Below are 72,089 nucleotides of genomic sequence, written 5' to 3'. Positions count from 1 at the left end.
TAGATGTTTTAATCTCCGGTACCTTCCGCTCTTCGAGACAGATGGGGCAGATCCGGCTCCAGACAGGGTGACTCCCAGAGCAATTCACGCACTTCACAGGCGATGAACAATCGGCTCCGTCATGAGCAGGCTGACCACATTTACCACACGTGGCTATCCCATTGCACCCCAACGTAGTATGCCCAAAGCGCTGACATTTAAAACAGCGCATTGGGTTGGGGAAATATGGCCGTACGGGCAAACGTAAGAACCCCGCTTTAACATGCTCCGGGAGTCTCGGGCAACTGAATGTGAGAATAAACGAGTCAGATTTGACGAGGTCCCCATTGACTCGTTTCATAATGTGCTGCACGTCAACAATTCCTTCGTCAGCCCACTCAGATTTTAGCACGTCTATGGGGATATCCACCAAGTCCCTACACGTCACAACACCCTTACTATAATTCAAAGTGGAGTGGAGCTCGGTCTCGACAGCATACTCTCCTAGACAATTTGCTTTCCGAAGGGCAGCGACTTGACGGGAACTAGAAGTTTCAACTAACAGAGTCCCATTGCGCAGTCGCTTTACAGATTTCAGTGTTCCTGCAATTCCCTCAAGACCCTTGTGGATGTAAAAGGGAGAAACCCTCTCAAAGCTACCATCCTTCCTTTTAATAATCAAAAACACATTCTGATTATCAGCATGTGCTCCGTTACTACATTCTGTTAAATCTTTAGCAAAACCAGGCGCTGGAGGACTCACAGCGCGTAGCCGTATTTTCGATGGGGTGTGTTTTCCTACCAGCGGCCCACCCAAGCCACTGGTAGGGGGAAATGTAGAGGTCGAAGGGTCCATTGCGGTCCCACGAGCAGCTAGGGAACTAAAAGTCCGCTCAGACAGAGCCCCGCGTGCCTGAGTAAGCCTTATACAACTGGGGTGCGGCAGGTGCCCCAGAGGTTGCCCGCTTGCGACTGCAACACCTCAACAGCCATGCATCTTCTAGGCGCGGAGCACACCGAAAGATTGAGGGGTTTTTATAGAGGTTGGCCTTCCTCACAATCCAGGCGGTCAAGCCAAGATTACCATTCCCCGCAGCACACAACATTTCACCGCCGCGCCGTACGGTGGTCGCTGAAGCATGTTCGGGGGTTACGGTGACAGGAGACTAGAGGCGCTAACCAGTCCCCAAACCCCGGGGTCGCCAAACCCGTACTCAGCAAGTGAATGCTGAGCCCCTGGGGGCTGGAACTTACGACCCCTGGTTTACTACACCAGTGCTCTAACACTGAGCTAAAGAGGCGCGGCCTAGCGGTACTCTTGTGTACTTCGGCCTTACGGTCGCCTGCATCATCAGACTTCAGCTGACAACACTTCATATTAGCTTCTAATATTTGCAGCTATGGCGACCCATTACTGCTTCGCTACACATCTGACACGTAACCGATGTGCTCTCCAAACAACAACACTTGCATTTCAGAACATGTCTTTCACACATGTCTACAAAATCACCTTCACCTTCAAATACAGTTTCCTTGCGACTGACAGAGACGTAGGCAAAGTTTAAAGTTGCTATTTACATTACGTCACGTTAATCAGAAAAACGGTAATTTACATCTGCGGCGGAACAAAATCCCGTTCCGCTCAGCGTGGGGCTCGAACACACAACCCTGGGATTAAGAGTCTCGCGCTCTACCGACTTAGCTAGCCGGCTGCCTCGGTTAATACCTGCCGGGTAGCACATCACACAGTACTCGTTTGGGTAGGGTGGTCCCATACAGAATCTCTCCATGCTGCCTAATGTTTTCCTAACGTCACACTCGTCACGTACTTCACTTTTATTTCAAAATCATTTCTGAGAGGTAAAGGAATTGGATGACAGCATGCAGAGCTAGTGGCGTCAAAATTAACACACATACTTGATGTGACTCAAAAGCCGAACGAGTTACTTTTCGACGTTGCTTTAGATGCGCAAGTGCCAGTCTAAACTCGTGGTGACGGCACCCTGCCGACCATTTCGCTAGTTAACACCGGGCTTGTTGTGTGTGTTTCAAGCTCAAGAGCAACTCCGAGCAAAAAATGGTCAACAGATACATTCAGACGGTTTCGTACTGCTCAATTGCTACATTAAAACGGTATGTTTCTTTTTCAGAACTGGAAAAACACGAGCGTGACATGATTCGAACCTGTAATCTTCATATCCGAAGTCCGACGCCTGATCCATTAGGCCACACAGTCACTGGCGACCAACTACAACTTGTATACGACTCATCTCGAAACGCTCACACCCCTGAGGAATTGTTTCGTTTTGCACAGCCGCTGCCCCTTGCTCTTTCCCACCCATTCGTTACATTCAACCTCTTACGAGACCGACCAAATATAGACTGGGAAACAAGACCACACACTTTGTGCATTCGGAATCGAAGGCAGGGCGTCCCTCGCCGCATTTGCTACGATGGCCATTTGCTACTTCTGCAGAAGCGGCGGCGGCGACGACGACCACGAGAGGCTCTGAGATATGTGAGAGATACATCTATAAAATGTAATTCAGATTCCTCGTCCCACTTTATGCTGTACCGCTTTGGCAAATGCTTTATCTTCGCCATTCGCCTTAATCACATCTGAGAGTAATTCTCAATAAAACGCCTGTCGCTAATTGTTCGTCATCACAGATACTGTTTGCTATACGGCCACGACGCGAAACTGATTTCCAAAATTCGTCTTCCTCCTCTGAGGATGGAACATACGACCCCTGGTTTACTACAGCAGTGCTCTACCACTGAACTAAAGAAACGCGGCCTAGCGGTACTCTTGTATACTTCGGCCTTACGGTCGCCTGCATCATCAGACTTCAGCTGACAACACTTCATATTAGCTTCTAATATTTGCAGCTATGGCGACCCATTACTGCTTGGCTACACATCTGACGCGTGACCGATGTGCTCTCCAAACAACAACACTTGCATTTCAGAACATGTCTTTCACACATGTCTACAAAATCACCTTCACCTTCAAATACAGTTTCCTTGCGACTGACAGAGACGTAGGCAAAGTTTAAACTTGCTATTTACATTACATCACGTTAATCAGAAAAACGGTAATTTACATCTGCAGCGGAACAAAATCCCGATCCACCCAGCGTGGAGCTCGAACACAGAACCCTGGTATTAAGAGTCTCATGCTCTACCGACTGAGCTAGGCGGCTGCCTCAGTTAATACCTGCCAGGTAGCACGTCACACAGTACTCGTTTGGGTTGGGTGGTCCCATACAGAATCTCTCCATGCATCCTAATGTTTTCCTAACGTCACACTCGTCACGTACTTCACTTTTATTTCATAATCATTTCTGAGAGGTAAAGGAATTGCATGACAACATGCAGAGGTAGTGGCGTCAAAATTAACACACATACTTGATGTGACTCAAAAGCCGAACGAGTTACTTTCCGACGTTGTTTTAGATGTGCAAGTGCCAGTCAAAACTCGCGGTGACAGCACCCTGCCGACCATTTCGCTAGTTAACACCGGTCTTGTTGTGTGTGTTTCAAGCTCAAGAGCAACTCCAAGCAAAAAAATGGTCAACAGCAACATTCAGACGGTTTCGTACTGCTCAATTGCTACATTAAAACGGTATGTTTCTTTTTCAGAACTGGAAAAACACGAGCGTGACAGGATTCGAACCTGTAATCTTCAGATCCGAAGTCCGACGCCTGATTAATTAGGCCACACGGTCACTGGCGACCAACTATAACTTGTATACGACTCATCTCGAAACGCTCACACCCCTGAGGAATTGTATTTTCGTTCTGCACAGCCGCTGCGCCTTGCTCTCTCCCACCTATTCGTTACATTCAACCTCTTACGAGACCGACCAAATATAGACTGGGAAACAAGACCACACACTTTGTGCATTCGGAATCGAAGGCAGGGCGTCCCTCGTCGCATTTGCTACGATGGCCATTTGCTACTTCGCAGAAGCGGCGGCAGCGGAGACGACGACGACGACGACGACGACCGCGAGAGGCTCTGAGATATGCGGGAAATACATCTATAAAATGTAATTCAGACTGCCTCGTCCCACCTTATGCTGTACCGCTTTGGCAAATGCTTTATCTGGCTGGCGTGAGGTCGGTCGCTCGACGGAGCGTTCGGCGCGGGCCCGCCCGTAGCCGGCGCGCCGTAAGGCACGGGGGCTCGCACTGGGGCGTATCGCTTCCAGACGGGCGTATCGCTTCCAGACGGGCGTATCGCTTCCAGACGGGCGTATCGCTTCCAGACGGGCGTATCGCTTCCAGACCTCACAGGGGAAGTGATGTGTCTCTTATAGCCTCTCCTTCCCAAGTGGCTCTTTCCGCCTTCCTGCGGTGCCAGACGTTAAGCTCGGCATTCTGCCTTGCGACAAAAGGGAGAGCTGCGACCCAACCCGATGCGAAAGCGAAGGGTGCATGGCACAGGGAGAGCTGTGTCGAGGGACCGTACATCAGTCCCTTCTTTTCGCAGGGCACAGACCAACAGGTGCTCTTCATGCCGGTGGTCTCGTTTGTCTGCGTGGGATCGCGGCGCGTGTCAGCAAGGGTGCTTCGCCGCGCCCCTGGGTATCCGGGGCGTGTTCTGCCAAACCCAGGTGGTGGTAACATCGCCTGGGCCAGGTTAGATGGGTCCAGACCGCCGAACGCCTGAGTAGGAGTGGGTCCCTGGCCGAGAGGTGGAAACTCGGGCAAGTAGGCGGCGAAGGGCGAGAGGTGCATCCGCCTCTCCGGAGTGCAGGGTGCAATTGCCGCGGTGCGTCGCGTGAAATCGCCGATGACGGAGTCACCGAGGGGGACCAGTGCGCTGGAAACGGCGCTGAACCCAGCAGCTCTGGAGTGCTCTTGACCTAGGGGCGAGGTCAGTGAGCGAGCTGCAGAAGTCCCCCCCCCCCCCCCCATGCCAGAGGAGCCGGTCTGGGGCAAGAGACGGGCTCCCACCCCCCTTTTTTATCACTCGTTCATCATGGCTACACCAGAAACGAGTGATTCGAGTGCGCCAACGCGAGCTTCTGTGATGTCTGAACCCGCTTCTCAGGACGAGTCGGGACAGGCAATTGAGGAAAATGTCTTACAAAGACACACAAGAATAACATTGCTCCTTGAGCAACACATCAAAAATGGCAAAATTAGTCAAGCGGCTTTGACTATAATCAAAAATGAACTGGCGGCGTGGGCTATCGCAAACGCCAAGCTTGAGGGATGCGTCGAAGAACTTACAAAAGAAAATGAAAGACTAAGAAAACAACCCGGAAAGACTTGGGCGGCGGTGGTCGCACAAGCGCCACCAAAACCGCAGACTACAAAGGATGTCATTGCAAAAGTCACTAAAAGATCAGACACAACGGTTTTCCTAAGGACCCTGCCTGGTCAGGACACTAGCGTAAAAAGAATCCCGGAATTGCTTACAACCACTATCAATCCAGCAAAAGACAAAATTAAAATAAATAAGGTCAAACCCAGCAGTAACTCTGTTATTGTTGAAGTCGCATCAGAAGAGGACAAAGAGAAACTATTAAGCAATGCAAAACTAAACTCGGTGGTCAAATGCGAGCCACCAAGGAAAAGGAACCCATTGGTCATCTTATATGATGTACCAACAATTATGGCAAATGAAGAACTGCATCAATCTATAAAGGCTCAGAATTTCGAAGATATGACAGAAGAAGAATTCAAAGCAAATTTCAATTTGAGATTCAAAACTGGGCCTCGGGACCGTGATGTGGTCCATCACGTTGCCGAGGTCTCCGCTCAAATGTGGAAAAAAATTACAGCAATGGGCAAACTATACGTCGGCTTTCATGCCATAAATACACGCGACTTTCTGGTCGTACCGCGTTGCCACAATTGTGGAGATCTCGACCACGTTTTGAGGCACTGTACCAGGGGGTCGGGCTGCTCGAAATGTGGCGAGGATGGCCATGTCAGGAAGGACTGTAGGGCTGCGGCAGTTTGCATCCCCTGCAAGAGACGGGGTAAAAAACCCTGTCGCACCATGGGACGTAGCTGCCCCACCTACAGACTTCTGGAACAAAGGCTTATTTCAAGAATAGACTATGGCTGATCAAACCAAAGCCAACAGGATGCCCAAAAGAAAATCCCCAAGCAAAAGGAGGAGGGATGCCATGAGGGCGAGTGCCTTCAAGCTTTTCTTGAGGTCGCACATGGGCACCACAACCAGAACCGTAGACATAGGCACTCAAACTGACTCTACCACTACGGATAGAGGGACACAAACTAGGCCTCTGGCAGTCACGCTACCCTCCTCCCCAAGCAGGGAAACAAGGCCGACTAAAGACCTACGGCAACGGCATCCTGTACCAGAGACTGTGGCAGTCTCAGCAGAAATAAATATAACAACAAAACAACCAGTTCAAGAAAATAAAATAACTAGTTCAAGTGAACCAGCTGCAACAAAAGATCCTGTAGTGAGGCTGCCACCTGTCGATCCAGTTAGAATCCATCCAAACCTTGAACTCACCATGCAACTGGCGAGGCTGGAGCAGCCGACTATCCTGACCACTGCCTTGAGACATGTGGTTCGGGTGGGACATGAATATGGACAGAGAGTCACCTTCTCGGTAATGGAGGCTGTGGACAGAATTCAACTCAAGTCATTGAATCTCCCCACTGACTTCTGAGTCCTGCGTGACCTACTAAAGAAAGTCTTTGACGGACGTGGTGAAAAATTCGACCTGAACGAAATTTATCGACAAGCAGTTCTGGCAAATGGATGTATCACATTTGACTGGAACAAAACATGGCCTCATGACAGAATTCATACATACACTCCATAGACAACTACATGACGGAAATCACCATTGGCCAACTCAACACTCATAACAGCAGACTTGTCATGCAGGAGTTACGAAGGGAAGTGGAGGAGAGGAGACTGGATGTGGTCTGTCTGCAAGAGCCGTACTCCCTAAACGGGAAGATAGCTTTCACAGCTGCGACCTGGCAAGTCGTCTGCAGAGGAGAAGACCCTAAAGCGGCAATAATTATTACAAACAAACTGATAAGGGCTACAGTCCTAACGCAGTTCACAACCAGCCACTGCAACGTCGTGGAGCTGCAGTCTCCATCAGGAGCTATTATTGTGATCAACATGTACTTCCAATATGGTGATGATATTGAAAGACACCTAGCACACCTCACCACAGCTATCACGGCGTTGCGGGGGCGGAAAGCATTTGTGACTGCCGATATGAATGCCAAATCCCCCCTATGGTACAGCGGCACCAGGGATCCCAATGGAGAGAAGGCAGAAGAGGCCATCATGGCCTTGCAGCTTGTGGTGGCTAACAAGCCTGGCAACCCTCCGACCTATGCGGCGGGAGGTGGCCAAGGCACAAACATCGATGTGACCCTGGCTACGCCAAATGCAGCACACCTAATCCAGCAATGGAAAGTAGTGGAGAATGCCACTACAAGTGACCATAATCTCATTACTTTCAACATAGGAGATGGCGAGAGCCGCTGGGCCATAGGGTGGGAAATACAATATAATTACAATAGAGCCGACTGGTAGAGGCTTGCTGGGGAGTGCGACATTCCTCCGTTATCAGAAGGTGACGACCACAGACACCTTGACGTTGACAACAGAGCCGAAGAACTGGTTTCAGTAATAACTCGAGCAGTCAAAGCAGCTGTAACTACTAGGAGGAGGGCCATGGCGGCCTCTCCGTCACCATGGTCTGCTGAACTAGAGGAGATGCGCCGGTCGGTCAGAAGGCTCAGGAGGCACTACCAGCGCAGTGTCGTCTGGCCAGAAAGACAAAGATGGCTGCAGCTTTACCGGGAAGCCAAAGATAACTTCCAAGAACAGCTACGGGAAGTTAGAACAAAGAGTTGGGAACACTTTGTTCTGAACCAATTAGCACTAGACCCATGGGGAGTTCCCTACAGGCTTGTCCGGGAAAAAATCCGTTCTCCGATGGAGCTCTCAACCGTCAGGCATGGGGACCGGATGACGGGGTCTTGGCAGGAAACTGCTGAGGTCCTTCTCCACTCCCTGTTGCCTGATGATACTGCGGATGAGACAGACGAACAACGGCAGCTGCGGGAGAATAACAACAATGCATATGAAAATGATATGGCAGTCTACCCATTCTCTGAAGAAGAGGTAGCTGCCTATATAAACTCCCTGAAGAGAGGAAAAGCTCCTGGGCCAGACGGTATTGTGGCGGAGGTGGTGCAATTCCTGGCCCCCCAGATAGTCGCTCCTCTAACTCATTTATATAACGAATGCCTCAGGCAGAAAAAGTTCCCTCGAATATGGAAGAGGGCAAAAGTGATAATTATAAAAAAGGAGCTGACAAAGACCCAGCAGAAACTAAATCTTACAGACCAATCTGCCTGCTTGATCTGCTTGGGAAGATTCTGGAGAGACTTCTGGCTGATAGACTTGCTGCACACCGACTGCTGTGCGGAATGAGCAACAGGCAGTTTGGCTTCAGGCCTGGACGATCGGCATCTGACGCAATCGCCCTGGCGGCCGAGGTCTGCGGCTCTACCCCGTACAAGTACGTTGTTGGCATCATGTTGGATATAAGTGGCGCCTTCGACAACCTGTGATGGCCTTCGCTGTTCTCCTGCTTAAGGGAGAAGGAGTGTCCAGGGCCTCTATATGGTTGTCTGAGGAGCTATTGTGAAGATCGGGAGGTCTGGCTATCATCTACTAGCACAAGAGTAAGGAAAACTATCAACAATGGATGTCCCCAGGGTTCCGTACTGGGTCCGCTGTTCTGGGACATCCACATGGAACCCTTACTAGACACATTACAGCAAAGTGATGAAGTGCTGGAGGTGATAGCCTACGCAGATGACCTCCTCCTACTGGTCGGCGGCCGTAGCCGAGAAGACATAGAGCCTAAGATCGATAGAACAATAAACACACTTCAACTGTGGTGCCGTAAGACTAAAATGAAAATTTCACCGGCTAAGTCTACATACCTTCTTCTAAAGGGACAATTAGCTCGTAACCCAACTGTTAGGATAGATGGATCACCAGTTCTCCGGCGACGTGAGACACGCTACCTTGGTATCATCATTGATGATAGGTGGACTTTTGGTAGACACATCGAAACCGTAACTCAAAGAGCTTTACAGGTACTCAACAACCTCATCTCCATTGGGCACAAGCGGTTTCATCTTCCACCACATCTCATCAAACTTTATCATAACAGTATACTAACATCTATAGTGGGTTACGGCTCCGGAGTCTGGGCACACAGGCTCACGAGGGTGGTGCCTGCCATGACAGTGAGGAGAGTGCAGAGAAATATGATTCTGAGATCAGTGGGGGCATACAGAACTACACCGGGAGGAGTCCTGTTAGTTATAATGGGGCTTTGCCGCTTGGATATCAAAATTCGGGAGCAGGCCGCTTGGTACTGGACTAAAAAGGGGAATTTGGAAAAAACAGAGGAAATTCTGGGCATCAGGACTGAAAATAAAGTAGAGATTAGGAAAAAAGGGGAGCTGCTATGGCAACATTCGTGGGAAAACGAAGAAACAAGGCGTCGAACCTTTGAGCTCCTACCAGATGTCAGGGAAAGGATGGGAATGTCACATTTCGATCCATCCCTGGGACTCATCCACTTCCTCACTGGACATGGACCGTACTCGACATATCTATGTCGATTCGGTAAAAAGGCGACACCTGCGTGTGACTGTGGTGTTCCGGAGGGTACTCCTGACCATGTAGTCTACGAGTGCCCCCTTTTCAATGATGTGGCCCCAGTACTGCGGGACCAACCACCACACAACGACACATATAGACTAACCAGACATAGCGACACTTTCCATATCATCAATAAACTGGCTAACGCGGTATCTCAGAAAGTATTAATGGACTACCTGAAAGAACTATATTAGTACAAGAAAGAGATAAACCAGGACACAGATAGAGTTCGACACCCTACTCCCAAACCGCCTGGGCGCGGAAAGGCCGACTTCCTCAGTCTGAATCCGCTGCGCCACAGGATTCTGGGGGAGTGGGGTGCAGCCTAACCGAACCACACAACGCACCGGACTTGACCGTAGGATAAGTTAGTTGTAGGACTTAGTTTTTAGACATTATTATTAGAAACATGCAGCGATTACCATCTTGGCCTGCCCAGTGTCAGGGGCACGCTCATTGGGGTTAGCTCAATGAGCAAGGCTCTATAGTAAGATTATATTAATTAGCTGACACAACTGTAACGCTGTAGGATTTAGTAACTAATCTTAAGATTACATGTTTGTAGTAGACTAACATTAACGTTTGCCCATTGCTTACTCCTGATCACTTACATACTAACTAGTTACTACATAGGACTTAGAATTAGCTGCTAATTATCTTTGTATAACTAACTAGGCCCACTAATCAAATAAGGCAGTGTGCTGGATGTAAAATTAACATTCTTTTATTGGAAATAAAGAATTTTTTTTACAAAAAAAAATGCTTTATCTGCGAAATTCGCCTTAATCACATCTGAGAGTAATTCTTAATAAAACGCCTGTCGCTAATTGTTTGTCATCACAGACACTGTTCGCTATACAGCCACGACGCGCAACTGATTTCCAAAATTCGTCTTCCTCCTCTGAGGATGGAACTTACGACCCCTGGTTTACTACACCAGTGCTCTACCACTGAGCTAAAGAGGTGCGGCCTAGCGGCACTCTTGCGTACTTCGGCCTTACGGTCGTCTGCATCATCAGACTTCAGCTGACAACACATCATATTACCAGCTAATATTTGCAGCTATGGCGACCCATTACTGCTTGGCTACACATCTGACACGTAACCGATGTGCTCTCCAAACAACAACACTTGCATTTCAGAACATGTCTTTCATACATGTCTACAAAATCACCTTCACCTTCAAATACAGTTTCCTTACGACTGACAGAGACGTAGGCAAAGTTTAAAGTTGCTATTTACATTACATCACGTTAATCAGAAAAACGGTAATTTACATCTGCAGCGGAACAAAATTCCGTTCCGCCCAGCGTGGGGCTCGAACCCAAGATCCTCGGATTATGAGTTTCACGCTCTACAGACTGAGCTAGCCGGCTGCTTCGGTGAATACCTGCCGGGTAGCACGTCACACAGTACTCGTTTGGGTTGGGTGGTCCCATACAGAATCTCTCCATGCTGCCTAATGTTTTCCTAACGTCACACTCGTCACGTACTTTACTTTTATTTCATAATCATTTCTGAGAGGTAAAGGAATTTGCATGACAACATGCAGAGGTAGTGGCGTCAAAATTAACGCACATACTTGATGTGACTCAAAAGCCGAACGAGTTACTTTCCGACGTTGTTTTAGATGTGCAAGTGCCAGTCAAAACTCGCGGTGACAGCACTCTGCCGATCATTTCGCTAGTTAACACCGGGCTTGTTGTGTGTGTTTCAAGCTCTAGAGCATCTCCAAGCAAAAAATGGTCAACAGCAACATTCAGACGGTTTCGTACTGCTCAATTTCTACATTAAAACGGAATGTTTCTTTTTCAGAACTGGAAAAACACGAGCGTGACAGCATTCGAACCTGTATTCTTCAGATCCGAAGTCCGACGCCTTATCCATTAGGCCACACGGTCACTGATGACCACCTATAACTTGTATACGACTCATCTCGAAACGCTCACACCCCTGAGGAATTGTGTTTTCGTTCTGCACAGCCGCTGCCCCTTGCTCTTTCCCACCCATTCGTTACATTCAACCTCTTACGAGACCGACCAAATATAGACTGGGAAACAAGACCACACACTTTGTGCATTCGGAATCGAAGGCAGGGCGTCCCTCGCCGCATTTGCTACGATGGCCATTTTCTACTTCTGCAGAAGCGGCGACGACGACGACGACGACGAAAGGCTCTGAGATATGTGTGAAATACATCTATAAAATGTAATTCAGACTGCCTCGTCCCACCTTATGCTGTACCGCTTTGGCAAATGCTTTATCTGCGTCATTCGCCTTAATCACATCTGAGAGTAATTCTTAATAAAACGCCTGTCGCAAATTGTTCGTCATCACAGATACTGTTTGCTATAGAGCCACGACGTGCAACTGATTTCGAAAAATTCGTCTTCCTCCTGTGAGGATGAACTTACGACCCCTGGTATACTAGACCAGTGCTGTACCACTGAGCTAAAGAGGCGCGGCCTAGCGGTACTCTTGCGTACTTCGGCCTTACGGTAATCTGCATCATCAGACTTTAGCTGACAACACTTCATATTACCGGCTAATATTTGCAGCTATGGCGACCCATTACTGTTTGGCTTCACATCTGGCACGTAACCGATGTGCTCTCCAAACAACAACACTTGCATTTCAGAACATGTCTTTCACACATATCTACAAAATCACCTTCACCTTCAAATACAGTTTCCTTGCGACTGAGAGAGACGTAGGCAAAGTTTAATGTTGCTATTTCCATTACATGACGTGAATCAGAAAAACGGTAATTTACATCTGCAGCGGAACGAAATTCCGTTCCGCCCAGCGTGGGGCTCGAACACACGACCCTGGGATTAATACTCTCACGCTCTACCGACTGAGCTAGCCGGCTGCCTCGGTGAATACCTGCCGGGTAGCACGTCACACAGTACTCGTTTGGGTTGGTTGGTCCAATACAGAATCTCTCCATGCTGCCTAATGTTTTCCTAACGTCAGACTGGTCACGTACTTCACTTTTATTTCATAATCATTTCTGAGAGGTAAAGGAATTGCATGACAACATGCAGAGCTAGTGGCGTCAAAATTAACACACATACTTTATGTGACTCAAAAGCCGAACGAGTTACTTACCGACGTTGTTTTAGATGTGCAAGTGCCAGTCAAAACTCTCGGTGACGGCACTCTGCCGACCATTTCGCTAGTTAACACCGTTCTTGTTGTGTGTGTTTCAAGCTCAAGAGCAACTCCAAGCAAAAAATGGTCAACAGCAACATTCAGACGGTTTCGTACTGCTCAATTGCTACATTAAAACGGTATGTTTCTTTTTCAGGACTGGAAAAACACGAGCGTGACATCATTCGAACCTGTAATTTTCAGATCCGAAGTCCGACGCCTGATCCATTAGGCCACACGGTCACTGACGACCAACTATAACTTGTATACGACTCATCTCGAAACGCTCACACCCCCTGAGGAATTGTGTTTTCGTTCTACACAGCCGCTGCCCCATGCTCTTTCCACGCATTCGTTACATTCTACCTTTTACGAGACCGACCAAATATAGACTGGGAAACAGGACCACACACTTTGTGCATTCGGAATCGAAGGCAGGGCGTCCCTCGCCGCATTTGCTACGATGGGCATTTGCTACTTCTGCAGAAACGGCGGCGCGGCGACGACGACGACGACGACGAAAGGCTCTGAGATATGTGAGAAATACAACTATAAAATCTAATTCAGACTGCTTCGTCCCACCTTATGCTGTACCGCTTTGGCAAAGCGTAATTCTTAATAAAACGCTTGTCGCTAATTGTTCGTCATCACAGATACTGTTTGCTATACGGCCACGACGCGCAACTGATTTCCAAAATTCGTCTTCCTCCTCTGAGGTTGAGAACTCACGACCCCTTGTTTACTAGACCAGTGCTCTACCACTTTTTTTTATTCCTTATCCATTTTTTCATGCCTTATCCATTTCTTTTTCTTTTATTTTCTTTTAATTCAACTCCTTAACCACTTTTTTGTTTTGTTTTTTTGTTTAATTTTTTTTCTGGCGCCTTAGACTGTTTTTTTTCCTGAACCACTTTTTCTCTCTCTCTCTCTCTCTTTTTTTTAAGCCAGGTTGTTTATGAGGATCCATATCAGTAGGCGCATGACGGGGACAACGAGGGCAGGGGTCAAAGAAATCGTGGTTTGGCCACGATGCCCCCACCATCACTCCCACCGAATGGCTCCTTCAGTGCATTTTAATTGTTGTAGGAAAGCGGTTATAGTTGTGTATATTTTTCGCCTGCTCTGTTTATTGTGGTAAGGAGCACTGGTTGTACGACGTCTTGGGGGGGAGATACCATTGCAAAGCCGTCATTCGAGTTTTCAGTCAACAGACATTCGAGTAGGAATCATGTGATTATACTGCAATATACAGCGAGCATTTATGAGACACTTATTGGGGGGCAGACGTAACATGAATGGATAAAAGAAAGGCATTTCCTTCATCTTGAACGTAGATTCATACTTCACTTCTTCATTACCCCTAAAATAGTACATTTAGTGTTAGACTGTGCGCTTTAACCAACACCTATTCGTTTGAATAAAATGATCAACATGTTTCCATAGATTTACCTGTGGTCTGCATATTGCTTAATGTTGCTGTACTCCATTTGCATAAAAAGCTTGAATTCCGTTTCGTCGTTACCACCTATTTTATTGATAATGTAATGGACAAACTGTCCCATTAAACAGTGTATTGCATTATTTTTGGTTTTGGGGTAAAACTTAGTTTCAGGTCTGAAAAGCACCATAGGAGTAATGGAACTGGGTGACGGGCGTTGCAGTAGTGCAATACTTTTCCTGAGCCAATGCCAATTGTTGAGATTTCCACCACACGTAAATCTATGAATCGCAGTGTCAACTAGTTTACATTTCTGACATAAGGGGGTTTCAGCTTTCCCAATTTTATAAAGCCGCTCGTTGGTGCTGACAATATTATTGACGGCTTTGTACCATGCCGTTACCACATGTGAATTGAGCCCGTTAAAATTAATATTCTCCCAAATTGCATCCCAGTTGTGACTCATATATTTCGTGGCAATCTTATTTTGTCCTTCATATTGTTGTCTTTGTCTCATGATATCTCTGGCTGTAATGTGCAGTGAAGTTCTGAGTTTCTCCTGAACATAGCTCAATTCTGTGTACAAGATCCTAACGTATCGCAGTCGGGGGTTAATTTCTTGTACGTCTGCCGGTGGTTGAAGGCTTTCTGGTTGGACACATTTAAACAATTGTGTAGTAATACTGCCGGCGTTGGAGGGGAATATGTTTAAGGACCTTTTTATGAAAAGCGCAGAAGCTTTATTGCGTATGTCCACCAGGCCGAGGCCTCCATTTCTAGGATGTAAAGTCGCAGTTCTTAGGTTAACCCTGAAGATTTCCCCCTTCCTTAAGAAATTTGCAACCCTCGACATTATTTTCTAAGCTATCAACTTCGGCAAGGGAAAAACTTGTGCCATATAGAATGCCTTTGAGAGAATGCAGAAGTTAATGAACCTGACCCTCTGAACCTGGTTCATAAGTCGTTGTGAGTTCTCAATAAGTCCCCCTTGAATCTTTGTTAAAACCTCTTTCCAATTGAGGGCTGTCATCCTCATTGGACATGCCGTCAGGATTGTCCCCAGGGTTTATGGGTGGTAACTGACTTCGCCCAATCGATGTGTATCCGTTCAAGACCCCGCATTCCCAGGATTGTACTTTTATTTTCGTTCGTTGTCGCACCCGATGCGCGGCAGTAGTTTTGAAGAATGGCCCCTATTCGAATTACATCATCTTGCCCTCTTATGACGACACCAACATCGTCAGCATAGGCTCTCACTACAGTTTTCCTGCCAGTTATAGTTATGCCCTTTAACCTTTCATGAACACTTCTTAAAAAGGGCTCTAACGACACAACAAACAAAAACATAGATAAGGGATTTCCCTGTGGGATGCCGCGGTTTATTTGAATTTGCCGCGTCAGCTGACAGTTGACAGCTAATTTAGCGTTCAGACGAGTAGCAACGTTTTTTATAACATTAACTGTTTGGTGGACGAGTCCCAGTTTTGTCAGTACCTCAAATAGGAAGCGGTGATTCACCGAGTCGAAAGCCTTAGTAAAATCTATAAAAAGTAAAGCACATTTCATATTGGAAACCGATGCTAAGGCGATGATGTCTCTATATTCAGAAATCGTATTAAAAATACTTCTATTTGCTGCACATGACTGATGTTGACTAATTAATTTGTAGGTCAGAGGGGAAAGTCTCTTTTTTAAAATCCTGCATACTATTTTGTAGTCAGAGTTTAAAAGTGAAATAGGGCGGTAATTGTTTAAACTTTTCGTCCCTTTGTTTTTCGGTAGAAGTACAATTTTGCTGTCTTTAAAATCTGCAAGTATCGTCTGCTCGTTAAAAATCTCATTGACAATGCATGTAAACGTGTCACCAATTAAAAACCAGAACTGTCTGTAAAATTCTACAGGGAGTCCGTCGGGTCCAGCAGATTTATTCACCGGGGACTTGGTTATTGTCTCACGAATCTCTTCGTTACTGACTTCAGAAAGGATTTCGTCGTTTTCAGAACTTGTCAGTTGTGGGGATAAAACACTGAGAAACTGTTGCAGAGACCTCTCGTGAGGTGGGCTGGAGGAATATAATGCATAGTAGTACTGGTATACTGCACTTAGAATCTCCTTCTGAGACATCAGTGTTGTCCCATTGGGGGTTTTAAGTTGACTGATAACAGTGCGTCGCCTATTCTTTGCATGCCGAAGCAGATGATATAAGGATGTTGTTTCATCATCTACCACCGACTTCGCCTTTGACTTCAGTTTTAAACCTTCCATCTGTTGTCTTTTAATGGCGAGTAATTTCGCTTTGGTGTGTCTGATGTCTTGTAATCCAATGGTTGACACGTTTGCCTGTTCATAGAGGTCTCGCAACAAACTGTAATAAAATTCTATACTGTTTTTTAACTCCCACGCTCTTTCTCTGCTGTATCGGGTACACACTTTTCTCAGTCTTGGCTTTGCAACCTTAATCCACCAGTCTAATACTGTGGGCTGCCTCTCGATCGATCGCAGACATAAGGTCCACGCATCCGTTACCGCTTCTGCCAAATATTGCTCTTTTAAGAGAGAGACATTTAGATGCCACTGGTTCCTAAAAATCTGAATCGGCTGTGGAGCTAAATTAATGCACGCCTTCATACTGCAGTGGTAACTAAAATATACAGGTACGATTTCTGAATTTAGTAGACATCTTTCCAAGTTTTGGGAAACATAAATTCTGTCTATTCTACTGCGCGAAGTCTGTGTTATATACGTATATTCAACCTTCGTTGGATATTTTAGTTCCCATGCGTCCTTAAGTTTTAGGTCGGTTACTAGGCGTTTAAGTTCCAAAGAACGGTTAAAATGTGGTTGTTCATCTTTACGATTTAACACACTGTTAAAATCACCGCCCATTATAAAACTGTTTGGGTTTCGACGTTATAAATATATAAGTTCCTCTTTATAAAATGCTGCCCTGTCCTGTCAATTACTATTTCCTGAGGGCGCGTATAAGTTAATCAATGTGGTACCTAAAACGTTAATACTAATTGCCCTTCCATATTCCAACCGCTCCACTTGAGATACGGGAATCCCTTCCCTGAGCAGAACCGCTGTTCCTGTATGTGTTTCACAAGATACGTTAACAATTGCGGTGTATGGTATTACAAATTCCGTCGTTACAACCTCCTGTAGCAAAGCGATATCGATTCCAGAGTCATACAAAAATTCCTTGAGCGCAGCTAGCTTTAATGAGGTTCGAATTTTATTTATATTGATCGTTGTGATAGAGTATGCTTGCATCTCTAACTTGCTACTGGCCACCGACAAAGTTGGTCAAAAAACTGTTGTACTTTTGGTATGCTGAAATCCGGTTTAGAACTACAGTCATTCAGAACTTGGTAGCAGTCCTAGTAACACGGTCGCTAAACGTTAGTTTGTCTGCCATTGTCATCCCGCACCTTAGTACTGAGGGGCTGTTCGACATTGAGTGTGTCAGGAGGCTCATCTGGAGCACCTTCTCTGACAATTTCATATCGTATATTTTTCTGTGATTTTACGTCTGACTTCTCCGCTTTTTGTTTGGCTTGGGTGCGAGAAACAGTAAGATTCGGTTGTGGTTTTAGCGTACGGCGGTGGACGCCCTGAAAACCCTGACCTGATTTTGTTGTGGCAACACTCGACGCGGCCGCTTCAGCAGCAGTGTCTAGAGAGAACTGGTTTGTAAACACTGCCTGCTGTTTACATACTACCTTCGTTTGTTGTGATGCTTGCGACGGTGTTTGCTTAATTTCCGGTTCAGGAGTAAACACTTTCACTTGTTTACACTCTGGTTCCGGTTGCTGTGCTGTTGCGGTGTCGCGGTGTTGTTGTTCTACCGCTTCCGCGAACTTCCCGTTGGTAAACAGCTGATTGTCGCTGCTTGGGGGACTTCTACTTTCTCGCTGTCGGCAGCTGAAGTTGCATTTTCTGGCAGTGAGCGAGATGTATCAGAAACTGCAGTTAAATCTACTTGCATTCCGTCTTGGGGCACATGCAGATTTTCATCGCCAGCTTTCTGTTTACGTACAGTAGGAGATTGTCGGGAGGTGTCATCATCAGAATGATCATCTGTATGTTCAAGTGGTCGTTTCTTGGTTAGTACGTCTAACTCACGGGCAGAGGAATCACTGAAGCGTGTTACCAGGGGTGGAAAATCACTGCCATCAACAGCAATAGTTCCAGAACTAGGTACAGGATCCGAACCCTCACCCTGTTTGGCTGTGTTATCGGGTGCCAAAACTTCGCTCAAGGTCATCTTGCGGCGTTGGACTAAATTTGTTTTTAGTACAAAGACACGACGGGGACAGTCATGCCTTAAATGACCCGATTCATTGCATATATGGCACGTAGGGGTTTGACCAGTATAAATCACGTGAGCTTTATGCCCGTCAACAGTTATATGAGATGGGATATTCGTCTTTCCTTCCATCTCTACCGAACGAATACCATTGAAGCTCTGAATTTTAAATTGCTTCGACCAACGTTCGTTAACTATATCCTTTACCTCACCACATTGAGACAGGGCAACCTTGATTTTCTCATTATCTATCTCGATAGGTAAATTTAACACCTGCACAGATCTATAAAGAGCATCAGTTCTCCTGATAGCCAATTTACTTGTAGTGCCGTCTCTATGCAAAAATTCGACATGATACCCGAATTTTCCAATAATTTTATCGACCGAAACGGGATCCAAAAACTTTACGAAAACACAGTAGTTATCATTATCTAGCTGAGTGGTATGCACCATATCAGAATTTATGCCAACTACCTGATCAAGCCAATCATGAATTTCCAGAGCAGTCGGCTGAACACGTCGTGTTTCCTTAGCGAAGGCAAAAACCAGCGTATTCTTCCTCACAGTTGTAGCCATAGTATGCAGTAATCAAGGGGAGATTCCAGTAATTAATGAAAACTCCACAAACGACAAATAATCGTCGGTAGAAAACACAAAAACAGAACACAGGAGGCAGAAGAAAACACGAGTTACACACGAAGAAAATCACAAAACTTAAAAACACCGAAATGCAAAGGTAAACACTGGCGAAACACTGACTACACGCAGAAAACGGAGGCACGTCCGTACGCGTCGGCAGCTAGAGCCAGAATAGCTAGCAGGCTGCCTCGGTGAATACCTGCCGGGTAGCACGTCACACAGTACTCGTTTGGGTTGGGTGGTCCCATAGAGAATCTCTCCATGCTGCCTAATGTTTTCCTAACGTCACAATCGTCACGTACTTCACTTTTATTTCATAATCATTTCTGAGAGGTAAAGGAATTGCATGACAACATGCAGAGCTAGTGGCGTCAAAATTAACACACATACTTGAGGTGACTCAAAAGCCGAACGAGTTACTTTCCGACGTTGTTTTAGATGTGCAAGTTCCAGTCAAAACTCGCGGTGATGGCACCCTGCCGACCATTTCGCTAGTTAATACCGGTCTTGTTGTGTGTGTTTCAAGCTCAAGAGCAACTCAAAGCAAAAAATGGTCAACAGCAACATTCAGACGGTTTCGTACTGCTCAATTGCTACATTAAAACGGTATGTTTCTTTTTCAGAACTGGAAAAACACGAGCGTGACAGCAATCGAACCTGTAATCATCAGATCCGAAGTCCGACGCCTGATCCATTAGGTCACACGGTCACTGACGACCAACTATAACTTGTATACGACTCATCTCGAAACGCTCAAACCCCTGAGGAATTGTGTTTTCGTTCTACACAGCCGCTGCCCCTTGCTCTTTCCCACCCATTCGTTACATTCAACCTCTTACGAGACCGACCAAATATAGACTGGGAAACCAGACCATACACTTTGTGCATTCGGAATGGAAGGCAGGGCGTCCCTCGCCGCATTTGCTACGATGGCCATTTGCTGCTTCTGCAGAAGAGGCGGCGGCGACGGCGGCGACGACGACCGCGAGAGGCTCTGAGACATGCGAGAAATACATCTATAAAATGTAATTCAGACTGCCTCGTCCCACCTTATGCTAGTAAAGGAACTGAAAATATTGTGATTTAATCGCAGAGGTGCTGAAAAATTGTTCCAGCGACACACCAGAGAAATATCTGGTAAACTTTTTATCTTTGAGAGGTATGAACGACTTCTTTTTGTTCTGATGGGCTGGTGGGATGTCGTACTGTCTAATTACTAGTGTGTGTGTGTTTGGTAATTGAAAGAGTTAAAAGACGCAAGATGTGTTTTATATTATTTTCATCGCACAACAAGCCTTATTCCCATGCCTATGGAGTATTTATGTTAAGCAGAGAAGGCGAGTTTTAGATGGAACCGAAGATCTTCAAAACGGCGCTGCTCAACAATAGAGGTGCGTGATTGTGCTCTCTACTTTCCTTTCGTGGCCGCTCAAATTACTTCCGATTCGTTTTGCCGAGACATTCAGAACCTGCAATCTTCTTTTTCTTATAAAAATACTAGTCCGATGCAAAAGAAATACTCTTAGATTTAAATAATTGCCATTCTTTTACCCAGGCCACGGGGAATGATAGAATGTACGTTGGCAATCTCCGGGTGTGTTACGACGAAATTATTTCACAATGAAAATTTCTCATCAGACCGCAACCACTCGCACGCGAATGTACGTACCCTCTGAATGTATCTAGTCAGTCACGCGCGTTGTTCAAAAGCTTTACTTTTAATATTCAGTGGATTAAATTTCCGAAATTAATTTTTGTTTATGCTGCAAATCGTACTTCACGCGAAGTATTTATTACGTAAGTTTCAGGCTCAATTTAATAAAAAAAAAGATACCGAATAATAGAAATAAAGAATAACAATCAAACAAATCAAACCTAAATAAACAGAAAAAGGGAACGTTACAATGGCGACCGAGTGCCATGACCATAATTTCAGTAAAAATCAGTAGAATTGTTAGTTGAAATATTTAAGTTTTTTTTCTTGCCATCCATTATTGCCACTACAACATATTGTTTCTGTTGCATGTCATGCGAGCTACGTACCAGAAACGAAAAACCACATCGAAATTACTAATTTTCGAAAAAAAGTTTTGGACCATTTAATGTTAGTTCTTCTCACTACAAAACCGTCAGAAAACACACGTAAGGTAAGAACAACAGCACTCTTCCGCTTTAGTTGAAAGTAAATGTGGGACAGTTTTTTTTCATTTTTTCGACACCCACTGCGTAGAACGCATCAATTCCTTTTTCCAAATTCTTTTCCATTTCTTTTTAGTTTACGTAAAAATTGCATTAGTTCATTTTCTATTATATGTAAATGCATCACAAGATGGCGGACAATTTTATTGATTGAGCGCGAAAAAAGTAAGAGTCATTTATCAGTCTTCTGTTTTGCCAGAGACATATTTTACTACGTGAATTTTCACGGACGAGTGCAAAGCCATCTGTGATTTATTTACGTGTAGTACGAGCTGTAGTGATAGTGAAGTTCGGCTGCACGCTGTTTTGTGTTGTGAATCGGCATGGTGAAACTCAGATCTCAGACAAAATCATGGATAGTTCGTCAGATGAGGAATCAATAGTCCAACCCTTACAAAACTTTGAGGCCGAAAGTACTGCGAATACCGAAAACACAGTCGCAGCGACCGGCAGTGCTCAGTCGCAGGCGATGGGCGACAATATGTCGACTACAGAAACAAATACGAATGCTGACAATACACAAGACCCAGTAGAAACAGACCTTATACGCATGTTTAGAGAGATGCAGACAAATTTAATGTCGCAGTTTGCAGCTCAAGTTGTAGAAAATGTTGCGTCACAAATGCAAGCTCACACAGAAAATGTTGCAGCTCAGATAGGTACTGTTAACACACGAGTAGAAAATGTTGCAGCACAAATGCAAGCTCACACAGAAAATGTTGCAGCTCAGATAGGTACTGTTAACACACGAGTAGAAAATGTTGCAGCACAAATGCAAGCTCACACAGACAATGTCACAGCGCAGATAAACGCTGTCACTACCCAGATAGCCAGTGTAACGACACAAATGGACAAAATAGACAATGACGTGAAGAACCTGACCGACATGCAAAATAATCTGACGACTCAACTGACCCAGTTAAAAAGAGAGGGAGCAGATCAAGTGATAGAGGTACTACGCGAAGATTTAAATTACATGAGCCAAGACATTGATAACTTAATGTCCACAGTTAAGGATATGCCAGAACAGATCCGTACCTTAACCGAAAATTTTGAAGCTATGAGTTTTCAGCAGACCGAGCTTAGTGTCAAAATGCAGGAGGCTGTAGACCAAGTTGATGACATGACGAAACAACAAAAACAGCAGTTTGACGAATTTTTAGAGGAAAAAGACAAACATATCAACCATACATTAGAAACAGAACTGAAAAAAGCAATAACTAACACTGTAGAACAGGTGTACACTACCCAAAACACGTCTGTAACTAAACTTCCAACTGACCTAGCTCAGTTACAAAAGACTCTGATACAGGACTTACCTGACTGGAAAAAACATGTAGACAAGCAACTAAAGAGTAAACACCATACACAGAACGAAAGAGAACAACATTCAGAAGAGGAATTTGATGACAGACGCACAGGTAAGAGTGACGACGCAGGAAACAGTTATCTTTATCCCAATGTACCCATGTTTTCACCAAACCAAGGTCGTTACGGTAATCAACATTACCGCGACGAACGACAGAGACACCAGACAACCGAACCAAGTTTGTCGGCTGTTCTGTTAGAGGAAAGCCTTATAAAACACAGGCAGTTTCAAGTGTTTATCCGAGAAAAAAAAATCCGTCCACCCGGTAATTTTTATAAAGTCATTTAAGAATGTGTTGCCTAAGACCTGGTCTGAAAAGCAAAAAATACAGTATATAACTGGATATATTCAAGGGGATGGTGCCCTATGGGCAATGGAAATGTCGGAAAATTGTCAGACATTAGAACAATTTGAAGCTGCATTTTTATCTAAGTATTGGTCCCATGGTGTACAAGAGAGATTGAGAAAAGCTCTGTTTAACCCGGAGCCATACAATGCAAAATTTGGATCACTCCGGAAGTAATTTGAAAAATACTTAAACAAAACGCGATTCTGGGACGAGCCCGTCACACACACAGACGTACTGCGCATCCTGAAGGCAAAATTACCGATCAGTATCAGAGAAAAATTAGTACAAGTACCAGAGAACAATCTCGAATATTTCCTATCTGTATTAGATTCTATCGATTTAATTAATGAGGATGCTAGGCAAAATCAAGCCTATCAAAACAATTTTCGTGGCAGCGGTAGGAACCAGCTTATACAGCGCCAGCCGCATTACGGCGTCAACAATGTAGCGTGCGCGGCTGAATCGCGACCGGCTTTTGTCGATCGCGCCCCTACAGCACAGATGCCAGGCCCGAGTTCGGGAGGAAATTACAACTGCTACAATCAGACCTGCCATCCGCAATACAATAGAAAAGGAAAAAACGGGGATAGGAATTTTTCTGGTTATTCCGGTGACCGAAAACGTAACTGGTACAGAAATGGCAATAGGAACCAGTGGGGAAATAGTTATAATAATTTCCAGCCTGAATTTAGCCGCAACCACACAGGAGATCATCAAAGTAGGCAGTTTCAATATCCTGTTAACAGCCAAGCCTATCAATCAGAAACGCTAGGTGACACTATTTCGCTAAACTCAGGGCAAAACCACGACAGAAATACTCAGTCAAGGAGCAGCACGTCAGGGGTAAACATAATTGAAGTCGCAAACGAAACACAAACAGATATGAACCGTGGAGCGTTAAACTAAACATGGCCTCATTATGCTCCCCAATGTTGGCCATAGATTGTCGTGGGGGCGATCCATGCTGTCATGAAAGTAAATTGCTCAGGTACCAAGATGAAACGGATATGCGTGATTTATTGGCCAAGGAGGAAGAACCACAGTCATGTGAAGGTGATGGTATAGTACAAGCTAATTTACAGGCCGTAGTAGGAAAAGTACCTACGCATATCCTTGTAGATACTGGTGCGAAAATTAGTGTGATGTCCAAGGCACTATTTAAAGAGATTAATATCCACACGACTTTACCGACCTATCCAGTACAAAATTGTCGGATATTAGGAGCCATAGGCGGTAAATCCAAGTTAATTAAAATGCAAACCATGGTCGAAGTGCAGATTGAAGACATTGTTTTTCAGTCAATTTTTCTAGTTGTAGAAGGGTTGACAGAACGGTGCATTTTCGGCATGGACTTCTTAAGGGAAAAGTATGCTAAAATTGACTTGGAATCTGGAAAGTGTCATTTATATATTAACGGAAAGAACTGTAGTGTGGATTTAATAAAAGTCAAGAGTAGGAACGACAAAGCTTGTCGAAATATACACATCCAAATCCTATAGGTCAATACTTCACGAAATAGCGACTCGAGTGAACTGTGGTATCAGCAGGTAGAGCAGCATGAAATTGAACAGAAAATATCTGAATGCTCGGAAATCTCACAACAACAGAAGGGTGATCTTAGAAGTGTATTGTTACGCTATGCTCGTGTGTTTGATGAAAGACCCGGGGTCATTAGGACGTATCAGTATAGCATGGATGTCCGGCCCCACGACACTTTCTGTAAGAATACCTATTCTATACCTTGGTCACAAAGAGAGGCAGTGGCTCAAGAAATAAAGAAAATGCTCTCGTGGAATATCATAGAGACTTCATTATCGCCTTATTGCAGTCCACTATTAGTGGTCAAGAAAGCCGACAATTCGGTGAGACTCGTTCTCGACGCAAGGGAAATTAATAAGATTATAGTTCCAGTAACCACCCGAGCTGAAAACCTGGAAGAACAGCTGCAGCGTTTTCATGGGGTGCAATATTTAACTAGTGTAGACCTCCGTGGTTCATATTGGCAAATCCCACTATCACCTGATAGTAGGAAGTATACAGCATTCATATTTGCAGGTAGGTCCTACCAGTATTGTGTTCTACCGTTCCGATTGAACGTTAGTGCCGGCGTTTTCATAACTGCGCTCGACACTGTTTTAGGACCTGACCTTCTTGACAAACTCACAGTTTATATAGATGACATATTAATAGCAACACCTACATGGGAAGAACATATAGAGCTTTTGGAAAGAATGTTACAGAGGATTTCAGCGGCAGGTGTCACAGTAAACCTTAGCTAATCAAAATTTGTGAGAAAAGACATAAAATTTCTCGGTCACATTATTTCGCCAGCAGGGATAAGACCCGACCCAGAAAAACTGTTAGCCATAAAAAACTTTCCCGCGCCGTGCACAAAACGACAGCTAAAGGCATTTGTGGGATTGTGTTCTTTCTTTCGCAGGTTCGTGCCGAACCAATTGCTCAATAGCCCTGCATTATTGGGCCTCTTAAAGAAGGACAAACAGTGGATCTGGACGCCTCAATGCCAGACCGAGTTTGAAAAAATAAAACATGCTTTGGTTAATTCTAAAATACTAGAACATCCTGACATGAGCAAAGATTTCTGTATAGCGGCGGATGCTTCATTTTCGGGACTAGGAGCCTGTCTATTTCAGCTGGACATAGGCGCTAGCTCCGACAATGTTAAGATAATTAGTTTTGCTAGCCGTACTCTGTCAGAATGCGAGCGCAGGTATTCCACAACAGAATTGGAAGCCCTTTCTATTTTGTGGGCTATTAAAAAATTCCACTATTATCTATTTGGCAAACATATACGAATCTACAGCGACCATCAGGCATTAAGCTTTTTACTCACTTGTAGGTTGCTACACAATCGCCTTGCGCGGTGGACGTTATTTTTGCAGTCTTATGATTTTGAAATTATATATGTGAGTGGCAAGGATAACGTAATCGCCGACGCACTGTCAAGATTACCACAAGGACTACCTGAGTTCGAAGAATTGGTAGGAGAGAACATAGAATTTAAAGTTATGCTCATCAAGGACACAAAATTCAGGAAATATTTTTTGGATATGTGCAATAATATGGCCAAATTACAGGAAGAAGGTGACCGGTGGAGAAAAGTTAGATTCCAGTTAAACAATAACCCCCCTTTACCCATAAGACAACATTACAAATTACACAAGGATGTATTATTTTACAGGAGGAACATGTACAGCGATACATGGTGCGTTTGTGTGCACGAAGCATATGAGAAAAGTTTAATTTGGCATACTCACTACGCTTGGGGACACTACGGTGCCCGCAAGTGCTATAAGAAATTAAATATGTACTGTCACTTTCCCAATATGCTTCGACGCACACAACAAATTTTGAAAACTTGTATTATTTGATAGAAGGTTAAGCCTGTCAATCTGAACTGCGAGACAGAGTTGCATCCTATTTTACCAAAAAACCCACTAGAGCTAGTATGCATAGATGCTATGGGTCCTTCACCCTCTGCCAGGGGAGGTGTAAAATATATTATTTGAGTATATGATGTATTTTCAAAGTATGTGAAATTATATGCTACGAAAACAACTGCAGCTAAGCCTATTATCAGACGTATGCTAAACGACTACTTCCCGTCTGTTGGGAAACCACAGGCGATCTTAACAGATAACGCAACCAATTTTACGTGCCATGCTTGGAAAAAATTTCTGAAAGAACAACAGGTTAAACAAATACTGATATCCCGGTATAGCCCGCAATCAAACCCTATTGAAAGAATATTCCGTGAATTGAATAGGTTTATGACGACATACGTAGCCAACAAGCAGTCTAAATGGATTGAATACTTAAAACGTTTTTGAACAGGTGGTAAACAATCTCCCAATATACGACACTGCAGTTACGCCGTCAGAACTAATATGCAATAAGAAAGAATATAATGAATGGGTAAACCCTATCCCGTCTTTTCCTAGACAACCCGTCGACCTAAATGAAAAAATAAGGCAAGTATTAATCTCTATCACACAACAGGCCCAATGCCGAAAGAAGCATTATGATAAACGGCTACATGGTGTTACCAGATTTATAATCAGAGAAAAGGTGTTACTCAAAACTCACGTGAAATCTTCCTTGCTAGCTAAGAAAAACGCTAAGTGGCAAATGAAATATACTCGTCCGTACGTAATCGCACATATTCCGCATGACGGTTGTTATTTACTTGCATACCCTCACAGTGGTAAGATCAAAAGGCTGTATGCACACAGAGACTTAAGAAAATTCTACTATAATTAAGTATCATACGTCATACCTAATAATGCACAAGTATAAAATAAGTTACTGTAAAAAAAAAAAAAAGGAACGAGCACGATTAGGATAAAGAAAATACATCTAATGCAGCTAAGTGAATCAGAGCATTTCACTATTTCTGTTTACATTTGTCAGTGAACGTGGACGCAAGACACAGGTAAGCTAGGACATACACGTCAGTTGGTGACTAGCGATGTTTGCCGGCCGCGGTGTTCTCGCGGTTCTAGGCGCCGAGTCCGAAACCGTGGGATGCTACGGTCGCAGGTTCGAATCCTGCCTCGGGCATGGATGTGTGTGGTGTCCTTAGGTTAGTTACGTTTAAGTAGTTCTAAGTTCTAGGGGACTTATGACCACAGCAGTTAAGTCCCATAGTGCTCAGAGCCATTTTGACTAGCGATGTTTAACACGAAGTGTACTTGTAAGTTTTGACGGAATGTTTTTTTGTTTGGTCACAGTGGTATTTTAGTTTTAAGTTTATGTACGGAGGTATCTGGAGCGAACAATTGGCACAGACCTCACAGCAAAATAGATGTAAGTAATTTTTTTTTTTTTTGCCACTTGTGTATCAAGGCAGTAAGGTACAGGGTAAGTTACAAAGAAAAATATTGGACTCCCTAAGGTACAAAGGTTAATTTTGTGACGCAAGTACACGATAGGTTGCTGAGAAAGTATTTTGTGTCTTTGACGTATCCACAACACAAGTTTTTATCTATAAATATATCGCACAAAACACAAACTTAAATTTTTTTTGTATGCTGCAATTATAAAAAAGGATTCCTAACTGCTAATGAAAGTGTAGGGTACTATATATATATATATATATATATATATATATATATATATATATATATATATATATATATATATATACCATACGCACTGTAACTTGATCTAAGAAAAGTGCACCTAAAGATAGGATACATGAATAACAACTTGTGTGAACTTACTGTCATACAGATAATTTTTTTTTAACTTTATATACATGTTTGAATGCAAGTACGATGTTGAGATACAATCTGTGAATGTTAACTGAAGCAAACATAACACCGTCCCTTATTAAAAAAAATAAAGGAGTATGTATAAGGTAAGTTACAGGTAGCCAACTAGCCGAAAAAATGAGGTAACGCCGAAACAAACACATTTATTTACAGGTGGCGCTCGGCGAGATACTGCGAGACTTCAACCGGCGGGGAAAAGTCATGAAGTTACATTAATGTCACTATGACTGACGATTGACGTAATAAAACATTACCAAGATCACTGAGAAACACACTACGTGATACCAAGTAACGCCAAAGAATTTTAATAATTTTTTTTTTTTAGTATGAAAATACGGAGGATGTACGCTGACTTTAGAGGGATGCAGTACATTGATTATATTTTTTTTTATGTGTTTATAATATTTTGACCAATCTGAGCGGAAGATATTTGATGGAAGGAGAAGAAGTAACACAAATATGAACACAAAAAAAACACCATATACGCGAGCACAGACTTTAGAGGCAGTAGCGCACAGCAGCCAAGCTTCATTATTAATCTGTTGTTTGTACTACCTAGCAATTTATGTATAGTGATTTATTTATGTCTGTTTACTCATTTCCTATTATTATTTTATTCCTTTATGTTTATGATGTGTGTGTACCATGCGTTGTTACAAACTTGGGTGACGAAAGGATGAAAGAATCCCCCCCCCCCCTCCAACATAGTAACTCGCGGGTAGAGAATGAACAAACTTTGCCTCATTTGTAGACAACTTCTAAAAGCACTTATAGTGCGTTCATGTCCTAGTATTGTTATTTCAATACATAAGTGCATCAGTAGCACGACATAGAGTAAAAAAATGCTGTTGTTCTCAAACGTGTTCTCCTATGCTCTATGAGATATCAGACAGTGTCACGATCGCGAAATATAGTATTAGAGGCATGTACTTTCTGAGAACACAACCACCTACCAATTTATGTAATAAAAATGTTATGAGCAAAAAGGTACGCCGACAAGGTTCAGTAAAAAATCGCTGGAACAAATAACGAACGTGGGCATTTTTCATAAAAGACAAGCTAGTGATATCATTAGCTACAGTTTTGTTTCTGAATGGACAGGACAGTGTCACAATGTTATTCAGTGTCAGTGACCTGTGAGCTATATGCAAACAGACAAGTGAAAATACGTTTCATATCACGAACCTTTTCCTTCGAGGTAAAAGAGACATAGTGAATCGACGAAGACTGCGGCGGTACAAGTGTTTGTGCACTACATAGGACAGTGTGCCGTTGCTAGCCAAATAGTGAAGTGCAGTACTTAAATTTGTGCAGTGGACTTCGGAGGCACCGAGTGGTCCCTTCCCACAGCCAAGGTGTACAGCAAGTGGAAACAAGTGCGGTTGGTTTTTTTTGCAAACTCTGTGAACACTGCTCGAGACACTGAAAAGTTTGGACCGAGACGCGCGGCATCGCTTTACGGCGGTGGGCCCGCGCAACTGCCGAGTTCCACACGGCGCGCAGCGCGCCACCAAACTGATTGTTGCGAGTGCAGTTATGTGCATATGACACATTATTGGCTAACGGCATAACATAGAAGGACAATTTAAATGCAAAGCAAAATCTACGTTTAATTGGACACCCAACGAAGTGCCAAGACATGTAGAAACACAGATTCCTGAAACCCGAAATAAAGTCTGACTACCCCAGCTCATGATTTACGCCCCCACGTTACCTTTGAACAACGCCTTTGTTTATATGTATATATATGTATTAGTATTAAGTTAGACTAAGTATTAATCCATGTGAATTTTTGTTTGTTGTTTATATTACCCATGACGAGACAATAGTAAAATACGGAAAGGATGTCACTAAGCAGATCGTGGAGTAGAAGAGAGAAGCAGTGGAAAGCAGAACCAACTCTAAGCAAGAGCTAACACCTCTTGCTGCCCCAGACACGACTATTAACCCACGATCTAGATCCGAACACTCTAATAAATATGTGACTTTCCTGAAAATTTTTTTTAATAAAAAAAAAAGACTTAGGAATTATGAATTTTATGAGCAGCAAGTGTAAAAGAAGACTGTTTATATAGCGATAGACTATGTATAAAACAATGTAATACCTTTGTATAATGCTATGTACCAAGAAATAATAAAATAATTTTGTGTATACAATACAAAAACAAAGAGAAGAAAGAAGGTAATAGGAGGATGTAACAATTATCCAAATGTGATGATTTTGTGTCAAGGACGATGTAATAATTTTGTGTGTATAGTATGTAAGTTTATGTGTGTTTTACATGTGTTCTGTGTATCCTTATATAAATGATTTGTCCTCACTGTCATGTGTCAAAACTGGCATAAAACCATGTTTGTAGAATGAAGTGATCGGGAGAGAGACACTGACAGTGCAATCCCATTACGTGTGAATAACAGACAAGGACTACCAGTGTGCAAAGTGTTTGGGCTCATTGTCCGCAAAATTGACATTTCTTCAGACAATTCGCCCAAGGGGGCGATGTCAACGAACTGAAAATATTGTGATTTAATCGCAGAGGTGCTGAAAAATTGTGCCAGTGACACATCAGAGAAATATCTGGTAAACGTTTTATCTTTGAGAGACATAGGAACAATTTCGCCCTTCGTTTTTTATTTCTGGTATGAACGACTACTTTTTGTTCTGATGGGCTGGTGGGATGTCGTACTGTCTAATTACTAGTGTGTGTGTGTGTGTGGTAAGTGAAAGAGTTAAAAGACGTAAGATGTGTTTTATATTATTTTCATCGCACAACAAGCCTTATTCCCATGCCTATGGAGTATTCATGTTAAGCAGAGACGGCGAGTTTTAGATGGAACCGAATATCTTCAAAACGGCGCTGCTCAACAGTAGAGGTGCGTGATTGTGCTCTCTACTTTCCTTTCGTGGCCGCTCAAATTACTTCCAATTCGTTTTGCCGAGACATTCAGAACCTGCAATCTTCTTTTTCTTATAAAAATACTAGTCCGATGCAAAAGAAATACTCTTAGATTTAATAATTGCCATTCTTTTACCCAGGCCACGGGGAATGATAGAACGTACGTGCCTCTACTCTGAATGTACGTTCGCAATCTCCGAGTGTGTTACGACGAAATTATTTCACAATGAAAATTTCTCATCAGACCGCAACCACTCGCACGCGAATGTACGTACCCTCTGAATGTATCTAGTCAGTCACGCGCGTTGTTCAAAAGCTTTACTTTTAATATTCAGTGGATTAAATTTCCGAAATTAATTTTTGTTCATGCTGCAAATCGTACTTCACGCGAAGTATTTATTACGTAAGTTTCAGGCTCAATTTAATAAAAATAAAGATTCCGAATAATAGAAATAAAGAATAACAATCAAACATATCAAACTTAAAAAAAACAGAAAGAGGGAACGTTACATGCTGTACCGCTTTGGCAAATGCTTTATCTGCGCCATTCGCCTTAATCACATCTGAGAGTAATTCTTAATAAAACGTCTGTCGCTAATTGTTCGTCATCACAGATACTGTTTGCTATACCTCCACGACGCGAAACTGATTTCCAAAATTCGTCTTTCTCCTGTGAGGATGGAACTTACGACCCCTGGTTTATCAGACCAGCGCTCTACCACTGAGCTAAAGAGGCACAGCCTAGCGGTACTCTTGGGTACTTCGTCCTTACGGTCGTCTGCATCATCAGACTTCAGCTGAAAAACACTTCATATTACCGTCCAATATTTGCAGCTATGGCGACCCATTACTGCTTGGCTACACATCTGACACGTAACCGATGTGCTCTCCAAACACCAACACTTGCATTTCAGAACATGTCTTTCATACATGTCTACAAAATCACCTTCACCTTCAAATACAGTTTCCTTGCGAATGACAGAGACATAGGCAAAGTTTAAAGTTCCTATTTCCATTACATCACGTTAATCAGAAAAACGGTAATTTACATCTGCAGCGGAACAAAATTCCGTTCCGCCCAGGAAGGGGCTCGAACCCACGACACTGGGATTAAGGGTCTCACGCTCTACCGACTGAGCTCGCCAGCTGCCTCGGTTAATACCTCAAGGGTAGCACGTCACACAGTACTCGTTTGGGTTGGGTTGTCCCATACAGAATCTCTCCATGCTGCCTAATGGTTTCCTAACGTCACACTCGTCACGTATTTCACTTTTATTTCTTAATCATTTCTGAGAGGTAGAGGAATTGCATGACAACATGCAGAGCTAGTGGCGTCAAAATTAACACACATACTTGATGTGACTCAAAGGCCGAACGAGTTACTTTCCGACGTTGTTTTAGATGTGCAAGTGCCAGTCAAAACTCGCGGTGACGGCACTCTGCCGACCATTTCGCTAGTTAACACCGGTCTTGTTGTGTGCGTTTCAAGCTCAAGAGCAACTCCAAGCCAAAAATGGTCAACAGCAACATTCAGACGGTTTCGTACTGCACAATTGCTACATTAAAACACTATGTCTCTTTTTCAGAACTGGAAAAACACGAAGCGTGACAGCATTCGAACCTGTAATCTTCAGATCCGAAGTCCGACGCCTGATCCATTAGGCCACACGGTCACTGACGACCAACTACAACTTGTATACGACTCATCTCGAAACGCTCAAACCCCTGAGGAATTGTGTTTTCGTTCCACACAGCCGCTGCCCCTTGCTCTTTCCCACCCATTCGTTACATTCAACCTCTTACGAGACCGATCAAATATAGACTGGGAAACCAGACCACACACTTTGTGCTTTCGGAATCGATGGCAGGGCGTCCCTCGCGGCATTTGCTACGGTTGTCATTTGGTACTTCTGCAGAAGAGGCGGCGGCGGCCTCGACGACGACGACGACGACGACGACGACCGCGAGGGGATCTGAGACATGTCAGAAATACATCTATAAAATGTAATTCAGACTGTCTCGTCCCACCTTATGCTGTACCGCCTAGGAAAATGCTTTATCTGCGCCATTCTCCTTAATCACATCTGAGAGTAATTCTTAATAAAACGACTGTTGCTAATTGATGGTCATCACAGATACTGTTTACTATACGGCCACGAAGCGAAAGTGATTCCCAAAATTCGTCTTCCTCCTCTGAGGATGGAACTTACGACCCCTGGTTTACTAGATCAGTTCTCTACCACTGAACTAAAGAGGCGCGGCCAAGCGGTACTCTTGGGTACTTCGGCCTCACGGTCGTCTGCATCATCAGACTTCAGCTGAGAACACTTCATATTACCGTCTAATATTTGCAGCTATGGCGACCCATTACTGCTTGGCTACACATCTGACACGTAACCGATGTGCTCTCCAAACAACAACACTTGCATTTCAGAACATGGATTTCATACATGTCTACAAAATCACCTTCACCTTCAAATACAGTTTCCTTGCGACTGACAGAGACATAGGCAAAGTATAAAGTTCCTATTTCCATTACATCACGTTAATCAGAAAACGGTAGTTTACATCTGCAAGGGGCTCGAACACTCGACCATGGAATTAAGAGTCTCACACTCTACCGACTGAACTAGCCGGCTGCCTCGGTGTATACCTGCCGGGTAGCACGTCACACAGTACTCGTTTGGGTTGGGTGGTCCCATACAGAATCTCTCCATGCTGCCTAATGTTTTCCTAACGTCACACTCGTCACGTACTTCACTTTTATTTCATAATCATTTCTGAGAGGTAAAGGAATGGCATGACAACATGCAGAGCTAGTGACGTCAAAATTTACACACATTCTAGATGTGACTCAAAAGCCGAACGAGTTACTTTCCGACGTTGTTTTAGATGTGCAAGTGCCAGTCAAAACTCGCGGTGACGGCACTCTGCTGACCATTTCGCTAGTTAACACCGGTCTTGTTGTGTGTGTTTCAAGCTCAAGAGCAACTCCAAGCAAAAAATGGTCAACAGCAACATTCAGACGGTTTCGTACTGCTCAATTGCTACATCAAACGGTATGTTTCCTTTTCAGAACTGGAAGATCACGACCGTTACAGAATTCGAACCTGTAACCTTCAGATCCGAAGTCCGCCGGCTGATCCATTAGGCCACACGGTCACTGACGACCAACTATAACTTGTATACGACTCATCTCGAAACGCTCACACCCCCTGAGGAATTGTGTTTTCGTTCTACACAGCCGCTGCCCCATGCTCTTTCCACCCACTCGTTACATTCTACCTTTTACGAGACCGACCAAATATAGACTGGGACACAAGACCACACACTTTGTGCATTCGGAATCGAAGGCAGGGCGTCCCTCGCCGCATTTGCTACGATGGCCATTTGCTACTTCTGCAGAAGAGGCGGCGGCGGCGAAGACGAAGACGACGACGACGACGACGACGACGACGACGACGACGACAGGCTCTGAGATATGTGAGAAATACAACTATAAAATGTAATTCAGACTGCCTCGCCCCACCTTATGCTCTACCGCTTTGGCAAATGCTTTATCTGCGCCATTCGCCTTAATCACATCTGAGAGTAATTCTTAATAAGACGCCTGTCGCTAATTGTTCGTCATCACAGATACTGTTTGCTATACGGCCACGACGCGAAACTGATTTCCAAAATTCGTCATCCTTCTCTGAGGATGGAACTTACTACCCCTTGTTTACTGGACCAGTTCTCTACCACTGAGCTAAAGAGGCGCGGCCTTGAGGTACTCTTGCGTACTTCGGCCTTACGGTCGCCTGCATCATCAGACTTCAGCTGACAACACTTCATATTAGCTTCTAATATTTGCAGCTATGGCGACCCATGACTGCTTGGCTACACATCTGACACGTAACCGATGTGCTCTCTTAACAACAACACTTGCATTTCAGAACATGTCTTTCACACATGTCTACAAAATCACCTTCACTTTCAAATACAGTTTCCTTGCGACTGACAGAGACGTAAGTAAAGTTTAATGTTGCTATTTCCATTACATCACGTGAACCAGAAAAACGGTAATTTACATCTGCAGCAGAACAAAATTCCGTTCCGCCCAGCGTGGCGCTCGAACCCACAACCCTGGGAGTAAGAGTCTCACGCTCTACCGACTTAGGTAGCCGGCTGCCTCGTTGAATACCTCCCGGGTAGCACGTCACACAGTACTCGTTTGGGTTGGGTGGTCCCATACAGAATCTCTCCATGCTGCCTAATGTTTTCCTAACGTCACACTCGTCACGTACTTCACTTTCATTTCATAATCATTTCTGAGAGGTAAAGGAATTGCATGACAACATGCAGAGCTAGTGGCGTCAAAATTAACACACCACTTGATGTGACTCAAAAGCCGAACGAGTTACTTTCCGACGTTGTTTTAGATGTGCAAGTGCCAGTCAAAACTCGCGGTGACGGCACTCTGCTGACCATTTCGCTAGTTAACACCGGTCTTGTTGTGTGTGTTTCAAGCTCAAGAGCAACTCCAAGCAAAAAATGGTCAACAGCAACATTCAGACGGTTTCGTACTGCTCAATTGCTACATCAAACGGTATGTTTCCTTTTCAGAACTGGAAGATCACGACCGTTACAGCATTCGAACCTGTAACCTTCAGATCCGAAGTCCGCCGGCTGATCCATTAGGCCACACGGTCACTGACGACCAACTATAACTTGTATACGACTCATCTCGAAACGCTCACACCCCCTGAGGAATTGTGTTTTCGTTCTACACAGCCGCTGCCCCATGCTCTTTCCACCCATTCGTTACATTCTACCTTTTACGAGACCGACCAAATATAGACTGGGACACAAGACCACACACTTTGTGCATTCGGAATCGAAGGCAGGGCGTCCCTCGCCGCATTTGCTACGATGGCCATTTGCTACTTCTGCAGAAGAGGCGGCGGCGGCGATGACGAAGATGACGACGACGACGACGACGACGACGACGACGACAGGCTCTCAGATATGTGAGAAATACAACTATAAAATGTAATTCAGACTGCCTCGTCCCACCTTATGCCGTACCGCTTTGGCAAATGCTTTATCTGCGCCATTCGCCTTAATCACATCTGAGAGTAATTCTTAATAAAACGCCTGTCGCTAATTGTTTGTCATCACAGATACTGTTTGCTATACGGCCACGACGCAAAACTGATTTCCAAAATTCGTCCTCCTCCTCTGAGGATGGAACTTACGACCCCAGGTTTACTAGACCAGTACTCCACCACCGAGCTGAAGAGGCGCGTCCTAGCGGTACTCTTGTGTACTTTGGCCACACGGTCGTCTGCATCATCAGACTTCAGCTTACTACACTTCATATTACCGTCTAATATTGGCAGCTATGGCGACCCATTACTGCTTGGCTACACATCAGACACATAACCGATGTGCTCTCCAAACAACAACACTTGCATTTCAGAACATGTCTTTCACACATGTCTACCAAATCACATTCACCTTCAAATGCAGTTTCCTTGCGACGGACAGAGACGTAGGTAAAGTTTAATGTTGATATTTCCATTACATCACGTTAACCAGAAAAACGGTTATTTACATCTGCAGCGGAACAAAATTCCGTACGTGACCAGCGTGGGGCTCGAACCAACAACCCTAGGATTAAGAGTCTCACGCTCTACCGACTGAACTAGCCGGCTACCTCGGTTAATACCTGCCGGGTAGCACGTCACACAGTACTCGTTTGGGTTGGGTGGTCCCATACAGAATCTCTCCATGCTGCCTAATGTTTCCCTAACGTCACACTCGTCACGTACTTCACTTTTATTTCATAATCATTACTGAGAGGTAAAGGAATTGCATGAAAACATGCAGAGCTAGTGGCGTCAAAATTAACACACATACTTGATGTGACTCAAAAGCCGAACCAGTTGATTTCATACGATGTTTTATATGTGCAAGTGCCAGTCAAAACTAGCCGTGACGGCACTCTGCCGACCATTTCGCTAGTTAACACAAGTCTAGTTGTGTGTGTTTCAAGCTCAAGAGCAACTCCAAGCAAAATATGGTCAACAGTAACATTCAGACTGTTACGTACTGCTCAATTGCTACATCAAACGGTATGTTTCCTTTTCAGAACTGGAAGAACACGACCGTTACAGCATTCGAACCTGTAATCTTCAGATCCGAAGTCAGACGCCTGATCCTTTAGGCCACACGGTCACTAACGACCAACTATATCTTGTATACGACTCATCTCGAAACGCTCACACCCCTGAGGTTTTGTGTTTTCGTTCTGCACAGCCGCTGCCCCATGCTCTTTCCACCCATTCGTTACATTCAACCTTCTACGAGACCGACCAAATATAGACTGGGAAACAAGACCACACACTTCGTGCATTCGGAATCGAAGGCAGGGCGTCCCTCGCCGCATTTGCTACGATGGCCATTTGCTACTTCTGCAGAAGCGGCGGCGACGACGACGATGACGACGACAGGCTGTGAGAAATGTGAGAAATACATCTATAAAATGTAATTCAGACTGCCTCGTCCCACCTTATGCTCTACCGCTTTGGCAAATGCTTTATCTGCGCCATTCGCCTTAATCACATCTGAGAGTAATTCTTAATAAGACGCCTGTCGCTAATTGTTCGTCATCACAGATACTGTTTGCTATACGGCCACGACGCGAAACTGATTTCCAAAATTCGTCATCCTTCTCTGAGGATGGAACTTACTACCCCTTGTTTACTGGACCAGTTCTCTACCACTGAGCTAAAGAGGCGCGGCCTTGAGGTACTCTTGCGTACTTCGGCCTTGCGGTCGCCTGCATCATCAGACTTCAGCTGACAACACTTCATATTAGCTTCTAATATTTGCAGCTATGGCGACCCATGACTGCTTGGCTACACATCTGACACGTAACCGATGTGCTCTCTTAACAACAACACTTGCATTTCAGAACATGTCTTTCACACATGTCTACAAAATCACCTTCACTTTCAAATACAGTTTCCTTGCGACTGACAGAGACGTAAGTAAAGTTTAATGTTGCTATTTCCATTACATCACGTGAACCAGAAAAACGGTAATTTACATCTGCAGCAGAACAAAATTCCGTTCCGCCCAGCGTGGCGCTCGAACCCACAACCCTGGGAGTAAGAGTCTCACGCTCTACCGACTTAGGTAGCCGGCTGCCTCGTTGAATACCTCCCGGGTAGCACGTCACACAGTACTCGTTTGGGTTGGGTGGTCCCATACAGAATCTCTCCATGCTGCCTAATGTTTTCCTAACGTCACACTCGTCACGTACTTCACTTTCATTTCATAATCATTTCTGAGAGGTAAAGGAATTGCATGACAACATGCAGAGCTAGTGGCGTCAAAATTAACACACCACTTGATGCGACTCAAAAGCCGAACGAGTTACTTTCCGACGTTGTTTTAGATGTGCAAGTGCCAGTCAAAACTCGCGGTGACGGCACTCTGCTGACCATTTCGCTAGTTAACACCGGTCTTGTTGTGTGTGTTTCAAGCTCAAGAGCAACTCCAAGCAAAAAATGGTCAACAGCAACATTCAGACGGTTTCGTACTGCTCAATTGCTACATCAAACGGTATGTTTCCTTTTCAGAACTGGAAGATCACGACCGTTACAGCATTCGAACCTGTAACCTTCAGATCCGAAGTCCGCCGGCTGATCCATTAGGCCACACGGTCACTGACGACCAACTATAACTTGTATACGACTCATCTCGAAACGCTCACACCCCCTGAGGAATTGTGTTTTCGTTCTGCACAGCCGCTGCCCCATGCTCTTTCGACCCATTCGTTGCATTCAACCTTTTACGAGACCGACCAAATATAGACTGGGAAACAAGACCACACACTTTGTGCATTCGGAATCGAAGGCAGGGCGTCCCTCGCGGCATTTGCTACGATGGCCATTTGCTACTTCTGCAGAATCTGCGGCGGCGACGACGACGACGACGACGACGACGACGTCCGCGAGAGGCTCTGAGATATGTGAGAAATACATCTATAAAATGTAATTCAGACTGCTTCGTCCCACCTTATGCTGTACCGCTTTGGCAAATGCTTTTTACGCAGGGCACAGACCATCAGATGCCCCGCATGCTGGCGACCTCTTTTGTCGGCGTGGGACCTCGGCGCGATTCGGCAAGGGTGCTTCGCCGCGCCTCTGGGTAACCGAGGCGTGGTCTGCCAAACCCAGATGGTGGTGACATCGTCTGGGCCAGGTTAGCTGGGTCCAGACCGCCGAAAGACTGGGTGACCGGCCCGCCACCTGAGTAGGAGCGGGTCCTTGGCCGAAAGGTGGAAGCTCGGGCGAGTAGGCGGCGAAGGGCGAGAAGTGCATCCGCTTCTCCGGAGTGCGGGGTGCACTTGCCGGTGATCGCTGGGTGAAATCGTCGATGAGGAGGCCGCTGAAGAGGACCAGTGCGTTGGAAACGGTGCGCTGAACCTGACAGCTCAGGAACGCTCTTGACCTAGGGGCGAGGTTGGTGAGCGAGCTGCAGTTTTTAGTCCCCCCCCCATGCCAGAGGAACCGGTCCGGGGAAAGAGACGGGTTCCCAACCCCTTTTTTCGCTTGTCAAATAATGATGATGGCTACAAACGAGACAAGCGAATTGAGTGCGCCTGCGAGGCTTTCGACGCTAGCTGATCCCTCGCCACAGGAAGGCCTGGGTCAGGCAATGGTAGAATGCAGCATGGAAAGGCATCTCAGATTAAGCCAGTTCCTGGACCATAACGTAAAGAACGGTAAAATTAGTCAAACGGCGGTACAGGCACTGAAAAACGAGTTGGCGGCATGGGCAATAGCCAACGCCAAACTCGAAGGACGAATAGAGGAGCTTGAAAGAGAGAATGAAAGGCTCCGGAAACAGCCTGCTAGGACATGGGCCGGGGTCGCGGCGCAAGCTGCACCCAAGGCCCCCACAACTAGGGAAACTATCGTCAAGGTGTCCAAGCGGCCGGAAACAGCGGTCTTTTTGAGACCAATGCCTGGCCAGAACATAAAGAAGGTCCAAGAAGTTTTCGCGACTTCAGTCAACCCAGTTAAGGATAAAATCAAAATTAATAGGATTAAGGCTACAAAGAATGTAGTGATTGTCGATGTTGCCACTGAGGAGGACAAAAACAAGCTTTTGGCGAATCAACAGCTATGTAAGGCAGTCAGATGTGAACCCCCTCGTAAGAAGAACCCCTTGGTCATTCTTTATGATGTGCCAAAGTCCATAACGGACGAGGACCTGTGTAAGACGATCTATGAGCAAAACTTTGACTCAGAAGGCAACATGGAAACTTTCCTAAAAGACTTTAAACTTAGGTTTAAAACTGGGCCTAAAGATAAAGATACAGTCCACCACGTAGCAGAAGTTACAGGATCCCTATGGAGGAAATTGACAGCTATGGGCAGGGTATACATAGGTTTTCACTCTGTTAATGTCAAGGACTACCTTGTTGTCCCCCGGTGTCAGAACTGTGGGGATATTGATCACATACACAAATACTGTAGTAGGAAACCTGCTTGCTCCAGATGCGGAGAGGAGGAACATATGAGGAAGGAATGTAAGAAGTCCGTGGTGTGCATTCCATGCACACGGAGAGGAAAGAAAACCTGTGGTATGGCAGGAAGAAACTGCCCGACCTACAAACTGCTAGAGCAAAGACTCATATCCCGAATTGACTATGGCTGATGCTGGTAACATAAGAAAGACGAACATCAAAAGGAAGTCTCCCAGCAAAAGAAAAAGGGACGCTGGAAGGGCAGAAAGATTCAATAAATTTTTGAAGTCTCTAAAACAAATGCAAGAACGAAAAGCAACGATGATTGACTTCAGTACACAAACTGACTCTGATCCGAGATTCAAAGAGATAAGAGAAATAATGCAAGAAATAAAAGAAATTGAGGTAATAGTAGATGACTTCTGGACTGCTAGTGAGTCTCCACCCTCAACAACTCCAGCTCCTCACTCAAAATTAAACCCTGAAGCTGAAACTTTCGTTTCAAAGCTTGAATTAAAAGGGACACAGGAAGTAAAAATGGTTGATCTTTGTATTCAAACAGAACCTGAAGAAGAAAATGAGGAGCACGACGAAAAAGCAGTTAACCCAGGCTTACAGCCTCAATCATTACCCGGAAGGAACAGCTCTGCTCCTGTCCCAGGGAGTCTTCCAACTTTTACCCTGCAAGACAGCACAGTCACAAGCACCACTACGAGCACAAGTATGGCACAGCTGCAAGACGATAAACCGGCTGTAGGAGCGGACCCAAGACGGGTCTATCCCAACTTGGAGTTCGCGATGCAGCTATCGCGTCTGGAGCAACCAGCGATCCTCACTACAGCGTTGAGGCACGTCGTACGCGTAGGTCATGAACATGGCAGAATGGTCACCTTCACGGCGATGGAGGCTGTAGATAGAATACAGCTGAAGTCAGTGAATCTTCCCACTGATTTCGGAGCCCTGCGTGACCTGCTGAAGAAAGTATTTGAGAGAAGAGGTGAAGAGTTCAAGCTGGACGAAATTTACGCACAGGCTGTCCTAGCTAATGGTAGAGTAGCATTCGACTTTAACAAATCATGGCCTGAATGTTACTTTCACACTTATTTTCCTTAATGACAACCCTAAATTCAATCACGGTAGGGCAGCTAAACACTCATAATAGTCGGCTGGTCATGCAGGAACTCCGAAAAGTAGTGGAGGAGAGGAGACTAGATGTAGTCTGTCTACAGGAGCCATACTACTGGGCCGGGCAAATGTCATTCATGTCGAAAACATGGCAAACCATCTTTACAGGAGAGGAGCCAAGGGCGTTAATAGTAATAACAAATAAGGCCCTTAGAGCCACAAAAATAACGCAACTCTCTGATTGCCACTGTAACGTCATCGAGTTGCAGTCACCCGCCGGGATATTATATATTGTTAATATGTACTTTCAGTACGGGGGAAATTTCGAACATTTCATAGAACATCTCTCTAGGGTAATGATGGCGTTACGTGGGTGTAAGGTAATAGTCACAGCAGACATGAACGCGAAATCCCCCCTATGGCACAGCGGCACCAGAGACGAAAATGGTGAAAGGGCAGAGGAAGCAATAATGGCGTCACAGCTGGTGGTAGTAAATAAAGCAGGGAACCCCCCCACCTATGCGGGAGGAGGGGGACAAGGCACCAACATCGATGTGACGTTAGCAACGCCGAATGCTATAAACCTCATCCACAGCTGGAATGTGATAGAGCACGCTACCACAAGCGATCACAACTTGATTACTTTTTGCATAGGAGATGAAGAGTGCCGCTGGGACCTGGGGTGGGAGATTCAATACAACTTTCACAAGACAAATTGGGAATGCCTGGCTCAGGAGTGTGACGTTCCTCCGTTGCCTGAGGGTGGCCTGGATGTCGACAGGTACGCCGAAGAACTGGTAGGCTCCATCGTTAGGGCGGTAAAGGTCGCCGTGCCAACCAGGAGGAGGGCCGTGGCGGCCTCACCATCACCATGGACTGCCGAACTGGAAGGTATGCGTCGGTCTGTTAGACGGGCGAGGAGGTATTACCAGCGAAGTGCCGTCTGGCAAGAGAAGCAATATTGGCTGCAGCGTTACAGAGATGAGAAAGAAAATTTTCAAAGGGAATTAAAGGAAGTAAGAACAAGGAGTTGGGAGAAGTATGTGCTAAATCAGCTCGATACCGATCCCTGGGGAATACCCTACAAACTCGTAAGGGAAAAGGTTAAATCCCCCGCGGTTCTCTCGACCATCCGAGATGGAGACCGAGTGACAGAGTCGTGGAAGGAAACTGCTAAAGTTCTCCTGCGCACTCTGCTACCGGAAAATGATGAACATGATGATGATGACTCTCAAAGGCAAATCCGCAGGGAGGATTCTCTAGAATATACCAATAATACTAGAGTGTACCCTTTCTCTGAAGCAGAAGTCGCAGCACATATCAAATCATTAAAGAAGGGGAAGGCGCCAGGACCGGACGGCATTGTAGCGGAGGTGGTACAGTTCCTCGCCCCACAGCTGGTGGCTCCTCTAACGCGGCTCTTCAATGAGTGTCTCACAGCTGGGAAATTTCCGAGAGTATGGAAGACTGCAAATGTAGTAATCATACAAAAAGGAAAGGACAAGGACCCCATGGATCCCAAATCCTATAGATCTATATGCCTGTTAGACATCATGGGGAAGCTGCTGGAGAGGCTGCTGGCGGACAGACTGACCGCACATAGGATGCTGCGTGGAATGAGTGACAGGCAGTTCGGCTTTAGGCCGGGGCGATCAGCGTCTGACGCAATCGCCCTGGCGGCTGAGGTCTGTGGCTCATCCACGCACAAGTATGTCGTAGGCATCATGGTGGACATCAGTGGCGCCTTTGACAACCTCTGGTGGCCCTCGCTCTTCTCACGTTTGCGTGAGATGGAGTGTCCAGGGCCCCTGTATGGCTGTCTGAGGAGCTATTGCATGGACAGGGAGGTCTGGCTATCATCGCCTAGCGAGAGAGTAAGTAAGACCTGTACGAAGGGGTGCCCCCAGGGATCGGTCCTGGGGCCACTCTTTTGGGACGTAAACATAGAGCCCCTGTTAGTCAGGTTACAACAATGTAGAGATGTGCTAGACGTGATAGCCTACGCTGACGACCTCCTCCTGCTGGTAGGTGGCCGTAGCCGAGAAGACTTAGAGCCAAAAGTGGAAAGGTCAATGCAAATTCTCCAGGAATGGTGCCGAGAGGCAAAAATGAAAATTGCACCACACAAATCAACATATCTTCTACTAAAAGGCAGTCTGATAAGAAATCCAACTGTCAGGATTGCGGGAGCCCCAGTTCTCCGGCGACGCGAAGCTAGGTATCTTGGAGTAGTAATAGACGAAAAACGGAATTACGCGACGCACATAGAAATGATTGCACAGCGCGCGATAGAAATCCTTAATAACTTAATAAACATAGGACACAAAAGATTTCACTTACCCCCCCACCTTATAAAATTATATCATAATAGTATTTTGACTTCCTTAGTAGGGTATGCCAGCGGGGTCTGGGCACACAGGCTCACGAGGGTGGCGCCTGCCATGGATGTGAGGAGGGTGCAGCGAAGTATGCTACTAAGATCTGCTGGGGCATACAGAACTACTCCTGGGGGGGCGTTGCTAGTTATTATGGGATTATGTCCCCTTGATATAAAAATTAGGGAGCAGGCAGCGTGGTATTGGGTAACAAAGGGGAAAGTTGAAAAGACTAGGGAAATCATGGGTGTGCAAGTAGGGGACAAATACGCAATCAAGAGAAGGGGGGAGGAACTATGGCAGAGTCAGTGGGAAGGGGAAGGAACTGGGAGGCGAGTTTTTGAGCTACTTCCAGATGTTGCAGAAAGATTAAAAATGGGATACTTTCAGCCAAGTAGGGGTCTGCTGCACTTCCTGACAGGACATGGGCCATATCCGGCATACCTTTGCCGATTTGGTAAACAGGCGACACCAGCGTGTGACTGTGGTGCTCCGGAAGGAACTCCCGAACACGTCATCTACAACTGCACGTTGTATGATGGAGTGGCAAGTGAACTTAGAGCGCAACTTCCTAGCCAAGATACATATACCTTGCTGCGGCGTGCCGACACATTCAAAGTCCTCAACAGTCTGGCAAATGAGATCTCGATGAAAGTCATGAGGGACTTTATTAGGGCAAGGAACTAATCAAGTACCAAACCGAACTTGACCGAGCTGCACCTGCACTACCGCCAGGCGCGGATCTGGCCAGCCATTTCATGGCTGGAATCCGCCGCGTCTTCGGACAAGGATGGCAGGTGCACTACCCGGAATTGGAATTATCGCACAACTATTTTTTGAGTAGAAAGTAGCTTAAGTAAGAACTAGAAATACTAACATACTAACAAGGTAGGGACTGCAGTGAAGTAAAAGTCGTAGCCAGCCCAGTGCCAGGGGCACGCCCACTGCGGTTAGCTCGGTGGGCAGGCTAAATAACAGTAGGTTTGTATGCATAACTTCTGGCACATACTGTAACACTGCAGATCACACTAGATAGTCATGTAAGGTAGTCTAACAAGTAGCTTATTAATCATGCCCGTAGTTAGTGCCATACAAGTAATACACTGCCAATTAGTAGTTTGTAATAAGGACCCACTAATTATTTGAGGTGGTGGGTTAATAGTATGGGAATAGTTTCTTGTATTGACTTTTGTATCATACTTATTTATATATTAAGATGTTGTATAATTAAATTAATGTTGTATTATTAATAAAGTTTTTTTTTTGCTTTATCTGCGTCATTCGCCTTAATCACATCTGAGAGTAATTCTTAATAAAACGCCTGTCGCTAATTGTTTGTCATCACAGATACTGTTTGCTATACGGCCACGACGCAAAACTGATTTCCAAAATTCGTCCTCCTCCTCTGAGGATGGAACTTACGACCCCAGGTTTATTAGACCAGTACTCCACCACCGAGCTAAAGAGGCGCGTCCTAGCGGTACTCTTGTGTACTTTGGCCACACGGTCGTCTGCATCATCAGACTTCAGCTTACTACACTTCATATTACCGTCTAATATTTGCAGCTATGGCGACCCATTACTGCTTGGCTACACATCAGACACGTAACCGATGTGCTCTCCAAACAACAACACTTGCATTTCAGAACATGTCTTTCACACATGTCTACCAAATCACATTCACCTTTGAATACAGTTTCCTTGCGACGGACAGAGACGTAGGTAAAGTTTAATGTTGCTATTTCCATTACATCACGTTAACCAGAAAAACGGTTATTTACATCTGCAGCGGAACAAAATTCCGTTCGCGCCCAGCGTGGGGCTCGAACCAACAACCCTAGGATTAAGAGTCTCACGCTCTACCGACTGAACTAGCCGGCTGCCTCGGTTAATAAAATCAGGGTAGCACGTCACACAGTACTCGTTTGGGTTGGGTGGTCCCATAAAGAATCTCTCCATGCTGCCTAATGTTTCCCTAACGTCACACTCGTCACGTACTTTACTTTTATTTCATAATCATTACTGAGAGGTAAAGGAATTGCATGACAACATGCAGAGCTAGTGGCGTCAAAATTAACACACATACTTGATGTGACTCAAAAGCCGAACGAGTTGATTTCCGACGATGTTTTATATGTGCAAGTGCCAGTCAAAACTAGCCGTGACGGCGCTCTGCCGACCATTTCGCTAGTTATCACCGGTCTTGTTGTGTGTGTTTCAAGCTCAAGAGCAACTAAAAGCAAAAAATGGTCAACAGGAACAGTCAGACGGTTACGTACTGCTCAATTGCTACATCAAACGGTATGTTTCCTTTTCAGAACTGGAAGAACACGACCGTTACAGCATTCGAACCTGTAATCTTTAGATCCGAAGTCCAACGCCTGATCCATTAGGCCACACGGTCACTGACGACCAACTATAACTTGTATACGACTCATCTCGAAACGCTCACACCCCCTGAGGAATTGTGTTTTCGTTCTGCACAGCCGCTGCCCCATGCTCTTTCGACCCATTCGTTGCATTCAACCTTTTACGAGACCGACCAAATATAGACTGGGAAACAAGACCACACACTTTGTGCATTCGGAATCGAAGGCAGGGCGTCCCTCGCGGCATTTGCTACGATGGTCATTTGCTACTTCTGCAGAATCGGCGGCGGCGACGACGACGACGACGACGACGACGACGACGACGACGACGACGACGACGACGACGACGACGACGACGTCCGCGAGAGGCTCTGAGATATGTGAGAAATACAACTATAAAATGTAATTCAGACTGCCTCGTCCTACCTTATGCTGTACCGCTTTGGCAAATGCTTTATCTGCGCCATTCGCCTTAATCACATCTGAGTGAAATTCTTAATAAAACGCCTGTCGCTGATTGTTCGTCATCACAGATACTGTTTGCTATACGGCCATGACGCGAAACTGATTTCCAAAATTCGTCTTCCTCCTCTGAGGATTTAACTTACTACCCCTTGTTTACTGGACCAGTTCTCTACCACTGAGCTAAAGAGGTGCGGCCTAGCGGTACATTTGTGTACTTGGCCTCACGGTCGTCTGCATCATCAGACTTCAGCTGACTACACTTCATATTACCGGCTAATATTTGCAGCTATGGCGACCCATTACTGCTTGGCTACACATCTGACACGTAACCGATGTGCTCTCCAAACAACAACACTTGCATTTCAGAACATGTCTTTCACACATGTCTACCAAATCACATTCACCTTTAAAACAGTTTCCTTGCGACGGACAGAGACGTAGGTAAAGTTTAATGTTGATATTTCCATTACATCACGTTAACCAGAAAAACGGTTATTTACATCTGCAGCGGAACAAAATTCCGTTCGCGCCCAGCGTGGGGCTCGAACCAACAACCCTAGGATTAAGAGTCTCACGCTCTACCGACTGAACTAGCCGGCTGCCTCGGTTAATAAATACAGGGTAGCACGTCACACAGTACTCGTTTATGTTGGGTGGTCCCATACAGAATCTCTCCATGCTGCCTAATGTTTTCCTAACGTCACACTCGTCACGTACTTCACTTTTATTTCATAATCATTTCTGAGAGATAAAGGAATAGCATGAAAACATGCAGAGCTAGTGGCGTCATAATTAACACACATACTTGATGTGACTCAAAAGCCGAACGAGTTACTTTCCGACGTTGTTTTAGATGTGCAAGTGCCAGTCAAAACTTGCGTTGACGGCACTCTGCCGACCATTTCGCTAGTTAACACCGGTTTTGTTGTGTGTGTTTCAAGCTCATGAGCAACTCCAAGCAAAAAATGGTCAACAGCAACATTCAGACGGTTTCGTACTGCTCAATTGCTACATCAAACGGTATGTTTCCTTTTCAGAACTGGAAAAACACGACCTTTACAGCATTCGAACCTGTAATTTTCAGATCCGAAGTGCGATGCCTGATCCATTAGGTCACACGGTCACTGACGACCAACTATAACTTGTATACGACTCATCTCGAAACGCTCACACCCCCTGAGGAATTGTGTTTTCGTTCTGCACAGCCGGTGCCCCATGCTCTTTCCACCCATTCGTTACATTCACCCTTTTACGAGACCGACCAAATATAGACTGGGAAACAAGACCACAGACTTTGTGCATTCGGAATCGAAGACAGGGCGTCCCTTGCCGCGTTTGCAACGATGGCCATTTGCTACTTCTGCAGAAGCGGCGGCGACGACGACGACGACGACGACGACGACGACGACGACCGCGAGAGTCTCTGAGACATGTGATAAATACATCTATAAAATGTAATTCAGACTGCCTCGTCCCACCTTACGCTGTACCGCTTTGGCAAATGCTTTATCTGCCCCATTCGCCTTAATCACATCTGAGAGTAATTCTTAATAAAACGCCTGTCGCTAATTGTTCGTCATCACAGATAGTGTTTGCTATACGGCCACGACGCAAAACTGATTTCCAAAATTCGTCTTCCTCCTCTGAGGATGGAATTTACTACCCCTGGTTTACTAGACCAGTTCTCTACCACTTTTTTTTTAATAATATATTCTTAATAAAACGCCTGTCGCTAATTGTTCGTCATCACAGATACTGTTTGCTATACGGCCACGACGCGCAACTGATTTCCAAAATTCGTCTTCCTCCTGTGAGGATGGAACTTACGACCCCTGGTTTACTAGACCAGTGCTCTACCACTTTCTTTTTTTTTTTACTTTCGTTTTCGTGTGCCATTGTTTGAAATTTAGGGGTGACAGTCAGATTCAGGCTGCGGAAACAAAGCGGGCAGGGGTCGAAACCCGAGGCCTGGCCACGATGTTTCCACCGTCCTGTTTCCGAATGGCACCTGTACAATGGCGTCGTATTTTCCCCTACTGTCTCGGTCCTTGGTCTTACTTTTGTTTTTCTTGTTTGCCCTAAAGGTCCACGTAAACTTCAGTCCAGTTGTAGAGAATAATATTTCATAAAGGCGGCAAAACCAGCTACAGTATAAAAGAAATCGGCTCACACAGGCGACCTTAGCCAACACCCTCCCTTTCAAATGTCAGGCTAAGCATATTTGCAAAATCTTTACGGAGTCCTGGCAAGCGCAATCGGTTCCAGTAAGCAGTAAGGATGTACTGCCGAAACGTTAGGTGTTCATCCTCTTCATGACAACTATTGACAAAATGTACGAAGTGTCCAAGCAACCACATAACGGTGTTGAGCTTTGTTCGCGGATAAAAGGAAGAATCGGGCCGTACGATGATGTCAATGGTATAAGCGGTTTCGGCAGTCCTAGTGACAAAAGCCAGTTGTTTCCTGAGCCAAAGCCAATTAGCAAGGTGCCCACTGCAGGTGAATCGATGCTCAAGTGTGTCCAGGAGACCACACCGAGTGCAGTTGTCCGTGTCAGAAAGACCAATACGGTGCAGTCGTACGTTGGTGGGGACCAAACCATTAACTACCCTACACCACGTGGACGCCACAGCCATTGAGTGGATCGGCAGACTAACATTCTTCCAGATGTTCCTCCAGGACACTGATGGAGACGCCAGTTCGATTGGATTGGGACCAGCCAGCCCCTCACAACGGGCAATCAAGCTCTTGGTCGTTGGCACCGGTTGTCGCAAGAAGACGTCACCGAGGTAACTAACCGCAATATAAAATTCCCGGACCTGTTTCAACTTAAAATTGAGGTGACCGACGTCGACAGGTGGAGCAAGGCTCTTCGGACGCACAACAGTAAAAAGTCTGGATGTAATTGAAGTCACTTCTTGCGTAACAATGAGAGTCGTACGGCGGACGTACAAGGCAGATGCCTTACGAGTAATGTCAGTGAGGCCCAAGCCTCCGGAGATAAGCGGTTTCGTCATAACCTCGTAACGCAACTTGAAAGGATGACCCTTCCATATAAACCTGCTAGACAATTGGCGCAACCTTTTCGCCACCATAATGGGAAGTGGGAACAGCTGAGAAACATAATAGGCTTTATATAACACGTACGTGTCTAAAATTCTGACTTTTTGCAAAATGGTAGCAGAGCGCTGCTCATGGACCATCAGAGCCCCCTGTATCTTCTCGATGACAGATTTCCAATTAAGAGCCGCCATTTTTATGGGACACCGATCAATGCTAATCCCCAATGACGTATGGCGATCGACAAAAGTGGCCCAAGGGACATCAGCATCGCGAAACCCTCGAATATGAAGGAACTTACATTTACCCTGATTGAGACGCGCTCCAGAGACACAACAGTATGCATGAACTGCCCCTTTCAACAATGTGATATCATCACGTTGACGGAGGAGAACAACGACATCGTCCGCGTACGCCTTAACAGTGAGCTTCCCACCAGAGAGGGTCATACCCTGAAGCTTGAAAGCAAGAGTCCGAAGCAGCGGTTCCAGGGACAATATGAATAGAGACATAGAGAGCGGACTACCCTGAGGTACCCCTAGGCGGATAGCAATGGGCGGCGTCAGCTGCCCATTGACTGACACCCGAGCAGTTATTCCCCTATACAAATTACCAAGAACACCACGTGATGAAGCGTTAAAACCTATTGTATCTAAAACACGATTTAAAAACACATGACTGATCAAAGGCTTTGTAAAAATCGAGGAAAGCAAAGGCACAATGAAAGTTTGTAACCGCCACAACCGAGACAACATCCCGATATTCGGCTACTGGGGTCAGAATAGATCTACCAGGAGAACAACATTGATGTGCCCCAATCACAGACCGCAGCAGAGAAGATAATCGACTATTGAACGCTCTAGCAGCTGTCTTGTAATCAAAATTCAGCAATGTGAGCGGACGAAGATTGGCAGCAGATAAATGACCAGTGGACTTCGGAATTAAAACAATTTTCCCTACTTTAAAATCGGCTGGCACATCCATCCCCCTGACCATCTCATTTAAAATCTGCGTAAAAGTGCCACCCAAAAGAGGCCAAAAACGGAGATAAATTTCTTTAGGCAGGCCGTCAGGACCCGGCGATTTACCGGACGGAGAGCGAGCAATAAAATCGAAAACATCATCTACCTGGAACTCCCGGAGAAAGTCGCCGTTCGCGTCAGGCGTGATCGTCGCAGGAAGATCCTCAAGGACATCTTCAGAAAGTGACGCACATGAATCATCGGCAGAATAGAGACTAGCGTAATACTGATGAAGAGCACGCATCATATTCTCCTGTGCAATAAGCTGCCGTCCATCATCCACCATAAGAGAAGAGATGAAGGTGCGACGACGTCGAGTCTGATGCCGCAGCAGGTGGTACAAAGAAGTCAGTTCACCTTCAACAAGAGAGTGAGGTTTCGACTTTACTCGCAGACCATCCAACTGTCGTCGTTTGAGGGTCAAGAGCTTTGCTTTAATACGACGAACATCATGGATCCGCAGAGGAGAAGGACCCGCCGCGTCATACAGTTCACGCAGGACAGTGTAGTAAAATTCATACGTGTTCTTAAAATCAAGCGCCCTTGCGGCACAGTAAAAAATCAAAGACTGACGAATCTTGGGCTTGGCAAACGCAGTCCACCAAACGAGTAAGGAGGGGTAACGCGGGACAGAGCGAAGACGTCGCTCCCACACGGCACTTACAACTTCATCAATGGCCCTGTCGGCAAGGTGGGAAACATTTAACATCCACTGGGAACGATAAAGTTTTGCTGGTTGGTGACTAAGATTTGCAGTTGCAGTAAAAGCACAATGGTCAGAAAAACTAGTAGGAATAACATCGACAGAAAGAATGTTATCACATAAAAAATCAGAGAAGTAGAATCTGTCGAGTCTACTGCACGAGGACGCGGTAAAATACGTAAATTTCACCAGGGTTGGATATTTGTGTTCCCAAACATCACGCAGGTGCATCGTACGAACCAAGTCATGTAAATCTCGGCAGTAATTGAAATTTGGGGACTGGTCTTCAGGGCGTAAAACACAATTAAAATCGCCTCCGAGCAGGAGACTCCGAGGACTCTTGCGCAAAAGATAAATAAGCTCTTCCTTATAAAAGCGCGATCGAGCCACAGTGCGACCCGAACCAGAGGGGGCATACAAAACAACTAGGCAGAGATCAAAAAGACGACAACCAATCCCACGGCCAGAGTCAAGGAATTCAATGTCAGTAACAGGAATACCTTCTCGAAAGAAAAGAGCAGTTCCTGTTGAATTTTCCGGTGCGACATGAAAAACAGTTTGAAATCCAGGTAGAGAGAGATCAGAAAACAATACTTCCTGCTAAAATACTACGTCCGCACAGGAGTCGTAGAGAAACTGCCGCAAAGAGGCAATGCGAACGTGGGACTCAATACGGTTAACATTTAAGGTAAGAAAGGTGTATGCTTGAAGCATGAAGAGAAAATCGAGAGAAGAAATCACCTACACCGACGCATCAACATCACAGTCCATAGCAGGGGAGACGGAGGCATCCGAGGGAAGGGGTAGCTATCCCCTTTCGCGGATCCCTAACGTTTCGGTTTTTTACGAACAGCATTGACGTTCGGCTGAACGCGCAACTTGCGTCGGCTGACGGGCAGGGAAGCGGGAGCCGCCGGTGACGTAGGAGGGTCAAGTTCTGTATCCGACACCACCCGCGCCGGTCCACAGTCAGGGTCCGGGGTCGCGGGGGAAACATCCGACGAAACGGACTGGTCTACACCAATACTAGCTTCCGGCAAACATGGATTACACGGAGGCGAAACGTGAGCAGGAAGCTCCGAAGCTGCTAAGTTGGAAGGAAGCGGAGCAGCTCCGCTGGCAGAGGTATGGGGCAGCGAAGCAGGAAGTTATTGCGGCTCAACTTGTTGTGACAACGAAGTCGGTTCGGAAGGCGGTACCAACAGGCCCGACCGACGAGCCGACTCGAGAGAAGACGCGTCGGAAGCCGGAGGGGCGTCAGCAGCCGCTACCGGAACAGCTACTTTAGGGGAACAGGGAGCATCTACACTACTCTGTGGCTCGGAGGATGTCGGTCTCTCGGATTGGGGCATCTCGGGGAGATCCTCATCCGTACTAATTCCATCTTGTGCGCGACGCCGTTTATTATTCAAAAGCGGCACACCCACCTGAGGAACAGACGGAACAACATCAGATTTGGCACGCAAAGGAGGAAATTCATTGTCAGGGGCGTGCAAAACCTGCGGCGGGGCGCTACTACCACTGGACTGTTCGACACCAAGAGCAGAACCACCGGCAACGAGGTCAGCGACCGTTAACTTGCGACGCTGTTCGAGAGAACTTTTTAACACAAAAACCCTCCGCGGACAGTCGGTACGCACGTGGCCACTCTCATTACACAAGAAACAGGTGCCAACCTGACCATTATATGTTACATGGACACGATATCCACCGATCTGCAGGTGCGAGGGAATATTCTGCTTCACGTGCATTTCGACGGAACGAATACCACTGTAACACTGCAGACGATGTTGGCTGGACCAGCGTTCAAGGCGAATACTCTTAACATCACCATACTTGAGTAAACCCTCCTTAAGATACACATTATCCACCTCCGGCTGAAGGTTGTAAACACGAACACTGGTGTACGTAATGGAAGCATTTGAAAGCAGTACGGTACTGACAGAATCATCCCGATGTCGAAAGAGAACCTGATGATCAAATTTGGAAATAATTTTATCAACCTGAAGGGGGTCCATAAATTTAACAAAGAAAACATAAAGTTCTGTATCAAAATATGCAGTGTGCACCTGATCCGAATTAATGCCAAATGTATCTACTAACCAATCATGAATCTCAAGGGAACAAGGTTGCACATGGCGGGTGGACTTGTCGAAAGCAAAACTAACTGTAGCCTGACGAGGAATAACCTGAGACGACATTTTCAAAAAACTACGCGGTCTAAACCGCTAAACAAAAACACTGAAATACACACAGAAAGTAACACAAGGAACGAAACAACGACGGAGAAAAACTTACAGAAGGTACAACACTACACGTAAACAAACGATATCCCACTATACGTAACACTACGGCGGAGCGGAAGACTAGGCACGTTCACACTGCACGGCGTCTGAAGCGGAACCGCCTAATGTTTTCCTAACGTCACACTCGTCACGTACTTCACTTTTATTTCATAATCATTTCTGAGAGGTAAAGGAATTGCATGACAACATGCAGAGCTAGTGGCGTCAAAATTAACACACATACTTGATGTGACTCAAAAGCCGAACGAGTTGATTTCCGACGTTGTTTTAGATGTGCAAGTGCCAGTCAAAACTTGCGTTGACGGCACTCTGCCGACCATTTCGCTAGTTAACACCAGTCTTGTAGTGTGTGTTTCAAGCTCAAGGGCAACTCGAAGCAAAAAATGGTCAACAGCAACATTCAGACGGTTTCGTACTGCTCAATTGCTACATTAAAACGGTATGTTTCTTTTTCAGAACTGGAAAAACACGAGCGTGACAGCATTCGAACCTGTAAACTTCAGATCCGATGTCCGACGCCTGATCCATTAGGCCACACGGTCACTGACGACCAACTATAACTTGTATAGGACTCATCTCGAAACGCTCACACCCCTGAGGAATAGTGTTTTCGTTCTACACAGCCGCTGCCCCATGCTCTTTCCACCCATTCGTTACATTCAACCTTTTACGTGACCGACCAAATATAGACTGGGAAACAAGACCACACACTTTGTGCATTCGGAATCGAAGGCAGGGCGTCCCTCGCCGCATTTGCTACGATGGCCATTTGCTACTTCTGCAGAAGAGGCGGCATCGACGACGACGACGACGACGACCGCGAGAGGCTCTGAGACATGTGAGAAATGCATCTATAAAATGTAATTCAGACTGCCTCGTCCCACCTTATGCTGTACCGCTTTGGCAAATGCTTTATCTGCGCCATTCGCCTTAATCACATCTGAGAGTAATTCTTAATAAAACGCCTGTCGCTAACTGTTCGTCATCACAGATACTGTTTGCTATATGGCCACGACGCGAAACTGATTTCCCAAATTCGTCTTCCTCCTCTGAGGATGGAACTTACGACCTCTGGTTTCGTAGACCAGTTCTCTACCACTTTTTTTTTTACGCCTTAACCACTTTTTTTCACATTTCTTTTTTTGCTTGCCTTAGACCGCTGTTTTTTTTCGTTTATGTTTATTATGTCCTTTTAGGTTTTTCTTTATTCATATTTTTTTAACACTGTCTTTTCGTTTTTCCTTTGTAATGACCCAGGGCAGGTAGGTGGAGGCGCGTTGGGCAGGGGTCGTATCCCGAGGCCTGGCCATGACGTCTCCTCCTCCCTGCACCGAAGCACAGTGTCACCAATACGTTGCAATTGTCTTTGGTTCGGAGTCTTATGATACCTATATGTGAACACGGGACTTATGAAGCGTTGTCTATCCAAACAGTTATTTTGCCTTCCTGCCAAGATTGTACCTAAGAACTAGCGAGAATGTCTTCCCTGTCATGAAGTTAGCTCAGTATGCCCCTATACCGGTGCCATTAATGATTCAGTCGCAGGAGCGATCAATAGAAATTGAAACTTAACCAACTCCCTGCTTTTCGAAAACAATAGTAAGCATATTCGCAAAGTCCCTCTTAAGGTGTGGGAAAGACTTTTGCGTCCAGTACTCATGAAGAATGTAACCAGTAAACGAAATAAAATCGGTAATACCATGATCATCAACCACTGCAAAAATGTAACGGCCAAGAACCCACATAACGGTGTTGTTCTTGGTCCGGGGATAAAAAACCGTGTCCGGCCAGCAGAGAATATCAGTCCTAAATGCCGATTCGGAGCTCCTGGTGAGTAAAGCCAATTGTCGGCGCAGCCAGTGCCACATGCAATGACGGTCAGCGCAGGTAAATCGGTGTTGGAGTGTGTTGGAGTGTATCAACACAACCACACGTTTGACAAAGCGGAGAGACACATAAACCTATACGATGAAGGCGTTCGTTCGTAGGAATCAGCTGATTAACTACCTTATACCATAGGGAGGCAACAGTTGCTGAATGAACGGGTAAGCTAATATTCGTCCATATGTTACGCCAATTAAAACTGGGATAATGCAAAACAATCGGGTTGGAAGAAGAAGACCGGTGCCATTTGTCAAGCAGGGCTAGCGTAGTAATAACAGGACGACGTTGTAAGTGGAGATCTAGGTAACTAATCTCAATGTAGAGGTCTCGAACATGCCGTAGCTTCGCATTTAGAGGCCCAACGTTAATGGGCGGTGACAAGCTCGCAGGACGAACGACATGGAATAATCGCGAAGTAACAGTCGGGGACTCAGATAATGAAAGATGGAGGGTTCGCTTAACATAAAGGGCAGCAGCCTTGACACGGACATCGGTGAACGACAAGCCGCCCTCAAGACGCGGCTTCGTAAGAACATCACAACGTAATTTAAAAATATGCCCCCGCCAAATATATCTGTTAGTAAGCTGGACCATTTTTGCACCCTGCATTCGGGGAAGCGGAAAAAGCTGAGCAACGTAATATACTTTACATAAAACATAAGTGTCTAATACACGCTTTTTTTGCAGTAGCGGTATCAAACGCCATGAGTGTTCTAATAAAACACCTTGCAGCTTGGAAATGGCCACTTGCCAATTTTTTGCAGCCATCCGAATAGGACAACGTTCAAGATAGATACCTAAATGTGTATGGTGTTCAACAGCTGTAACCCACGGAACAACCACACGTTCAAAGCCCCGCAAATTCAGGAGCTTGCTTTTACGGGGATTGATACGAGAACCTGAGGCAGCAGAAAATTTATCGAGTTCCATTTTCAACTGCGGCACTTCTGCGGTGGAACGAAGCAAAACAACCAAAGTATCAGCATAAGCTGTTGCCGTCTGGGTAACCCCAGAGATCGTAAGACCACGAAGTGTCGAGTTGAGACGTGTGAGGAGTGGTTGAAGGGAGAGAGCATCAAGGGTCATGGATAAAGGACTACCTTGCGGGAAGCCACGTTGAATATCAATGACCTTTGTTAGCTGCCCATTAATGTCAATCTTAGCAGAAATGCCAGTCGTCATATTCTTAAGTACCAGCAGCGCCTGTTCATTAAAACCGAGCCGGTGCAGCAGAAGCTCTAAAAACGAATGGGACACACGATCAAAGGCCTTACTAAAATCAACAAATAAAAGCGCACAGGAAATATTGGTGACAGCGACAATCGACACGACATCACGATACCCCGCCAGAGACGTCAATATGGAGCGCCCTGGAAAGCAGCTTTGACAAGGAGGTATCACAGGTGTAAGCAAGAGGGATAGACGTGCATTAACAGCCCTAGCGGCCGTCTTATAGTCAAAATTTAAAAGGGTTAAAGGACGAAAGTCACTAGCTGTCTTCAAACCAGCAGATTTAGGTATCAGGACAACCGTACCTCTCTTGAAATCGGCTGGAATTGTGCCACCATTCAAGATTTCATTCACAATATCCGTAAAAGCAGGCCCTATAATAGGCCAAAAGCGAACAAAAAACTCCTTAGGTAGGCCATCAGGACGAGGAGATTTGTGAGATGCTGAACAAGCAATGAAAGCTGAAATTTCGTCTGCAGTAAAAGGAGCTAAAAATTTCGCATTATGGTCCTCTGTTAAAACTGATGGGATAGCAGTTAAAATCTCGTCAACATCAATCGGATCAGAATCAGCCGCAGTATATAACGTCTCATAGTAGCAGGTAAGTTCATGGGTTATTTGATTCTGTAAGGTAAGCCGGCGACCATCAGCTGCCATAAGGCCGTCAATCAATACACGTCGACGGTTCTTGTGGTGACGAAACAGATGGTACATAGAAGTCATTTCATGTGCTAACGTGGACGGTGGTTTAGATTTAATCTTCAATCCTTCCATCTGAAGCCGCTTAATACTAAGAAGCTTGGCCTTAATTTTCCGAATCTCAGAAAGGTGGGCACATGTCATTGTAGAATTATCATAAAGTTCGCGAAGCACCGAATAGTAATATTCAAAAGTCAGTTTCAGAACTCGCGCTCTATTATAACTGTAGGACATTAAAGTGCGACGTAGTTTTGGCTTCACACAGTGGATCCACCAGTGAAGCTTAGACGGATAGTATCGCAGAGAACGTAAACAAATGTCCCACGCCGTCTGTATTAGAGGTTCGATGTCAGGGTCATCGAGCAAGGAGACATTTAATTTCCACAGCGGCCTATAAAGTTTAAGGGGTTGACGCTCCAAATTAATTATAACAGCAAGGGCACAATGATCCGTAAAACTGGCTGGAATAACATCTACATCTAAAACAGAAACCTTAAGGGGATCCAGAAATATACAATCCATCAAGTCGACTACTTGAGGTGGCAGTAAAAAATGTAAATTTAACAAAAGTGGGGTGTTTAACCTCCCACGCATCGCGTAGTCGTAATTGACGTACAAGAGAATGTAGCTCGAAACAATAATTAAAATGAGGGGATTGGTCTTTAGCTTGTAACACACAATTAAAATCGCCCCCCAATATCAAGGTCGCAGGATTTTTTCGTAAAAGGTAAATCAGATACTCTTTATAAAAACGAGACCTTTCCTGCCGCTTGCTAGAACCAGAGGGGGCGTAATGTTAACCAAGGTCGTGTCAAATAACCGACAACCAATGTCCCGTCCCGAGTCTAAAAGCTCAATTTCGGTAACGGGGATACCGTCACAAATTAGGAAAGCAGTACCTGCAGAAAACTCAGGTGCAAAATTTATAATAGTGCGAAAACCAGGAACAAACAGGTGTGCAACGGAGACTTACTGCAGGAAAACAATATCAGCTGCAGAGTCATAAATAAACTGCTGCAGAGACGCTAACTTCAGAGCAGATTGAATGCCTTTTATATTTAAGGATATAAACATGTACGCCAGCAACATCAACCAAAAAATGGGAAGAAAACTCAAATTACACCACACTAGAAGCAACTACATCCATATCATAAACATCAGACATGGCAGAGGGTGATTGTCCAGAATCAACGGAATCAGAGTCGTCCTTCGCATGCTTATGTTTCTTCCGCACCGCGTGGAGATTGGGGGGCACTTTCACCCGACGACGTATCTGATGCACACCAGATTCAAGAGCAGGCGGAGTGGGGGGTTCGAGATCAGGCACGTCAACCAAAGCGTCCGAAGGATTAGCAGGGCGAGAGCAGTCAGAAGGAGGAGCCATCATGGGGAAAACTGCATCAGGAACATCGGCACCGGTTTCAGAATGTGTAGGTATTGGAAGTGTAGGAGGTGGTAAGATAGGTTTGGAGTCTGCTGATGCGGAGCGCTCAGGTCTAGGAGCGGTTTTCCGACAAACAACCGTCTCCACCGAAGTGTCGTCAACATGTTGTGATGCCTGTGGCGGTGGGGATGTCAACAACACCTCGACCGAATGTTGTGGCTCTTGCGCCGACGGCCTGGCAGCAAGTTTGACGTCATCAGGCAAAGCAGTAGACACAGCGGGAACAGAATCCGAAACAGGCATGGGAGATTCTGGAATTCTCTCATGAGATTCGCAAACCGGCTGCGTAACAGCAGCTTCGTCATCAGTGCTACCGGTATCACTAGCACGACGGCGTTTGTTGTTGGAAACAGACGGAATCGGTATAGGAGCAGCCGATACGTCTGGGCGAGTGGGTAGCGGAGGAAAACCTGCATCAGGGGAGGGTGACACCTGTTGTGAAGAAGCTACTGCAGGAGGCAGATAGGAAACAGTGGAGGAAGCTGCTGGCACAAGATCGGCAACCGTTAATTTGCGGCGCTGTGCTAGGCCATTTTTAAGCACAAATACCCGCTTAGGGCAATTAGCTCGAACATGACCATGTTCATTAAATAGGAAACATGTACCAAGCTGCCCCTCATAAGTAAGATGTACACGATAACCACATACAACCAGATGGGACGGTATATTAGACTTAATATGCATTTCAACTGATCTGACACCATTATAACATTGCAGCTTATGTTGTGCAGACCAACGTTCATTTCGAATTGACCGAACAGTACCATAACAAAGCAAAGCTTCCTTAAGATAGCTGTTGTCAACTTCAGGGGGTAAATTATACACCCGAACTGTGGTATACGTAATTTCAGCATTTGAGACAGTAACACTGCTAACAGAACCATCCCTATGACGGAACGACACTTGCTCACCATGTTTAAGTAATATCTTATCCAGCAAAACCGGGTTCAACAATTTCACAAAAAAGCAGTATAATTCTGTATCAAAATACGCAATATGTACCTGGTCCGATGTAATGCCAATCGTGTCCACAATCCATTCGTGAATTTCCAACGATGTCGGTTGGACATTCCTGGTAGACTTGTTAAACTGAGAGTACACTTCCGCGGAAACAACCGGGAAGCCATAACACTTAATTAATGCGGCAAAAGCCGCAATAAAACGCAAGACACAAAACAAACACTAAGGCAAAGAAACAACGAAAAACAGAAGACAAAGAAACGTCACACACAGAAGGTAAATATTCACAACCTGAGGGTAACGGCGAATCGAATACACAGCACGTCCGATCGATGTCGCGTCTCAAGCGGAACTGCCACTGAGCTAAAGAGGCGCGGCCTAGTGGTACTCTAGCGTACTTCGGCCTCACTGTCGTCTGCATCATCAGACTTCAGCTGACAACACTTCATATTACCGTCTAATATTTGCAGCTATGGCGACCCATTACTGCTTGGCTACACATCTGACACGTAACCGATGGGCTCTCCAAATAACAACACTTGCATTTCAGAACATGTCTTTCATACATGTCTACAAAATCACCTTCACCTTCAAATACAGTTTCCTTGCGACTGACAGAGACGCAGGCAAAGTTTAATGTTGCTATTTCCATTACATCACGTTAACCAGAAAAACGGTTATTTACATCTGCAGCGGAACAAAATTCCGTGCCGCCCAGCGTGGGGCTCGAACCCACAACCCGGGGATTAAGAGTCTCACGCTCCACAGACTGGGCTAGCCGGCTGCCTCGGTTAATACCTGCCGGGTAGCACGTCACACAGTACTCGTTTGGGTTGGGTGGTCCCATACAGAATCTCTCCATGCTGCCTAACGTTTTCCTAACGTCACACTCGTCACGTACTTCACTTTAATTTCATAATCATATCTGAGTGGTAAAGGAATTGCATGACAACATGCAGAGCTAGTGGCGTCAAAATTAACACACATACTTGATGTGACTCAAAAGCCGAACGAGTTGATTTCCGACGTTGTTTTAGATGTGCAAGTGCCAGTCAAAACTCGCGGTGACGGCACTCTGCCGACCATTTCGCTCGTTAACACCGGTCTTGTTGTGTGTGTTTCAAGCTGAAGAGCAACTCCAAGCAAAAAATGGTCAACAGCAACATTCAGACGGTTTCGTACTGCTCAATTGCTACATCAAACGGTATGTTTCCCTTTCAGAACTGGAAAAACACGAGCGTGACAGCATTCGAACCTGTAATCTTCAGGTCCGAAGTCTGACGCCTGATCCATTAGGCCACACGAACACTGACGACCAACTACAACTTGTATAGGACTCATCTCGATACGCTCACACCCCTGAGGAATTGTATTTTCGTTCTACACAGCCGCTGCCCCATGCTCTTTCCACCCATTCGTTACATTCAACCTTCTATGTGACCGACCAAATATAGACTGGGAAACAAGACCACACACTTTGTGCATTCGGAATCGAAGGCAGGGCACCCCTCGCCACATTTGCTACGATGGCCATTTGCTACTTCTGCAGAAGCGGCGGCGGCGGCGACGACGACGACGACGACGACGACGACGACGACGACGATGACGACCGCGAGAGGCTCTGAGATATGTGAGAAATACATCTATAAAATGTAATTGAGACTGCCTCGTCCCACCTTATGGTGTACCGCTTTGGCAAATGCTTTATCTGCGCCTTTCGCCTTAATCACATCTGAGAGTAATTCTTAATAATACGCCTGTCGCTAATTGTTCGTCATCACAGATACTGCTTGCTATACGGCCACGACGCGAAACTGATTTCCAAAATTCGTCTTCCTCCTCTGAGGAAGCAACTTATAACACCTCGTTTACTAGACCAGCGCTCTACCACTGAGCTAAAGAGTCACGGCCTAGCGGTACTCTTGCGTACTTCGGCCTTACGGTCGTCTGCATCATCAGACTTAAGCTGACAACACTTCATATTACCGGCTAATATTTGCAGCTATGGCGACCCATTACTGCTTGGCTACACATCTGACTCGTAACCGATGTGCTCTCCAAACAACAACACTTGCATTTCAGAACATGTTTTTCACACATGTCTACAAAATCACCTTCACCTTGAAATAGTTTCCTTGCGACTGACAGAGACATAGGCAAAGTTTAATGTTGCCATTTCCATTACGTGAACCAGAAAAACGGTAATTTACATCTGCAGCGGAACAAAATTCCGTTCCGCCCAGTTTTTTTTTCTTCTTTTTTTTTTGCGCCTCCCAACTCCCCTTATAGCCCGTCCTTGCGCTCTCCAATTACGCCTTCTTCGGCGAGCTTCTTTAGCTATAAATAAAAATACGCTGCTTCTTCCAAACTTAGAAGACGAATTTGTTAACTCTTCATGTAGTCTGAAAAGAGGAAACTTCTCGGTACATGTTCCGTGGCCGTCGACGTCCTGTGGAAGATGTGCACGTTCCAGTTGAAGTGATGAAAGCGGAGACACTGAATTCCTAAGTGGAAAATTTCTTGTGTTCATTGACCGCAATCGAAGCATCGAAGAAAAATAAAGTCCTGTTGAAGTGGAAGCTCATGCTTATGACGACAGCGAATCAGTCGCTTTGCGCCTACACTTCATAAATTAAAAATTAGAAAATAAAAGTATGACAGCGTATCAGGCGCATTGCACCGAAAATCGATAAAATAAAGAATTTAGGTTGAAAAAAATGGAATAAAAAGCAAATAATGCCTGAGTAGTCCTCTCAGCCATAGGGGCGGTACACCCTTCACGCGTTCCTTGATATTATGTTCCAAAGCTTCGTGGCGGCCAGTAAATATATTTAATGGTAAAGTATCGACGCACATTATCAAAGGAATAAGTACACTCCCGACCTTTACAAACTGTCTGTCGTCTAAGGAAAAGGAAAACACAATTCTCCCCGACGTGTTAAAAATAAATTAAAATTAAGAAAAAGTCCTCCTTTATTGAAATCCAAATAACTCCGTGGCAGCGTCGTGCGCAACGCATTCGTGATGGGACGCCGATGACGCAGGAATCAGACGTTGGAAAAAAAAGAGAAAGAGAAAACATGAAAAAAAACACTAAACGACAGCGAACACAAAACACACACGAACACAGGATAATACATTGGGAACATTCGTCGTAATTTCCACATGGCAGTTCTTGTACAATAAGCACTCTTCCTGTAGCATTCTATTTGCAAGGACCATGATTTCGTACTCAAAAACAGTTCAGAGCACTGAGGGAAATAAAGATTGCAGCAGTGAAGTCCGTATTATAGCAGTCTGTCGTGGGCAAATGCGAGTGCAATTTGCAGGAAATTGGCAATGAGTTTAAGATAATCGTTTCTGGTTTTAGTAAGGTCATGTTGCGTAGCCAAATAAACCAAAAAGGCATAGTCACCCGTAAGTCTTAAACGCAGGATGGCGAACACAGTGTGAGCCACGATCCATACGGTAGCGGCACGCTTCGTAGGCGGATACGGATTAAAGTCTGGGATCAAATCCGTGTCCGCAGAAAAACTGGCAGCGCTGGTCCGGTTAATAAGTGCGAGCATCCTGGCGACAAGGTTCGAGATCGACAATGACCGCAGGCACACGAAACGATGTTCTAACGTGTCGTCTTGTCGACAGTCTTCACACAAGCTCGACGGAGATAAATGGATGCGGCGCAGCTTTTCGTTGGTGGGGATAATTCTGTTAACCACTTGGTACCAAAAGCTGCTGACTTCCGCTGACAGGTAAGGAGCGTGAACGTGAGCCCACGCCGTCCTCCACGCAGACCGCGGGTAGCGCGCCTCCATCTTATTGCCGACTGGCCGTCCTCTTAGTCCCTGGTAGACACCTTTCACAGTCCGCGTTCGATGGTCAAGTACGTCGGCGGCGAGATAACTTTTCTGAATGTATTCTCGAACATACCGCAGCTGAAACGGTATTGTAGTCGGGTCGAGAGGGGCCACGTCAGACAGAGGACGATGAATATCGAACAAGACAACCGTTGGGCCAAACGGATCCTGTTCAATGGTGACGCTCGTCCGATGAACGAGCAACGCCGCGGCTTTCGTTGCGAAATGAATAAGGCCGAGTCCTCCCTGTTCGCGCGGCAAAGTACATGTGTCGTAAGCCACCTTGAAAATATGTCCCCGCCACAACAGCCACTAGACTGCCTGAGTTATGGCTCTGCCCAAATTCTTGGGTACCTGAAATAACTGTGCGAGGTACCAAGCTTTGCTGAGCAAGAAAATATTTATTAAAAGCACCCGCTGTGTTAATGCGAGGGTGCGAGTCGCGCACAGGCTAGCCATAGCTCGTATGCCATTTAAAACAATGCGCCAGTTGTAAGACGCAGTCTATAGCAGATTGGGTTGAAAACGAACACCCAAAATTTTGTGTTCCCGTTTCACTGTAAACCACGGGCGTTTGAAGCCCCGCGTCGCCGCATAAACGGGCAGAAAAACCGTCTTTCGGGTATTGATGCTCGCACCGGATGCACGTTCATACTGGGTGAGAACTACGCGTATTGTGTCGAAGTCTGTGGCCGAGGATCCAAGAGGCCAAGGTCATCGGCGTAAGCGCGACAAACGTGCTTCTCATACCCAATCCGTATTTCCCTGCAAGAACTGTGCAAATTACGCAACAAAGGATCTATGGAAATTGCGTAAAGTGCCATTGACAGAGGGCACCCTTGTTTAACAGAACAGCGGAGTGGCACAGGTTCCGACAAAAATCCATTGATGCTAATCCGTGAGGTGGAATTATTGAAAAGGTTAAAAATCATAGTGATAAACTTTACACCGAAACCAAATTTCTGTAGCACTCGCCGGAGATATAGGTGGCTAACTCTGTCAAATGCCATTGCGAAATCGATGGATAAAATGCCAAAAGGAATTCTATTCGTCGAAGCATAGGCAATGGCATCTCGGTACGTCGAGACAGCACCATAGATAGTGCGTTTCGGCACTGCACAGTATTGAAAGGGACTAATCAGTTTTTTCATGACTAATTTCAAGCGAAAGGAGACACATTTGGTAAAGAGTTTATAAGCGCCATTAAGAAGGGTGATCGGTCGAAGATTGCACAGTTTCCTTGTGACTGTAACCTTTGGAGCCAATACCACAATACCCTCCAGGAAGGACGCAGGGACGTCCACGCCATTTAAAATTTCATTAAAAACATCAGTCAGGTCCGAGCCAAACAAGTGCCAAAAGTGTAGATAAAATTCCGGTGGCAAGCCATCTGCACCCGGGGATTTATTAGGGGAACATAGTTTTAAGACATCACGCACTTCCTCTACTGTAAATTCTTCAGTGAGGTGACGGCGGTCCCTTACTGATAAGACGTATGGAACGTCATGGAGAAGCTCGGAAATGGCAGCAGCATCCGTGCGTTTCTCACTGAAAATTTCGACAAAGTGACGGCGGGTCTCGGCAAGAATTGCCGCCTGGCTGTAAAGACGCGCACCGTCAGCTGATTCCAGCTCCGTGACGTAACATCGCGTAGCGCGCCGGCGTTCGCGCAGCTGGTGAAAGACGGAGGGTGCTTCATCGACAAGCTTCCTGGGGGCCCGACTCCGTACGACAGATCCGCGCAATGAGTCCCTTTTCAAGTTAAGAAGACGGTGTTTTATTTGCCGAATTCTCGCCATCCGAAGAGCGGGATTATCTGTGTGCAAGTGGATGGCATCATTTAAACAGCTCTCATAAAATTGCAATGTACATCGCTCCCAATGAGCAACATTCTGACTAAACTCCAGGATGGTCTTGCGTAAAGCCGGCTTAACAGATTCTACCCACCAAGACAAAGTGGAGGCATATAGGCCGCGATATTTCAGCACCCTCTGCCACACACGCACGATAACCGGCGCAAACTGTGGGTGTGAAATATGTCTCACATTAAACTTCCATAACCGACTTGCGCGGGGTTTAATCGCCAACAGAGAATGAAATCTGCAGACATACGCGCAATGATCGGAAAAAATCACGGGGTGAACACAGAACTCCGTGAGACAGTGCTGTTTCTCCCGAGAAACATAAATTCTGTCAAGCCGACTCCTACCCGTGGGGTAAAAGAAAGTAAATCCCACGTCCCGTGGGTGTAAACAACACCAAGAGTCAATTAAATTCATCTCCGTAACGAGCGTCTGCAATTCAAGGCACTTATACGGCCGCGGCTCCTGATCTCTATCGTCCAGCACACAACTAAAATCGCCGCTCATGACTACAGGCAGGTGGGGGCCCTGTAAAAGGTGACAAACATCACTACTATAAAAAACGCGGCGAAGCGGCTGTCCGTCGGCTCCAGAAGGGGCGTACACGTTAATATATCGTACGTTGTTAATCGTGGAAGCTATACCACGACCATTCGGAATTGTAGCAACATTACTAAAATCATGACCAACCCGAATTAAAATGGCAGTACCACAATTACACTCGACATCCAAGTTCAAGAGGACTTGATATCCCGGAATCGAGTGAATTAGGTCTGTCACAACCTCCTGCAAAAACACTACGTCAGCAGCAACGTTATTTAAAAAACCCACAAAACTTGCAAACTTTACATATGACTCCAATTTATTAAGATTTATAGTAGCAACGACAGATGGTGAGCGTGCTACCATAGACTACAGGGGAAAAAAAACTACACAAATTTAAACAAATTAGACTGCGGGAGTGGACCCACCCTCCTCCTCCATATCGTCTGCCCAGTCAGAACGTGCAGACGGTGCAGCCGAAGTAGGCGGTTCTTGTGTGGGAGGTGCAGACGCCGAATCCTGCGAAGAGGGGCGCGTGCGCCGCTGGGGGGTGTCCTCCGCCTTACGCTTAAACGAAAGTTGTGCCGGGTTCGTTGCCTGAGACGTCGTAGTGTCCATCGCTAACGTTGCATCAGAGTGGTGCAACATTTCTTTTAACTGCCGGACAACCTCTTCCCGCCTGTCTTCCGACACACTTGTCGTAGGCGCTGGCTGACTGCTCGCCACAGGACGCTGTGGACGACGTCCTGCCGCAACCGACGGCCGAGATTCGACTACGGGGCGGGGCAAGGGCTTGTGCGCCGACCTTTGCACAGATTTTGGCTTTTGTTTCGACTTTGGACGCGGAACCTGCTTCCATTCCGGAGACGGGCTTCGTTCTCCGCGAGAAAGGGATCGCTTTTCTAAAATCCGTGAACTACTGGCACTGCGGAAGCGTTCGGTATTACCACGCCTCTCCGAAACACTTTCTCGCCGTGGCTTTGGTTCCTGTGTGGCAGTAGCCCCGTCCGGAACACCTTGAAGTACGGCATTTGATGGGGACGAATCCAAAACCACAACAGGGGGAGTAACCACCTGAACGGGTTCTGATCCGGTCCGTTCCGGAACTTCAGGCACAGCCAGAGGCTGAAGTACTACACTAGCTACGGGAACTGACTGCGAAGGGACGGACATGGCTTGAACAGAATCAATACCGGTTGCAATGGGATCAGTATCCACCGCGACCGCAGCAATTAAAGGCGTTGCCATTTCCACGGAACGTGCCAATGAACGGGGAACATCTAACAACACGGCCGCGTATGACGCGTCGTCATCTTGGCCACGGGGCGGCAGCACCACAGGGCGCCGACGCCAAGAACAATTTTGCCTAAAATGGTCTGTGGCATTACAATAGGAGCAGGTTTGCGGCTGACCACTATACGAAATAAAAGCCCGGTGGCCGGCCATAACCAAAAACGAAGGGACGTGCTTCCTCACAATCATTTTAACACTACTGATACCGTTTTCCACTTGATATATATAAGCGGATGACCACTTTTCTTTCGTAACAGACAAAACTGTACCATAAGGCGTAAGGCTACGAGCTATTGTCTCATTTCTAGTTTCGAACGGAAGATTAAATACTCTCACATTTCTGATACCAAAACCCGCATTCGACAAAGTAACATTGCTAATTGACCCATCAGAGTGTTTAAATTTTCGTACACCACCGTTTTCACTGACGAGGGCATCACACAGTTCCGGACTTTTCAGTTTGACGAAGAAAGAGTTCAGGAACGCGTCTAATTGCAAGCCTAGCACATCACTTTCAGAAAATTTCAAGTCAGTTTTCAGCCACGAATGAATTTCGAAAGCAAAGGGTCGGGTTACGTTTCTGTCAAATTCACATTGGATATTATTTTCGCGTTCTTAAGAATCCATCGTAACTTACAGTTCAGCTGACTACAGCAGCGAAGAAACAGGCACCGCGCCGAACCGCCGCCAACCGCGAAGCACACGTAAACACCGCACGATACGTCGGAGCGAGCGCGCGATGTGTTCGGGCCCACGGCTCCCAAAAAAGCCTGTCGCTAATTGTTCGTCATCACAGATACAGTTTGCTATACGGCCACGACGCGAAAATGATTTCCAAAATTCGTCTTCCTCCTCTGAGGATGGAACTTATGACCCCTGGTTTACTAGACCAGTGCTCTACCACTGAGCTAAAGAGGCGCGGCATAGCGGTACTCTTGCGTACTTCGGCCTTACGGTCGTCTGCATCATCAGACATCAGCTGACAACACTTCATATTACCGGCTAATATTTGCAGCTATGGCGACCCATTACTGCTTGGCTACACATCTGACACGTAACCGATGTGATCTCCTAACAACAACACTTGCATTTCAGAACATGTCTTTCACACATGTCTACAAAATCACCTTCACCTTCAAATACAATTTCCTTGCGACTGACAGAGACGTAGGCAAAGTTTAATGTTGCTATTTCCATTACATGACGTTAACCAGAAAAACGGTAATTTACATCTGCAGCGAAACAAAGTTCCGTTCCGCCCAGCGTGGGGCTCGAACCTACAACCCTGCGATTAAGAGTCTCACGCTATACCGACTGAGATAGCCGGCTGCCTCGGTGAATACCTAACGGGTAGCATATCACACAGTACTCGTTTGGGTTGGATCTTCAGATCCGAAGTCCGACGCCTGATCCATTAGGCCACACGGTCACTGACGACCAACTATAACTTGTATACGACTCATCTCGAAACGCTCACACCCCTGAGGAATTGTGTTTTCGTTCAACACTGCCGCTGCCCCTTGCTCTTTCCCCCCCCATTCGTTACATTCAACCTCTTACGAGACCGACCAAATATACACTGGGAAACAAGACCACACACTTTGTGCATTCGGAATCGAAGGCAGGGCGTCCCTCGCCGCATTTGCTACTATGGCCATTTGCTACTTCTGCAGAAGCGGCGGCGGCGACGGCGACGGCGACGACGACGACGACTACGACGTTCGTGAGAGGCTCTGAGATATGAGAGAAATACATCTATAAAATTTAATTCAGAGTGCCTCGTCCCACCTTATGCTGTACTTTTTTTTCTTTATTGTTATTTCATACCTATACATAGGTAGGCCAGAAGTGGCGTAACTAAGCCGCGCTTCGGCCACAGACAAGAACATAGTACAAGCAGTAAGAGATACAAAGGGACATGGAGGTTAAAAAACAGTAGACAAACAGAGTAAAATAACAGAAGCCGTTCACTGTGGAGCAGTCAAGTTAAAAGCAAGTCACACAGCACATAACGGAGAGATACAAAGTAGCACACGTGAACGATGGAGCACGGAACAAGAGACACAGATCCACTAACAGGACGACAAAACACATAATCACTGCGGCGACAATCTCCGGCGGTTGGTGATGCACTTGTCACACGAGTAAGGCCGGGGACCTGCCAGAGGGAAGGAGCGAGGGTAGGAGGGAATGGGGGAGGGTTTGATGCCAATGGGGAGGGGATGGGAGAGGGAGGGGTGGTGTGTGGAAGCCCAGGGAGAGGGGGAGGGGAGGGAAGGAGGGAGGGAGAGAAGGGAGAGAGGGTGCCCACAGGATAAGGAGAGGAGAGGGAAGGCAAGGCTCAAAGTTGGTAGGAGGGGTAGATGGAGGGGAGGAGGGCATCATCTGGGAGGGTGAGTTGGGGGAAGCCACCTTGGGAGAGGGTGTGGGGAGTGTAAAGATGGAGAGCAGGTGGGATACAGGAGTACAGGCGCGGCAGCAGGTTGGGGTGGGAGAGATGGGAGAGACAAGTGGGTGGGGAGGATCAAGGTTGCGGGAGGTGTAGAGGATCCGTATCCGTTCGAGGAAAAGTAGGAGGTGTGGGAAGGGGATGAGGTCATAGAGGATCCGCGTGGGGGAAGGGAGGCGGATGCGGTAGGCGAGGCGGATCGCATGGCGTTCAAGGATTTGAAGGGATTGGTAAAAGGTAGGAGGGGCGGAGATCCAGGCGGGATGGGCATAACAAAGGATAGGACGGATGAGGGATTTATAGGTGTGGAGGACGGTGGACGGGTCCAGACCCCATGTGCGGCCAGATAGGAGCTTGAGGAGGCGGAGTCGGGAGCGTGCCTTGGCTTGGATTGTCCGGAGATGAGGGGTCCAGGAGAGGTGACGATCAAGGGTGACGCCAAGGTACTTGAGGGTGGGGGTGAGGTTAATAGGACGGCCATAAATGGTAAGATAGAAATCAAGGAGACAGAAGGAAGGGGTAGTTTTGCCTACGATGATTGCCTGGGTCTTGGAAGGATTGACCTTGAGCAACCACTGGTTACACCAAGAGGTGAACCGGTCAAGATGGGATTGGAGAAGGTGCTGGGAGCGTTGCAGGGTGGGGGCGAGGGCTAGGAAGGCGGTGTCATCGGCGTACTGGAGAAGGTGTAGGGGGGGTGCAGGCGGAGGCATTTCCGCCGTATAAAGAAGGTAAAGAAGAGGGGAAAGGACGGAGCCTTGGGGCACAACGGCGGAGGGGTAGAAGGTGTAGGAATCCTTGTTATGGATGGTGACATAGGAAAGACGGTGGGAGATGAAGGAGGCGACCAGACGGACGCAGTTTATGGGAAGGGCAAAGGTTTGGAGCTTGAAGAGGAGACCAGAATGCCATACACGGTCATATGCGCGTTCAAGGTCGAGGGAGAGGAAGATGGCAGAGCGACGGGAGTTGAGTCATTCTGATAGGAGGTGAGTGAGGTGAAAGAGAAGGTCATCGGCAGAGAAGGATGGCCAAAACCCACAATGGGTGGAGAGAAGGAAGCGGTGCTGGTGGAGGTGCTGGTGGATGCGGCGGGTAAGAATGGATTCCAGGACCTTGCTGAAGACCGAGGTAAGGCTTATAGGACGGTAGGAGGAGACAGCGGAAGGTGGTTTATCAGGTTTGAGGAACATCAGGATCCGGGAGGTTTTCCACAGGTCGGGGTAGAAGCAGGTGGACAAGACCACATTGTACAGTCTGGCCAGGGTGGAGAGGAAGGAGGCGAGAACTTCACGGAGGTGACGGTAAGTAACACGGTCGTGACCAGGAGCGGTGTTGCGTTTGGTGGGGAGTATAGCTAGGATGTCTTGAGTAGTGATAGGGGTATTGAGTTCGGTGTGTGTAATGATGTCCAAGTATTGGAAGCCAGGAGCGAGTGGAGGGACAGAGGTGTCAGTTCGATCATGGACATCGGGGAAGAGGGAATAATCGAACTGGGGATCGTCAGGGACGGTAAAGATATCCGTGAGGTAGGAGGCAAAATGGTTGGCCTTACTAAGGTTGTCAGGAAAGGGACGGTCATTATGGA

The 72,089-nt window shown here is 46.0% G+C and overlaps 1 non-coding gene across 1 annotated transcript; it reads right to left on the bottom strand.

Moving 5' to 3' along the window:
• Positions 1 to 31,996: 31,996 nt before the first annotated feature.
• Trnai-gau (transfer RNA isoleucine (anticodon GAU)) lies at positions 31,997 to 32,068 on the bottom strand. Its single transcript has one exon. It is a non-coding gene; the product is annotated as a tRNA-Ile (tRNA).
• Between the last annotated feature and the right edge of the window lie 40,021 nt (positions 32,069 to 72,089).

Source organism: Schistocerca gregaria, chromosome 4 (genome assembly GCF_023897955.1).
Source record: "Schistocerca gregaria isolate iqSchGreg1 chromosome 4, iqSchGreg1.2, whole genome shotgun sequence".
Taxonomy (NCBI): Eukaryota; Metazoa; Arthropoda; class Insecta; order Orthoptera; family Acrididae; genus Schistocerca; species Schistocerca gregaria.
The sequence above is the reverse complement of the archived record's forward strand: the minus strand, read 5'-3'. Positions and strand labels throughout refer to the sequence as shown.